The sequence below is a fragment of the Macaca fascicularis genome, chromosome 6 (genome assembly GCF_037993035.2).
Source record: "Macaca fascicularis isolate 582-1 chromosome 6, T2T-MFA8v1.1".
NCBI lineage: Eukaryota > Metazoa > Chordata > Mammalia > Primates > Cercopithecidae > Macaca > Macaca fascicularis.
The window spans coordinates 40,503,056-40,575,144 of NC_088380.1; the positions used below are offsets into that span (position 1 = coordinate 40,503,056).

The 72,089-nt window shown below is 37.7% G+C and overlaps 1 long non-coding RNA gene and 1 other non-coding gene across 2 annotated transcripts; both read left to right on the forward strand.

Annotated features, from left to right (window-relative positions):
• Window positions 1-30,272: 30,272 nt before the first annotated feature.
• Window positions 30,273-57,601, forward strand: LOC123573878 (uncharacterized). Its single transcript, XR_006698589.1, has 4 exons — window positions 30,273-30,362; window positions 36,213-36,334; window positions 56,910-56,984; window positions 57,308-57,601. It is a non-coding gene; the product is annotated as an uncharacterized lncRNA (long non-coding RNA).
• Window positions 57,602-59,512: 1,911 nt separating this feature from the next.
• On the forward strand, window positions 59,513-59,674 carry LOC123574317 (U1 spliceosomal RNA). Its single transcript, XR_006699195.2, has one exon. It is a non-coding gene; the product is annotated as a U1 spliceosomal RNA (small nuclear RNA).
• The last annotated feature ends 12,415 nt before the right edge of the window (window positions 59,675-72,089 follow it).

Below are 72,089 nucleotides of genomic sequence, written 5' to 3' on the forward strand. Positions count from 1 at the left end.
AAAAAAGGCGATTGAAATACAATAACCTGTAAATAACTTCAACAGTTTCTCAGAAATAAGTAATTTCTATCTAGAAGAAAGGATCCATAAAAACTCAAAGTAGGGCAGGCACGGTGGCTCCTGCCTGTAATCCCAGCACTTGGAGAGGCCGAGGCAGGCAGATCACTTGAGGTCAGGCCAACATGGTGAAACCCTGTCTCTACTAAAAATACAGAAATTATCCAGGCGTGGTGGCGCACGCCTGTAATCCCAGCTACTCGGGAGACTAAGGCAGGAGAACTGCTTGAGTCTGGGAGGTGGAGGTTGCAGTAAGCAGAGATCGTGCCACTGCACTCTAGCCTGGGCAACAGAGTGAGACCCTGTCTCAAAAAAAAGAAAAGAAAAGAAAAAGCATTTCTGTCTAAATCATGAGTTTCCCTGTGTGATTCGAAAGATGGCAGGTTTATCCATACATAGGATATAATGAACCAGGACAATCGCCCCAGCACAGTCTTGGGGGGACCTCATGCCTGCTACTGCTGCTAAGGTAGATGAGTAGAGACCGAGGAAACCAACCAGTGAGGAGAATAACATCTCAACCAGCTCATTCTGCCATCAAGGAAGCTTTCTGGTGTTTATTTTAATCTGATTTTACATGGATCCCATGCTGTGGCAACTTGAAGGCAGAGAAAAACAAGATAATCTGTCCTGAGCTCTGTATGTTCCGATGGCATTTTAAAAATATTTGAAATCCCATTTTAAAAGTGCTGAAAAGTAGAGTTCACTGATAAGAAATGAATATGATGTTGTATCTTTTCTAACTATAATTTTATAAATTAGCATAACCTTGAGCTGGGATTAAATTTTACACAAATCTAGAGCAGGAACTCTACTACTTTTTAATCTTCTTTACTGACTCATTGTCTTGCTCATGAGGACCCTCAGTAAAATGGAACACAACCTCAACCTAGTGCTTTTTCTGCTCAGCATGGACTGCCTCCTGGATTCACTAATGTGTGTTCTCTCCTAAGCCGTCATGCACATTGTCCTTTATGCCTTCAACATATTATTCTTTTTGTCATAAATCTGGCTTGAGTGCAGCTAATAAGCAAAACATTCAGTCTCTCAGTGGCTGTGGCTCTGTTTAAGAAAGTATATTTCTTTATTTTCAATATATAGTTTTTTTTAATAGAAGTTCCTTTACTTAGCCTATTTCTCAAAGGATAATTTTACACCTGTTGAAAGAAAACCAGGAATACAAAGGCCCTATTTTTAAATTATACTTTATATTATAGAGAATTCTAAGCATATACAAAAGGAGACAGAATTCTATAACTCATCATCATGTACCATCATTCAACCTCAGCAATTATGAATTCAAGATAAATCTTGATGCATCTATTGTATATTCCTTACTTCTTCGCCCTCCTGCCATTATTGTGAAGCAAAATATTATGATGTATTTCAAAATTGTTTGTGTATTTGTTTTCTGAGACAAGGTCTCACTCTGTCACCCAGGCTGGAGTGCGGAGATACAATCATATCTCACTGTAATCTCAAATTCCTGGGCTCAAGCGATCCTCCTACCTCTCTCCTGAGTAGTTATGACGACAGGCACACACCACCATGCCCAACTAATTTTTTATTTTTGTATAGAGACAGGGTTTTGCTATGTTGCCCAGGCTAGTCTTGAAATCCTGGCCTGAAGTGATTCTCCCAAAATGGATTCCCAAACCACTGCTATTACAGGTATGAGCTACCAAGCTCGGCCTAAAGATACTTTTAAAACATACGTAACCTTAATATTATCATTAGAGACTTACTATTAAAATAAGAGTTTCTTAATACTATCAAATATCCAGTCAATGAAAACCTCTACTTCTAGCTACAACAAAGTAGCTTGTAAGAGAACAAGACAGCTCCAAGAACTAGAAAAGATGGATGAGACACAACTCTGATGCTTGAAGATGTTTTTGAGGCAGGAAGGATTTGAAATGTCAAGATCCTAGGGGGAAGGAAGCTTGAAACTTTTTATTTGTTATTTCTTTTGCAGCACTTGCCATTTCTTCAGCTTCAAAAGTGAGAGGTTGGGAAGCTAGGGGGTGTGCCCCTATTAAGAGGCAAAAGAAGCCAGTACAGATTGGCATCTGGAGAGAGAAGAGCTAGAGTTTAGCCTGGCTAAGACAAGCAGGGCTTGAGAAGCTAAAATCCCTGACTAAAGAAAGTCACAAGAAAATGACCCCAACACTCTGCCGATTTTCCACGTGAGGTAATTACCACATCTTTAGATGTGTAGTAAAAAAAGAAAACAAAACAAAACAAGAGCTCAAACAAAACACAGCTAAAAGCAGAGCTTTCGGTGCTTGGGATACAAAAAAGCTGGGGTCCAGGGTTTTACCAGACCCTGATAAACAATCTAGGCTCTCAATCAGAACCTCAGAGGGTTACACTCTAACAGGGGATAAATCACAGGTAAACTGATTAGATTGGGGTGATCTGTCTGTATTTAGCCAGAGCATAGAGTGTCTCTTCTCTAATGAAAGAATATCTATAATTCTTCATGCACAATATCAAATAGTCAATTAGAAATTACCAGGCAAGCTAGAAACGACGAAAACCAAAAAAGAAAAAGGATCACAGGTGTTTCAAACATTGGTGTTACTAAAAACAGTCTTTTAAAATAATCATGATCAACATGTTCAGGGATATATACAACAAAAAGGAAAGTTTAATCAGAGAACTGAAATCTGTTTCCTCAGAAAAAGAATTGTATATTCCCGAATTGCTAAATGCAATAATTAAAATTAACATCCAGTTGTATTCAGATTTGTCTTAAAAATATTTTATATTTTGGAAGTTTTAAAAAATAATTTTAAATGAGATTTAAATAAAGTCATGTATTTTGCTTGGTTGATGTATCTCCCAAGTGTCTTTTAAATTACAGGTTTAAAGCTGCCTCACCACAAAACAGTAAGTATGTGAGGTGATGCTTGTGTTAATTAGCTTGATTGAGTCATTCCACAAAACATCATGTTGTACAACATCAATAGATACAATTTTTACTTGTTAATTTAAAAATTATAGTTAAAAAATAAAAGAAGGTAGGTTTCAACCTGTAGTTTTCTTTTCATTTCTTTGCTTTTTCTTTAGAGTTTCTTTATAAAGCCAGGTTATTTGTCCTGTAGTTTCTACACTTTGAATTTTACTGCCTGTTTTCCTACAGTGTACTGAGCATATTCCTCAATTCATATTGCTTATTGTGTATTTGTAGTTAGATATGGATGCTTCATGAGATTCAGGTTCAATTTCCTCAGTGAGTACTTTACAGGCTATGACATGTGCTCCCCCCAGGAGGTCAATAAGAAGAAATAATCTTTCATTTTATGACGTTAGCAGCCATTAGTGACTATTGCCTAGATCCATTATTTCATTAGGAGTCACAAAGGGGTGATATTCTAATTTTATCATTTCTTCATCATTTATTAACTGAAATGCTTCTATAATTCCTCTCACCACTATTTGGCCACCACTCCAAGAGACAGTTCATATGGAAAAGACAGAATAAAATTGTGATTCTTTTATTTACAGCTTTTCAAAATATAATAGTTGGTTCACTAGCATCCTACAACAGTAATGGCTTATACTTTTAAGTATCATTATGGATTCATGGATTAAAAAACATTGGTGTCTAACCTATTTATTTATAACCCATTTTGATGCTCAGAATTAATGAATTATTGGAAGCCTATTTATGTTGGCTCCTGAGCCCTTTTGATAGAATCTTAGCTGTCTTTGATAGTTTCCCTGGCCACATGTTTTTTTTAGCCTGAATCATTTTTAAGGAAATAGAGGCATTATTAGAACATATGGATGTAGGTATTTCTGTGTATATACATACACACATATTTGTATAAATCTAATGGAAACATCATCTAAGTATGTCACAGTTGCCACTGAAAACAAATGAAGAAAGACATAAAATTAAAGAATAGATTATATCCCTCACTTATACACAAGGCCATTGAGGAGAGACTCTCCATCAACTACCTGTCCTTTCCTCTACCTACCATATATTTTGTGGCATAGTTATATTTACAATAGAACAATGAGGAAAAGTGCCCACATTATTTCTTCCTTGAGGATAGAGAAAGAATAAAGTGTCTTAAAATGTAGTGAAAATTCTATGTTTAAGCTTTTGCGTCATGTGTTCGAGTTTTAGTTTATATAAAAAAAATTTATGTGGGTATAGGGAAGTAGGAAGACTGGAAACAAAGCAGAATTTCTGAAGTAGATTATAGTCTTGTCTTGTCTCTTAAGGAAAAAAAAAGTTGATTTCTTGGGTGCTTAAGGTTGGTGTGGAAATGAACTATCTGAAAAGAGATGAGAAATTGGATGATTTTCAGGCATATAGTTCTGTCAAAACTTCTAATTTCTTATGATCAGTTCAACAGGAATAAAATCACTGTAATTTCTTATTGTTTTTCATGCTAATCCTGGATAATTGGCATCCTATTGTTTGTACAGGACAAAATATTACAGGAAGAACACCATGTGACTTGGGTACCTCTAGATTCTCATGGGAACATGAAGTTTCTTAGCGAGAGGGGGAAAATATACAAACAGCATAACCACAAGCTCACTAATGGGCATTCTCTGCTTAAAAGTGGGAATTGAGGGAACTTTACATGCTTGATTTATTTTTTCAAAAACATTTAGTTTTCAAAAGTAAAGCAGGGAAACTGGAATATTTATTACAATTCTTTTTGTTTGTTTGTTTTTTGTTTGTTTGTTTTTTGCCTTGATATATGAGGCTATACTGTTCACAGCAAAGTGTAATTGAAGCTATGTGTTTTGTAATCTGTTCTGATGTAGTTTTGTATATTCATCTTGCTCAGGTAGACTTTCTCAATTATTTGTGGTTGTGAGGGTTAATGATAGTACATTTATTAAGTATTTATTAGTTTCCTCTTGCTGCTATAAAAGATTGCCACAAATTCACTGGCTTAAAACAACTCAAGTTTGTTATCTTACAGTTCTAAAGGTAAGAAATCCACAGTGCATCTCACTGGGCTAAAATCAAGGTGTTAGCAGAATTGCATTCCTTCTGGAGGTCCTAAGAGAGAATCCAGTTCTTGCCTTTTCCAACTTCTAGATGCTACCTGAGCTCCTTAGCTTATGGTCCTGCCTCAGTACAACTTCTGCTTCCCTAGTAATATTTCTTCCCCTGTGATATATTTCAGATTCCAGGGGTCAAGGTGTGGACATCTTTGGCAGGGGTCATTATTCTGCCTATCAAAAAAGTGCTTAATATGAACTGAGCACTCTTCTAAATTATTTTATTAATTTAGCTAATCTGTCAACCACAGATTAGGTAGTAAATTACGTAATATATTTTCCATTTAAAAGATGAGGAGACTGAAGTACAAAAGGTTGAAATTCTAGAAAGTGGTGGAGCTGATATGTATACCTCCCAGGCTCAAGTACCCAATCCTTAGCCTTAGACCATACTGCCCCCTTGAAAATAAAAATAGCATAGAAAATTAGAAGACAAAGACATCCCCAAACCTCATTTTAATCAGTAATGTCATATATTCCAAGTATAGCTTTTGCAAGACCTAAGACTGGAAGTAGCATTTGCTGTTTTGATTCTCAATTACTCAGCAATTAGTTATTGATTGCAAGAATTGCGATAAATGTTGAGAATTCACAAAGTCCCTGCCTTTAAGGATCTGCTTAGAAAAATAAAATCAAAACATTTAAAAACCATTAGAACACATTACAAAAGTATATGCACTCAAATGCTAAGTGGAATGACACCTTTTTTTTAGTGGAGTTCAAGAGACAAATTCAGGCACCATCAGTACTTAAATTCAAGTTCTTCAAAAAAAGAGAAATATGAGAATCAGCCAGGTGCATGGGCAAACTCTAGACCACATTTTCATCTGTGGGTAGCTGTTATGTTTATTCATTCTTAACCTTCATTACAATGGGAGTTATTTCATAATCAAATTACAGTAGTCCCCCCTATCCTCGTGGAGATCTTCCAAGACAGCAGATAGTACTAAACCCAATGGCTGTCAATCAGAACATGTTTCTGTTCACTTTCCACCTAACACTTTAATGCCTTTTCCATCTTAACTAAGCACTTATTATGCACTGTGGCTGTAATTTTTGTAGTTTGTTGTGTGACAGCAAAACTGGCAAAATTACTTTTTCACTCCTTGCAATTTCATGGATAGAAAATTTCTTCCTACCATAGATCTTAGCAACCTCAAAATAATTTTTTTCCCTCTCCTTATTAAGTCCAGAACTATCACCTTTTCACTTAAAGGAAGCACTTTCTCTTTGGTATACCTGAAACACCATCATCACTACTCTGCACTTTGGGGTTATTATTAAGTAAAATTATGATTACTTGAACACAAGCACTGTGATACTGTAACAGTCAATCTGATCACTCATATGGCTACCAAGTGATTCATGGGGAAGGAGTATTTACAGCCCGGAGATGCTTTACAAATGTATGGACACGCACCAGGATGATGAGATTTCATCAGACTATTCCAAATGACGTGTGTCTTAAAACTTATAAGTTGTTTACTTATGAAATGTTAAATGTAATATTTTTAGATTGTGGTTGACTGTGAGTAACTGAAACCATGGAAAGTGAAACTACAAGTAAAAGAGCACTACCATAGGGAATTTTGGTAAAAATTAAAGGGGTACAAGTGCAATTTTGTTATGTGCATATATTGCTAAGTGGTGAAATCTTGGCTTTTAATGTATTTATCACCCAACTAATGTAAATTGTACCTGTTAAGTAATTTCTCATCATCCTCCCTACTTCTGCCCACCAACCCCTCTAAGTCCCTAGTGTCTAACATTGCACACTCTTTGTCCATATATACATATTATTTAGCTCCCCTCTATGAGTGAGAACATGTAGTACTTGACTGCATTTCTGAGTTGTTTCACTTAAGATGATGGCCTCCAGTTCCATCCATGTTGCTGCAAAAGACATGATTTCATTCTTTTTATGGCTGAATAGTATTCCATGGTGGATTGATCTATCTATCTATCTATCTATCTATCTATCTATCTATCTATCTATCACATTTTCTTTATCCATTCTTCCACTGATGGGCATTTAGGTTGTTTCCATCTTTGCTATTGTGCATATTGCTGCTATAAGCATAAGAGTGCAGGTATATTTTTGACATAATGATTTATTTTCCTTTGGATGGATACCCAGTAGTGGGATTGTTAGGTGGAGTGATAGTTATATTTTTAGTTCTTTGGACATCTCCATACTGTTTTCCAAAGAGGTTGCACTAATTTACATTCTCATCAATAGTGTGTAAGTGTTCCCTTTTCTCAACATCCTTGCCAATATCTGTTTTTTGACCTCTTAATAATTGCCATTCTGACTGGTGTAAGATGATATCTCATTGTGATTTTAATTTACACTTCTCTGATGGTCAGTGATATTGTTTGAATGTCTGTGCCCTCCAAAATTCATGGTTAAATGTGACCTCCAATATCGAGGGTGGACCTGGTGGATGAACATCTTGGTGCTTTCCTCATGACAGTGAATGAGTTCTCTCTCATGTTTCGCTCAAGAGCTGTTTATTTAAAGGAACCTGGTGCCTCTTCCTCTCGCTCTTGCTCCCTCTCTTGACTTGTGACTCATCAGCTCCCGCTTCACCTTCTGCCATAAGTGGAAGCTTCCTGAGGTCTTACCAGAAGCCAAGCAGATACTAGTGCCCTGCTTGTACAGTCTACAGTACCATAAGACAAGTAAAATATTTGTTTTTATGAATTATTCAGTCTCAAGAATTTCTTTATAGTAATGTGAAATGGACTAACACAATTAGTGATATTGAGCATGTTTTTATTTTTTGACCATTTATATGTTTTATTTTGAAAAATGTCTATTCATGTACTTTGCCCACTTTTTAATGGGCTTAGTTATGTCCTTTGTGTTGAATTATTTGAGTTTTTTATAAATTCTGGATACCAGTCCCCTGTCAGATGCAAAATTTGTAGATATTTTCTCCTATTCTGAAATTCAACTGTAGTTTTATTGATAGCAAATACATGACAGAAATGCCTTAGTTTGGATAAGTTGGCCAGTCATCTTTCTTTCCCATGGGTGGAGAAGGAAAATGTTTGAAGCACTCTTCGATTATTTTGACTGCTTCCAGATCTAATTATTTTCAAATAAACTCCTTTCTATAATAGAATAATAGATTTATATTGTCATCATTCATCAGAAAGGATTCATGGGGGCAAAGAATATTGTGTCACCTCATTGAACACCCAATAGTCAAGTCCTTGACAACATGAGTTTTATGGTCTACAAGTGAATGGTGAAGGAACAAATGGTAGATTATGTTACTGGCAGCTGTTCCGGAGGAGCAGAGGCTGGAGAGATTTAGATAACACTTTTGTTAATTGAGCTTATCTTACAAGAGCTGAAATAATGAATATAAGGGATAATTTGTCCTGAAGTATTCCGAAATGAATTCTGTTAAACTAGGCTCAAAAGCAGATGGTAGAACCTGTTCATCTACATGCCTTGAAGTAATTAGATATTCTCCATTATCATTTCTAATATTCAGTGTGACTAATGAGGATATTAATCATGCAAATGCATTTTGGGTTTTCTTTATGCTTTCTTTTCGGGAGGGCCTTCTTTAATTATGCAATTAACTACCTTTCATTCAATTTTATTTCAATCTATTCTTTTTGGCCTCCAGCTAAATAGCTAAATAGCGGTGAGAGACCCTGAGCTATGCCACTTGGAGAAGATTCGCTTAACCAATGCCTGCCTGAATTCCTGACCCACGACATCATGAAATATAATAAAATGATTGTTGCTATAAATCCCTAAGATTTAGAGTAATACATGGTAGATCGAAACAATAGATAACCAGAACACCGAATCTAATACTTTTCAATGAACAGGATTCTGAAAACATCCTTCATCTCTGGTGGCTAACAAAAATGATCTGTTATGCTACAGGCTAATTGCTGAAATGAATCCACTAATTTCACTGATTTAACACAGTAAAGATTTATTTCTCCTTTACATTACAGTCAAATGAAGTTCTGAGAAAGTGTCTCTGCCACACAGTCTGTTATGCACTCTAGGCTCTTTTCATCTAGTGGTTCCTTAATGTGCTAGTGCTTGAAATTCCTCATTAGACCTTCTGCATTTGGGCAGCAGGCCAGGGAACAGAGGAAGGTAGCAGATAGTGCAGAGGACTTGACACTTAAGCCTTTGAGTAGCTTACATCACTTTTGACTCCTTTCCATTGACCAGAATATAGTCATATGCTGCACTGAACTGTGAGAGATTGGAAAAATGTGGTCTAGCTCTTTGTCCCAAATGAAAAGGAAACAGGGTTTTATGAAGATATAACAGTCTCTGCCACATATGGCTGTATTAGCATGAAATGGCATTGTCTCCTCACCTGTGAAGGTTGCCACTGTGTGAGCGAGCCAGATGCAGAGCAGAGTACTTTTTTGTGTGTATAAAGAAATACTGCTACATTCACCAAATGCCTGCTCCTTAAGCACTTCTTGATCCCTCGCTACAAATCTAAGGGTTTTAGTCATTACAATTATTTCCTCTCCGCTTTGCTACCTACTTAGATGTAAAGTCTTTAAAAAGGAGAAAAATAAAAGAACCATGTAGTTTGGTATATAATGGGAGAATAAGGTAGGACTCTGGGCCACTCAGAAGTCAGCTGCCTGAGTTTCTATCAGAGGTCAAAGACTGTGCTTAAACCAAAGCCACTTAATGTTATCTTTCAGCTCTTTTGTTTCCCTGATTCAGCTACTCTGTCAAACCCATCAAAGCTGTGATCCTCAAATCCCTATGAGTTACGTTTATGGTTTTCTCTTTAGCCTTCAATATTGCTGTTAACCTTGGTGCGTGTGTGTGTGCACACACATGTGTCTTTATAGGTCTTTAATTAGAAGTCGAGAGAATTATGATACATAGCTGGGCTGCCACTGTAAGTGAAAATTTTCCTCAAAGTTATCCTCTTTGAAGTTTAGTTTTATTTGTTGTTGTTTATTGTTTTGTTTGTTTTTTGTTACTTCCAGTATAGGCTTTGAGTTCATTGTAAACAAGAAGCAACTACATCATAGAATTCAATGTTAGTGTTTCAGGAAGAACAAAATCAAAAGACAAGTTTCAGAGCAGAGACAACATCTCAGACATCACTATTTGAGGCTGGTACTATCTACCACAGAGTTTCATTGCAGCCTCCAAGTCCTCAACCCATCCCTTTGGTTAGCCACGACCAATCAGTGTGGACATGTGATACTGTGTGACGTTACTGAGCCAAAATGACCTTATTTTGCTCAAATGGTTTGCTACATTAACAAGTATTTATTAAGCACCTACTATGTAGCAAGTGGTTTGGCCTTTGCTAGAGATAAATGGTAAAGAAGAGCATACTCCACAGCACCAAGGAGTGCATAGCCTTTTGGTGAAGACAAATAACTAAAATTACACACAGAAGGAAAGGTACTGGAGAAGACATAAGCCCAGGATGCCATGGAAGCACCTGGACCAAGCATCCAACATAGTCCTGAGGATGATCAATGGCCTCTGGGAGGAAACAGAGACTTCATGGATACTGGGAATTAATCAAGTGAAGTGGAGAAGCAGAGTCTTCCAGGTATTCCTTAAACCCGATCTCAGCATTTGTCCCATTGTTTAGCCATGTTCCTGGGAAATTCTCTCTCCCGGGGTCTCCTGGGCCTAATTCCTCAGGTATGACATGGATGTGAGAGACATTATTATGTCACGGTGAATCACTTGTCTTTGGTTGTGGTGTTGAAATTGCAAAGGGATGACATAATCTGGCTGTGGTTCTTATTTGGGAAACCTCCAAAACGAATTTTTGCTCTTCTTTTTTCTTTTTATAGAAATCTGCTCTCCATTTTCTCCCTTGGTGAGGCATTCTGGGAGAAGTTCTTTGGTCACAGTAGACTTTCCTGAGCTATTGTAGTTTTGTCTCATAGAAGCCACCTCTACCCACCAAAGCTGGCTTTTATTTTTGACTTCACAACAAAGAGTTGAGGAGACCACAAATCATAAAACCAATTTTGTTATCTTATCCTTGTTAGTATAAAGAATGATTCTGTTATCATTTGGGAAAAGATTTCTTTTACTTTTCTTTTTTTTTTTTTTTTTTTTTGAGATGGAGTCTTGCGCTGTCGCCAGACTGGAATGCAGTGGCGTGATCTTGGCTCACTGCAACCTCCGCCTCCCGGGTTCAAGTGATTCTCCCACCTCAGCCTCCCAAATAGCTGGGACTACAGGCGTGCAACACAATGCCCAGCTATTTTTTTTTTTTGTATTTTCAGTAGAGACGGAGTTTCACCATGTTGGCCAGAATGATCTCAATTTTTTGACCTCATGAACCGCCCACCTCGGCCTCCCAAAGTGCTGGGATTACAGGCGCAAGCCACCACGCCTGGCCTGGGAACAGATTCTTTGGGGGAGTATGATTATTTTTCTAATAGTTTCCTCATGGAAATGATCCTGAGTTGTCGAGATTGGAAGAGTCAACCTCATGCAAAGACTTGGGATAATAGGCATTGCAAGGATCCCCTGCCCTCAAACTTCTTCCTTGCTCCCAGCCTAACTTTTGATTTCCCTCATTCAATTTACTGCTTTGGAGTTACCCAGAAAGTTTGTGGCTAAAATAAATTATGTCTGATCCTGATAAAACCTTCATGCCTCAGCTTCTATTCATATTCTAGCTTAGATATCTTCCAGCTTTGTTTTGTGTTTTAAATTAGCTATAACTAGCAGAGAACTGGCCTTGTGAAAATAGAACTCAGAGCAGATCTTGTCTGGCAGGAACTAGTTAAAAGGATTTGCACCACCTGAGGGGACGTTTCTGGATGGGCTTTCCCAGTTGTACTCTGTTAAGTATTAAATGTGCAATGGGGAAATAAATTAAAATCATAATATATAATGATAATTAAATTAGTAGAGGCTTCAAAGATAATAAGACACATAAACATGTTTCATTTTTGAATCAAATATCTTCTCCCCCCACTTTCACTATCAGGAACTGAATGTGGATATGTTGTTTCTGTTTAAGCCTAAGAAGAAATGGGGGAAGGGTGGGGGAAATAATAGATCAAGTAATACTTTAAAAAGTTGAATTTAGTGAGTAAGACGTCTGATTGTAGCCTTTTGTTTCTCTAGATCTTATTCTCTGTTTAAGTATAGCCTCCTTCAATGTTTATACTTAGGTAGTTTATAATATTTTTAAAAAGCATAATCACATAGACAAAAATGCTGCTTATAACCGTGATTTAATTAATTTGGGGAATCTGAATTGCTGGATGTAGGAGAATATAGCCAACTTATTAACCTAATACTAATGATGGTTTTGTAGTAACTGGAAGTCACAGTGTTAGAAAAATAATAAAATAATAAACTTTTAAAAAACAAACCTACAAGCCTGAGCTATAAAATTATTGCAAGCCTCTCAAAACATGCAATATGTTCACCATGTAAGCATAATGTAGTAAAATTTCAATGAACTGAACCTAAAGTGCTGGATCCCTCAACTAATAGTATTTTTAGTATTTTATTTTTTAGGAAGAGGGCATAAGAAAGCAAAAAATTCAGACCATGTTAGAATACTCCAAAAAGTGTATTCCAGCATACATCTAGAGATAAGAATACATTCCGAGTAGTCTCCCAAGCTTCTGCGTTGATTCTGCTCTGTGTTAAAGACATAAGCTTTAAAGGCAGGAGAGTGATTTAATGCATTTCAGAAGAACTTTGAATAACATTTTTGAAACAAAAAGGGATTTTCCACGTTAGCCACAGCTGACCACAAAATACAATTTAATGACTTGCCCCACTTCCTAAATATCTTGGTTAAGGCTTAATGTTTGCAGCTGGTGGAGCATTTTGCCATATTGTAGTTTGTGCATCTCAGCCCTTTTTGGACAACATACTCACTTAGAAACAATCCCAGTCTCATTGCTTCTGTTGCACGAGGTCTTCCGATGATCAACTGCATAGTAGGGTGACTCACATCTTACCAACTCAATATAAGCAGCTGAGAGAACACAGTGCCAGTATATACCCAGTAATTCACTGCATGGTGGTTTCTCTGAAATCTTCTTAATGGAATGCACCTCACACAGGCATAGGCACACATTATGCACTCCACACACACTCCACTCACTACACAGGGAGACTATAACTCTTACACTTTCATTTATATCCAAACCATGTGATCTGGGTAATTTTGACACTTCTGGTTTGTTTTGAAATCCTGGTTGCACTTTATGTTTTCTGTTGAAAATTATATTTTATTTAATATTTGATGAGAGGTTGAATTGTCTGCTTCATTTTCTCTTCTGAGTCCTTGCATGATGCCGGCAGTCAAGTCACAGGTGCGCTTTGGAAAGCTTACCTTCACTGCTTAGTCATGTTGTTGCTAAGCAAGCCAAAACTTCCTCCCATCCCGAGAGGCTCATTCTTCTCAAGTTCTCTTTTCTTTCTAAGGATACCAGGACAGGATGAGTAAAGTGAACTTAATTTCTAAGTATGTGAATTTTTAGTGTTATCCATTTCCAGAAACATTTATTACAATACTTAGATTGTAGGATCTCTTCTGTATTAGTCCATCCTTGTGCTGCTAGTAAAAACATACCTGGCTGGGCGCAGTGGCTCACGCCTGTAAGCCCAGCACTTTGGGAGGCCGAGGCGGGTGGATCACAAGGTCAGGAGATCAAGACCATCCTGGCAAACACGGTGAAACCCCGTCTCTACTAAAAATACAAAAATTAGCCAGGTGTTGTGGTGGGTGCCTGTAGTCCCAGTTACTCAGGAGGCAGGAGAATGGTGGGAACCCGGGAGGCAGAACCTGCAGTAAGCCGAGATCAACACTGCACTCCGGCCTGGACAACAGAGCGAGACTCCAAAACAAACAAACAAACAAACAAACAAACAAAAACACACCCAAGACTGGGTAATTTATAATGAAAAAAGAGGTTTAATGAATGGACTCACAGTTCCACATGGCTGGGGAAGCCTCACAATCATGGTGAAAGTTGAAAGAGGAGCAAAGTCATGTCTTACGTGGTAGCAGGCAAGAGGACATGTGCAGGGCAACTCCCCTTTTTAAAACCATCAGATCTCATGAGACTTATTTACTATCATGAGAACAGCATGGGAAAATCCTGCTCCCGTGATTCAGTTACCTCCCACCAGGTACCTCCCATGACACGTGGGGATTATGGGAGCTATAATTCAAGATGAGATTTGGATTGGAACACAACCAAACCATATCACCCTCTAATACATATAATCTAATAGAAACCTGGAAGAATATTCAGTTGGTCATACACACTGACACATACATTTCTATTTTAGTCTGATAGAAGCCAATACTCAGGAACTCTGGGTTTTAATTTGTAAACCTGTGTGATCTTGGGTTTTGGAAGCACTTAGACTTTCTGCTACTACATCACTTGACCCTGGGACCAAAGGCAGTAGGAATAGGCTGTGGACGCAAGCCACAAAGAGCTCCATGGAGAGAGTAAAACTCTGACATCTGCATCAGATGTAGGACTGAGTAACTGTAGGACTCTGTAGGACTACAGATGTAGGACTCTGTAGGACCATGAAAAGATGCACAGAAGGATTAATCAACTCAACTTGAACAGTTAGAAAAGGTGACACTGAGAAAGTATCATCTATTCTAGAAAATGGACAGGAATTATTGAGGTAAGAATGAAGGAGATGGGAGTGAGACAATGTCCCTAATAAAGCCATGGCTTATGCAAGTGACCTCAGAAGTAGGGAGAGTATGTATAATTCAGTCTGACTGAAGATTAAATTGCAAGGAAGTAGGAGATGGTCAAGGGGTAAGACTAGAAAAGTAAACAGTAGCACTCAGCAGTGTTATTTATTTTATTCCCTGAAGTCTAACTGTGGGCCGCCATAGTTTCCTCAGTATGGAGTAGAGTCACAAGATACATGCAAGAAACTGTGAGAAGAGGATGTCAACTAATACCTAAAAATATTCTTTCTCATAAATCAGTAGACAAGTGTCCGAAACAGCTAGAAGCATAGTTTTTCAGTGAAGGTCTTAGAGTATAATAGGAGATTAAGTTGTGATATCTTGTTTTATCACGGTTTTCCCCGCCCAGTGTAACTAAGAATTCTTTCTTTGCATTTTGGACAAAGGCTGCTCTGATGCAAATCATCAGAGTGAGAGGGAGGTGATAAAAACACATGCCAAGAAAGACTGCATTTACGCCTTTTACCTGTGACAGAACAGAAGCCCACGGCATGCTTTTACCACAGAAAGGAAAAACAGAAAGTAGATTTCTGCACCAGCCTCTTATTAGTCCATGAAACAGGAAGGCAATGGGGTACAGGAGGATGACTTCTTGCATTTTAAAGCACAGTAAACTTGTTCACAAAAAAAAAAAAAAAAATTGAAAAAAAAAGTAAACGAATAAGAAAATCAATGAGTGAATGAAAAAAGTATTAAATTGAGTAAGTAAAAGGAAAGGAAAATGAGGAAAATGAAATTTGGAGCTCTTAAGACATAAGAACATATTTGGCTAGAAATTTCATTGGCTGTGATTCAGATTTATAAATTGTTAAACATACCTCATTATAAGCCTGTTTAGATCAAATAAAATCATATATTTGAAAGCATATTATAAGCTGTACATGTGATAAAAAGAAAGTTATTACTATCTACTTTTAGTAGAGTTACCATAGGCTAATTGCATAAATTTCAAAAAGATGGAAAGACCATCTCAAAATGTAAGTATATGTGGAGTGTCTGATGTGCCTCATTTGCTACCGGGCATAGAACACTTTCAAAACACAGAACTTAGGAAGGAAGGTAATAGGGGTAGTTTCTCTGTCAAGCAAGACTTTCCACCAGATCAACAAATGAATTCAGTCACCCAAAGGAGCAGAAATGTCACAGTTGAAATTTTCAAACCAGTCAATGACCCTTAATATTTACAAATGGCTGTGCACCCAGGAATTAACACACTTAACTTTTTCCTGTTACGTCTATAGCAGACATGTACCCAGATTAAGACTGTGCCCAGCCATCTGTTAGGGGAAATAAATGCCTGTATGTTTTTTCCATCCCTTTCTCTTCCATTTCTCCTTTACTCTTTCTTTCTTAGTCTCATTCTAAAAAGGAATCTGAAATCCATGGTCACATACACAGAATGCAACAGAATAGAAATAAATAGATGAGGAAATCAGTATAGGATCAAAATGAAGGTGAGAAAACCGGGTGACTCTAGGGATAGAAATGCAAGCCTCGTTGATAGGTTGATATTTTAGTTCTGAGCAACCCAGGGACCTAATGAGGCAATATGATTGTTCCAAGATACACAATAACCATGAGATGAAAGCCAACCACATTTTTAGGAGAAACATTTCAAATATAAACAGTGTTGAAATATTTTCATTCATCACTCTACACAACTGTTGGGCCATTGCAATAGAAATTTCCAAGTTTCCCACCACATATTAGAGACAAATTCCAGTCTAAATTGAATCTTATGAATTGTTTTTCCTTCTTTGCTGATGTAATGCAAAACATAAGGCGCATTAATAGAGAATGACTCTCATTTTGCTAAGGAATATGTTTGTTACATCACTAATTTGAAGCACCTGTTTCTTTAATAGAGGGTGGAGCTTTTTTCTTTTTACTTTATTAAATATTTTCTGCCTGTCTCATGCATTATATACCTCCGTGATGAATCTGTTTTCATGCTGGGACCCTGCCTTAGTGGGGGTTAATTGATGAGGTCTATTCTTGTTTGGTTTATTGGCTTCTATGCTTACCCTCTTTTATTACCTAAATGTCAGCTCTTTATTGTTTCATCCACTTCCCAGCTGCTCTCAATATCCATGTAGGGGCCTGAGGGCTGGGCTGGGCTGAAACTCTCCCAAGTCTATGAGAAAGGGGTGGTGGTGGAGTGTCGGGGGGCGGTGCAATATAAACTAGACTCAGCTGAGCAGCCTGCTTCGCATTATGTGGGAAATGAGTTAGTGCCTTCTGTGGACATCCCTCACGCTCCTTTCTGTGTGCACTAAATTCCTTAGGTTGATAGAGCCTTGTATACACCTTGGAGCTCCCCTCAAATATTGGTTCCTAAGGAGAATTTCACCTATCACCGTAACCAGCTGCCTGCCTCACTCCTGTGTATTAGAAAAAAAAGATTTGTATCTCGTAAACTTTGTCTTCATTTTTTATTGTTGCCATAACAGATTACTACAAGTTTAGTGGCTTAGAAAAACATCCGTTGCAGCACACCAACATGGCACAAGTATACATATGTAACAAACCTGCACATTATGCACATGTACCCTAGAACTCAAAGTATAATTAAAAAAAAAAAAAAAAAGAAAAACATCCATTTATTATCTCACACGTCTGTGGGTTAGAAGTCCCACACAGATTTCGCCAGGCTAAAATCCAGGTGTCAGCAGAGCTGTGTCCCTGACTAGGGCTCTAGGAAAGAATCTGCTTCCAAGCTCACTGACGTTGGCAGAGTCTAATTCCTTGCAGTTATATGACTGAGATTCCATTTCTTTGCAGGCTGTCAACTGCAGGCCATCCTCAGTTTCCACAGGCCTCTCTTCAGTCTTTGCACGTGGCTTCCTCCATCTCAGAACCAGCAACAGTGCACCAAATCCTTCTTATGCTTGGAATCTCTCTGATTTCCCTTTCTGCTGCATCTCCTTCCTGCCTCCTCAAATTAAAAAAAAAAAAAAAAAAAATTGCGATTAAAGTGGGCTAACTTGAATGATCTAAGATAATCTCCCTAGGTTAAGGTCTGTAACTTTAATTAGACTTGCAATGTCATTTTTGCTGTTGAACAACATATTCACAGGTTTCTGGGATTAGGATATGGACGTCTTTGGGGGACCATTAGTCAGCCTAACACTTGCTCAGTTTGAAGCCTCTATGTAATTTCCGTTTGGGGTTTCTCAAGCTGCCTAGACTTTCAAGAGACTTTTTTCTGGCTTTCTACCTGTCAAGCCTCAATTAGACTGTATCTTAAAACCATTACCTATTTCCTGCAGGGTCTTCATTTACCTTATTTCCCTGTGTTTGTATGAGCAGCACCACCATCTCTCAGTGGCATATCAGTATCACTGCTACACCAGTTAAATGTTAACAAGTACCTATCCCCTCCCTACTCCTTCCCCAACCACCAAGCCAACACTCTTGATGTTTATTTTTAATAGAGAGGCTAGGAAAAACAAAACATCTTGGATTCACCTAAATAGCTATTATTTTCGTACACACAAAAGTCACATTACAGCCTATGGCTTTCTGCCATAGGCTTGGTATTATTACAAATACCAAGCTATATTTTTCTAGTACTCCCTAATATAACAGGAAAAGAGGCAATAAATCAGGAGTCTAAGAGCTCTGGACTTTTTTTTACAGGCTGTGTGTATTCTGAAAAGTTACAAAACATCTCAAGAAAACTCCATTTAGTCAGGCCAAGTGATAATTTGATAGAAAGATGAGACCTGAATGGTCTAAATCTATGCAAACTGCCAAACTAATGTAAAAATCATTTATCAGGTTTTATGTGATTTATGAAGTATAAATCTTTTGGGCTCTAGGTAGTTCTTAATGTGCATCTCACCTTGTGTGCATATGAGAGAGTTTGAGTGATTATCTGTCAATGGAGAGCAGTAAGCTAATGACAGATGAGGAAGTAACCACTTAGATGACCTCTCCACAATCATTTCCACCTCCTGCTTTTTATGCCCTTGAGTGTGGGCCAAACTGAATGACTAGCTACTAATCAATTAAATACAGCACACCTGGTGGAAATTGCCATGGTTAGGTTACAAAAAGACTGCAGCTTCTGTCTCGGGCATTCTCTTGTTCTCTCTACCAGTGCTCTCTCTGTCCCTTTGGATGGTTCACTGTGGAGGAAGCCAAATGACATTTCCTGAAGCCTGCCTGTGGACAGGTCAATGTGAGAGAGTTTGGAAGAAGACGCACTCTCAATGTAACCTTGAGATGACTCTGGGTCTGGTCAACCACTTGGCTGCAACCTCATAAGAGGCTTTCAAAGATCTAGCTAAGACATGTCCATACCCCTAACCCACAGACACTGTAAAATAATAAACATTTGTTGTTTCAAGCTGCTAAGTTTGTAATTTTTTACACAGTAATTGATAATATGTATTACTAATTATAGATATGTAACAAATATATACTCACAGCGCAATTCAATCTTCAAAACCAACAATTTATGAACAGTTCCTAATAGTCTTTGTATCCAAAGCACTCTATTTAAAACAATGTGAATAAAAGAAAAATGATTATCTTAGTAAAAAAGATGACACATTCAGAATGAAGTAATTTCCAGGCTGGGTGTGGTGCCTCACACCTGTAATCCCAGCACTTTGGGAGGCTGAGGAAGGCTGATCATGAGGTCAGGAAATCGAGACCATCCTGGCTAACACAGTGAAACCCCGTCTCTACTAAAAACATAAAAAATTAGCTGGGCGTGGTGGCGGGCACCTGTAGTCCCAGCTACTCAGGAGGCTGAGGCAGGAGAATGGCATGAACCCGGGAGGCGGAGCTTGCAGTGAACCATGAACCATGATCGCACCACTACGCTACAGCCTGGGAGACAGTGCGAGACTCTGTCTCAAAAAAGAAAAAGAAGAGCAGAATGAGGTAGTTTCCATAATAAATAAAGTAGTATGCACTTGATCTAATCATATTTGACACATAATTATTTTGTTTTATGAGGTACAGGCTCTATAAGAAGTTTGAGTCTGCCACCAACACATGAACAAACATTATTTAGTAAACCGATATTAGCCATAACTCCATTCTAAAACAGCTGTGCGACTTTGCCTACGTGGTTTAATGCTACTACAGTCATTAAATCTAGTCATTTGTTCTTGTACTAGCACTGTATTTGCCGATTTCTTCTGGATGAAGCATCAAAACATCCTAGAAATTTAAAGGACTATGATATAAAGCACCATGTAGAGCAATGAGGAATACAAAAAATGAAGCCAGATGAGAAATCATGACACATGATTAAAATGTTTTTACTACAGTTTCCTTAGAGTTGGAATAGAGCCTACAAATTGGTAGGAAGTATATGGAGTCTCACAAATAGATTGAAATTATAAAAAAGCCACATAAATACAAATTTGAAATGTGAAAAATCTTAAAACCTAATTAATAGACAAAGAACTGTGAATTAACCAATAAAATATGTTTAAGGGGCACCTTATCAAGTTGGTAATGATAAAGAAGAAAACTAAATATTGGTGAAGCTGTAGTAACATGAATGCAGTAACAGATTTCTTGGGAGCAAGGAATTTGTAGAGAGCTATCTGGCAACACGCATCAACTACCATAAAAAGTTGAACACTTTGATTCCTGATGCCCACATATAGAAATGTTTTCTAATAAAATAATATGAGATGTAGTCAAACATTAATGTAGAGAGATATCACGGGAGTGTAAATTAATAATAAATAAAAGGAAGAAAGGAAGAAGCCATCTTAAAATCCATCCTGGGAATGACATAGCAAAACACGACAAAACCATACCATGAACAATACCAAAAACAAGCCACACATACACGAAAACTATGTAATCATAATAGAAATAGTAATAGCCCATCTTAAAAACTATATAATATTTTAAAAGTCTATATGACAGAAATAATAATAGCATATAAAAATTTCTGTGGTGTGGTGGTGTGTGCCCTTAATCCTGTCTACTGAAGAGGCTGAGGCAGGAAGATTACTTAATCCTAGGACTTCAAGCCTGCAGTGAGCTATGATCATACTACTGCCCTCCAGTCTGAGTGACAGAGTGAGACCGATATCTAAAAACTGTTTGTAAAGTTTATGCCTTTTATAATGTTAAGTTAAAATGATAGCATATAAAAATATTAAACAAGATTTTAATTTTGTATTCAGTGAGATCCTAGAAATCTAATTTTTATATTTATATCATGCTATGTATATATCCTGAAAAACAATGTTTCCAGTAAATGAATGTAGATACATTTTTTCTCTCTTTCCTTTGACTCCATATCAGAAGATTTTAGGAAGAGAGCTCTTGGTGAATTTGTTACCTAGTTTGATTCTTATACATCTTTTTACTTCTCTGAAGTTGGTATCAGTCAAGACTTATAACAGTTACATTGTATCTGCATGCGCACAACCTCCTTAGATAAAAGTTTTCACTACACTAATTTTTTAAAAGCTACAGTAGTTCCGAAAATTATGATACATAATTTAATAGGGAAAGAAATGAAAATAAGCCATAAAATACATTCTTTAATTGTTGTTGTTGTTGTTGTTTTTTGAGATGGAGTCTCTTACTGTGGCCTGGGCTGGCTGGAGTGCAGTGGTGTGATCTCGGCTCACTGCAACCTCCCCCTCCCGAGTTCAAGAGATTCTCCTGCCTCAGTCCAAGTAGCTGGGATTACAGGCACATGCTACCATGCCCAGCTAATTTTTTGTATTTTTAATAGAAGTGGGGTTTCATCATGTTGGCCAGGCTGGTTCCGAACTCCTGACCTTGTGATTTGCCCGCCTCAGCCTCCCAAAGTGTTGGGATTACAGGCATGAGCCACTGCGCCCCACCACATCCTTCAATTTTTACAGGAAATGTATTAGGCAAAGAACTGGCTAAAAGTCATCTATGAAGCATTTTAATGAATTATGATTTGGGAGGAGGAAATAAGGTGTGGATTATTTGTTGCTTATAATGTATATAAAATGTATTAATATGTGTTTGTGGATTGTTAGAGTAAAACTTACCCAGAAACCTTATTGCTACCTTCACCACTTTTGTCTCAGTGATAACTCTTGACTTTGCCCAAGAAAAATGTCGTTTTGAAATTCAAATTTCCAGTTCAATAGAAGTAAATAAATTCTTTAGCCACTGAATTTAAGAAGCAGATGGAAGTGGCAGATAACACGATCCTGTCTTCATTTCTAGAAGGTTAGAATCAGTTCATTAACTTTGGATAATGTCTTTTCCTGTTCTAAGTAAGTGAAATATTAATGGAGAAAGAACAAGGCAGGTCTGAGCCAGATTTTCTCAAACAAGATATACAGACTGCCATTAGTAAGCATTAGTAAGTAGACACATGGCCTTCTATCACTTTGGGGGCCACTAAGAATTATAAAAGAATGAGATTATTATAATTGTTGGAAAGCAACAACAACAATAATAACTACTAAAAGTGGGATGATATTCTCAAGAAAAATGAAGAAAAAGGGGAAAGGAAGAGAGAGAATTTCATGTCTTTCAAAATGAAAACATGCAAGTGCTTCATGAAAGAATCAAAGTGGCCACAAAGGTATTTACTGATTTCCTTTCTGGTCAGGCCTTCTCATGAATGAATGAGGTCCTGATGAATTCACATTTAAGTGATGCCTTTTTTGGTTTTCTAAAACAAGGATGTTATCCATACAGATAGGGGTCATACTCAATAAAAAAGATTTTACTCTTTTAAAAATACAGGTTACTTGTGGGGATGAACATCCTAGGACGCTGAAGAATGAAGAAATTCAGGATATATTCTGAGATGCACACATAATAATGTATTCTTACAAGTTATTCTAAGCATAAATCACACATTCACACAATTTAACTGTTGCACAGATCGTACACTACCTAACCTATTGTCTTTGTCCATTTTATGTTGCTGTAACAGAATACCACATAAACCAAAGAAGTTGATTTCTTACAGCTCTGGAGGCTGAGAAGTCCAAGGTCAACGGGCTTGCAGCTAGTGAGGATTTGGAGTGAAATCTCCTTGAAGGCACAGACTAGTTCATTCATTTTTGCATCCCTAATAGAACTTAACAGCTTGCATTATAATACCCTATGTCCAAACTGTTTATAATTACACAATAGATGATGGGACACCCTACATATGAAAGTCACTTATTTTGCCTTAGCTGCAGTTCATTCTTCCATCCAGGCACTCATCACATTATTTTGCAAATATCCCCTTATTTGTCTCTTTCTTTCTTCCTACTAGATTGGAAGCTTATTAAAAGCAAAAAGTCTCTCATCTTTGTCTTCCTAACACATAGCCCACAGCATCCTGCTAATTGCCTCCCAGTAAATATGTAATTAATGAATATTTGGAATCCATTTTTGTAGATTTCTTTTTTTTTTTTTTTTTTTTTTTTGAGACGGAGTCTCGCTCTGCCGCCCATGCTGGAGTGCAGTGGCCGGATCTCAGCTCACTGCAAGCTCCGCCTCCCGGGTTCACGCCATTCTCCTGCCTCAGCCTCCCAAGTAGCTGGGACTACAGGCGCCCGCCACCGCGCCCGGCTAGTTTTTTTTTTGTATTTTTTAGTAGAGACGGGGTTTCACCGTGTTAGCCAGGATGGTCTCGATCTCCTGACCTCGTGATCTGCCCGTCTCGGCCTCCCAAAGTGCTGGGATTACAGGCTTGAGCCACCGCGCCCGGCCGTCCGTAGATTTCTTTATTTGTCAATGCTTTGCTTCCCAAATAAATCTTTTTATATCAACGTCCAAATTATTTTACAAAGTTGTCATTTCACTAATGTTCTTACTATAAAGCACAATGTTTCTACCTATACAATATTCAGTAAGTTTGGGTCAGGGTCATATGGATGTCAAGGCGTTATGAAAAATCCACACTTTCTTTTTAGAGGCAGAGTCTCACTCTGTTCACTCAGGCAGGAGTACAGTGGTGCAATCTTGGCTCACTGTAGCCTTGATTTTTTTAGTTCAACCAGTCCTGCCTCAGCCTCCCTAGTAGCTAGGACTACAGGCATGCACCACCATACTCTGCCAATGTATTCTATTTCATTTTTTGTAAAGATGGCACCTCACTATGTTGCTCAGGCTAGTCTAGAACTCCTGACCACAAGAAATCCTCTAGCCTCAGCCTCTCAAAGTGCTAGAGTTACATATATAAGCCACCAAGTCTGGCCCTGCACTATCCAATATGGTAGCCACTAGCCAAATACCACTGTGTACATTTAGAATTAAATAAATTCAATTTAAAATTCTGTTCCTCAGTCACACATTTCAAGTGCTCAATAGCCACGTGTAACTAGTGGCTTCTCTATTTGGATGGCATAGGTTATAGAACATTTCCCCCATAGAATAGGCAGAAGGTTCTATTGGAAAGTACTATCATGGCATAGAACTTTAGAGAAACTCCCAGCTTTGTTTCTTTGTGTGTTTGTTTGTTTGTTTGTTTTTGAGACAGAGTCTTGCTTTGTCTCCAGGCTGGAGTGCAATGGCGCGATCTCAGCTCACTGAAACCTCCGTGTCCTGGGTTTAAGAGATTCTCCTGCCTCAGCCTCCCAAGTAGCTGAGACTACAGGTGCATGCCACCATGCCCGGCTAGTTTTTTTTTTTTGGTTGGTTTTTTTTTTTGTTTTTTTTTGTTTTTTTTTTTTGTATTTTAGTAAAGATGGGGTTTCACCATGCTAGCTCCCAGCTTTTACAGAATGGACCGTTCAATTTTGAGGTGAGTCTGGGCATTGGTACTGCCAACTGACAACAATCCCCAAACAATAAACCTCTTTTGTCAACAAGGTGGCCAGTGAGCTTGCACAACTCAGTCCACTGCCCCCACCCTCCCTCAGAGATCTGATTCAAGAAGCCCCAGATGGGGGCAGAGGTGAGGTTTACAGCATTGAGAGCCTGCAGCAAATGGTTTTTACCTTCCTCTCTTTCTGGAGGGTGGTATCACTTTTAGGAAGTTCCCTTCAGTGCATTCAGAAAACTAAGAGCTAAATCCCAAGAACAAGCCCTCCTACTTATATTCAGTGACAGAGGGAGCATGGTCAATAAATATTGGCCACAAAGAACTCACAAGTAATGTTATTTGTCCTGAATGCAGTCTATTTGATGCATATGTTTTGCGACTCAGGTTCTTCTGTAAATGCTGTGCTGTTGTATAAACTATGAGACATTTGGAATTTGGTTTACATCTTAAAGCAAATAGTGCAATATGTTTCCTAGATTTCGCTAGGCCAATGTTATTTTGTAGGGTGAGTTTTGTGTTAAGTTATTAGGTTGGTGCAAAAGTAATTGCAGTTTTGCCATTTCTTTCATTGCAAAAAGCTGTAATTTACTTTTGCACCAACGTAATATTTAAACACCAGGTGACCTCTAGTTCAACCTTTAGAGTCTTGCATTGAGTGTTCAAGATAGGAACCACCAGGCAAAGGGCACCACTTCCCCTCAGTGTTCAAACTCTGCAAAACTACATGGAGCTTATACACCAGAGGTCAGACATGTTCCCTTTAGTGGAGTAATTTAGCAATGAAGATCCAGTTCATACTGTTTCCAAGAGGCATGTAGATAGGGCCTATCCCTTGATGAAAATAATTTTTTTTTAATTAGAGTAGTCAAAAACTATAAAATTCCAGAAGATTTCTGGTAAATTGTGGAGTCCTGCTGTGGTAAGTGAAGCCCCATATGTAAATATAAATGAATCATCCTGTGGTCTGTATTCACGTGTTCCCAAACAACTTGGCGTTTATTTCACTTTAACCAACACTACATTTAGATGCTATTATTAACATAAAGACAGCATGTAATTGGAGAATGGAAATTTTACCATTGTTGTTAGTCAAATAATACTTCGTTGAAAATTATAATCACTCTATTTCCTTCCTTTTCATGTTTTCTATTGCTCGTGTGTGTGTGTGTTTTAATTTTGGCTCTCACCCTCATCTTGACTCTCTCCATTCTTGCAGTTCCATGTTCCTCTGGTTTTCTTGGAAATAGTTTAAAATCCATATCCTTTTGGAAGTCTTCTTTGATTTACTAAGTCACACTGTCATCAAATCCCAATTAATTTTACTAAACTAATCTTAGTGAACAAGTGAAAGGACATTTATTGAGTTTGGTACATACATCTGTTTCTGTTTTCCACACAAATACATCTACCACAAGACTTATAGGGCATAATGGAATAAAAGTCACAAAATATTTAAAAGATATAAAAAGACCTAACAATTCCAATCAAAAGCAAGTCCCTCATATAGGACATAAACCACTAAAGCAACGAAACACGTATGGGGAAAAGTGCTTCTTAAGATCATTTTAATATAATGTACAATCTCTTTCCGATTTCAATATAAGTTTAAGAATGCTTATCTCGGATGAAGGGAAGAACTAAATTTGTAAGTTATAACTTATAAATATTATCAGGGAAAATGCTAAGAAAAAGAGAAAAGAATGAATTTGCATACATATTCATGAATTCCTACACAGTTGTCTTTTTTTAACAATGGAGCAATGAGGCCGGGCGCGGTGGCTCAAGCCTGTAATCCCAGCACTTTGGGAGGCCGAGGCCAGTGGATCACGAGGTCAGGAGATCGAGACTATCCTGGCTAACACGGTGAAACCCCGTCTCTACTAAAAATACAAAAAAAACTAGCCGGGCGTGGTAGCGGGCGCCTGTAGTCCCAGCTACTTGGGAGGCTGAGTCGGGAGAATGGCGTGAACCCAGGGGGCGGAGCTTGCAGTGAGCCGAGATCGCGCCACTGCACTCCAGCCTGGGAGACACAGCGAGACTCCGTCTCAAAAAAAAAACAAACAAACAAACAAACAAAAAAAAACAATGGAGCAATGAAAATACAATGTGAATAAACTGGTGCTTTTTAAAAAGCTGATTGTAAATGGTCAACTGCACATTTCAATCAATTACTATGAAACATGGCAAATAATAGAGAGCCCCCCAAAGTGTGTAAGGTATATTTATTTCTCTTGATTTTTTTCATTTATGAACATGATTATTTATTTTGTTTATAATCTTCTGATTGGATTGATCAAGAAAGACATTCAACTTGGTTGAACAAGGTAGTCAAGAGTCTGCCCAACTGGTCTTTCTTAGAACAAAGTTACTAAGAAACAGTTCCTGAGTTCCTTACCCTGAGCTCATAATTAGTGGCAGCAGAGAGGGAAGAACAATCTAGAAGCTGGCAATTCAGAATGAGAGTAAGAGCACCCCAGCTTGCTCACAAACACTCCAAAAACTGAGAATGCCCTCATGACCATGAGAACATATCTGTTTCCTGTAATAAAATACCACAAATACCAGTTTCTCTCCTCCATTCTTACTTGTGATAAGCTGTATCCCACGGACCCAGTTTAGCCCCTTGATCAAAAGCACGGCTACAGACTAATAATATCCTCATTCAGCGAATGGGCCTATGAGTTCTTCTAACGTACCTGAACATTCAGACATATTGTTTCCATTTTTGCAATGTCTGAAATCTTCTGTCAGTACGGCAAGTGTGCCTTAACTGCTAAATAGTTTACCCCACTTAGACAAATAACTAAGGGCATGAAAATTCCCCGCCTTCAATAAATTCGGATACCTGTGAGTGCTGTTTTCACCCTCTAATCACCAGTACAAAAGAATTCCACCTTCTAGACTTAAATCTTACATCAACTGCTTCTGTCCTTCAGAAAATTATTTAATCTTTCTGGGTTTGTAATTTCTGATCTTTGAAATTAGAGTAGTGGTTTAAATTCCTTCCAGCTATACATTCTATTATTCTCTACTTGTATTTGATTTGTGTGACTAAATACCATCTTAGTCTGTTCTGAGTGTAAACTCCCCAAAAGAAGTAATAATTCCCAATCTAAATTATATAACATCACAGCACCTAAACTGGCATCAGGCAGCCTATGAAAGTCCGGTACATATGTAATGATGGTTCTCAAAGACACTGGTTTCAGGATTGAACTCTTAGTTTCACTGCCCCGTTGTGTCTGCTTCAAGTCAATGTGTTGAAGTGAGGTAGCCAATGAGTCAAACAAAAACTTGGAATAATTGTGTAATGTTTCAGTCTTGAGTCAGGAACTTGCCTCATGACCTATCAAATAAATATTAGGTCTGGGAAAATACAAAATTCTGATTTATCTTGTGTCAATTCAATTAGATACACTGCTGAGCACAGACAGTAGTTAGGATTATTGTTCAATAAAAGTTCATTCTACCTCTCCTTCACACTTTGCTTAGAGCATTTCTGCCTGCACCACTGATATTAGACTTGGCCACGAGACCTGTATTAGCCAGCGGAATGTTAGGAGACACAATGTAAGCACAGTCCTCACATGTTTACATGACTTGGCTTGACTTTTGGGCTCTAATGATCCGACATGAGTAGAATATGTCCCAGACAGCCACTTATTTCAGACTAGAAAGGAAAACCGAAGAAAACATAAAGGGACAGAACTATATCCAACCCACAGCCTGGAAAAAAACATCCAATCCTCAGCCTGAAGCAGGGCCACCTAGCTGAATTGACTTTAGATCAGCCAAACCCCAGCTAATCCACAGATCCTGGAGCATAAGAAAGAACGCAATTTCTGTAAGCCACTTGTTTTTAGAGTGGTTTTTTTATGTAACATTATTGTGGCAACACCTGACCAACAAAATGTGGATCTGACACAAAAACATATATTGGATCATTTACAGGACAATAGTTATTCATATCTCCCTTTAGTACAACTATTAAGAACATAGGTTACCCAAAGTCCTGAACAGAACCAAGGTGTTTTAACCCACAAACAGACCAAGACCAAAATTGGGGGAAAAAGCCAAATCAAAAACTACTTTAGTGACAATGAAGTGCAAAAGAGATCAGAAGGCCAGAACTTATTTTATTTGACATAAAATAAAAGCAAACAGATACTAACTATTGATCTATTCAACAAATGGAAGAATCTCAATTTTTTTGTAAAGTAGAAGAAGCCAGCCACAATACACTACATATTCTATTATTTCATTTACAGCATGTTCTGGAAAAGGTAAAACTCCAGGGATAGATAGAAGATTAATGGTTGCTAGGGTTTGGGGGATGGAAAGGGCTAACAACAAAGAGACCACACACAAAAAAGTTTGGGAGTGATGGAACTGTTACATATCACAAGTATCGTGGTAGATACATGGCTCTATGCATTTGTCAAAAGCCATAGAACTGTATTCCAGAAAGAAAATTTCATAGTATACAAATTAACAATTTAAAATAACTCAGCAAAGTCAACAAATTGAAAAGTATCAGGCTAGCTGACCTTTAAATCTTACTTCCAGATCTAAATATTGATGTGATACATACCCCATTTTCTTTTATATCTTTTGTTACCTGGTACTTTTGCTATGAGTGAAAAGCATTACCTAAACCTACTTTGTATACTTTTTATGGCCATAATGAAATTATCTTCCAAAACACATTTGCAATGCACTGCAAGTTTTGTTATACTTTTATCTTCATAAAGAGCAAGCCATTGGATATTTACCAGTCCTTTGTTCTCTTAGGATAGTATTTGCAGTGGGCACTTGTAGATTGCAGTTAACCATAACCATGAAGCTGGCATAGAACAAAGAATTTGTGTCTGCACAGTCTGTCTTAAGAGCCCCTGTGCCTTTCTTTTCCAAGAGGGATTGCATCTTTTAATTTAAGGTAAAAATGTAGAAAAAAAATCATTATTTTTTGCAAAAGATGTAAGTTTTCAGATGTGACATAAGAGTGAAGGCAAAGGGGCCGGGCGCGGTGGCTCAAGCCTGTAATCCCAGCACTTTGGGAGGCCGAGGCGGGTGGATCACGAGGTCAGGAGATCGAGACCATCCTGGCTAACATGGTGAAACCCCGTCTCTACTAAAAATACAAAAAAAAAAAACTAGCCGGGCGTGGTGGCGGGCGCCTGTAGTCCCAGCTACTCGGAGGCTGAGGCGGGAGAATGGCGTGAACCCGGGAGGTGGAGCTTGCAGTGAGCCGAGATCGCGCCACTGCACTCCAGCCTGGGCGACAGAGCGAGACTCCGTCTCAAAAAAAAAAAAAAAAAAAAAAAAAGAGTGAAGGCAAAGGTTTCCCTTACTCTTTGGATACTCCTCCACATGCCTTCCAGAGGTCCCAATAATTCATGCCTCCTGGTTTACCCCCTTCTTATTTTGGATGAGGGTCACTCTCTGTAACCAATAGCATTCAGGAGAAGTGATGATATGTCATTTCCAAAATTAGATTGTAGAAATATTGCATCATCTTATTTAGATGAGCACCTTCTTGCCCTTGGATCACCCACTCTGGGGGGAAGCTGTGTCATGAGCAGTTCTATGATCAGGCCTATGTAGCCAGAAACAGAAACCTCCTGCCAAGAACTGCATGAGTCATCTTGGAAGCGACCCTCCCCAGTCATGCCTTCAGATGACACTGCAACCCTGCTGGCAGTCTTTACTGAAACTTCTTGAGAAATCTTGAGCCAGTACCACATAGCTAAACTGCTGCCAGATTCTTGACTCACAAAAACTGCAAGATGGTAAGACTTGTGTGTGTGTGTGTGTGTGTGTGGTTGGGTGGTGGCAGTTCTTTTATTGGGTAACAATAGATAACTAATACAATAATGCGCCCTCATATAAAAAACAAACAAAAGGTCCTGGGTTTTTGGCCTTGCCATGTTGTTTCTCCTCAGTTAGTTCTACTGAGGATCCATGCCACTTGACTAGTTTAAGTTATAGTTTTGTTTGTTTGATGAATTGGAGCTCCTTATTGTTATTGACAATATAGATATTCTATTTTTAAACTGCTCTTGGTTCTGCTTTGATGGAAGATTTTCATTTCATTTGCTCATCTGCTTTTGTTTTTTTCTACATTCTTGCCATACTTTACACATTGACTTTACCATCTGTGGCAGATTATAGATGGCCACAAATTCTTTGAAACTTCTCCCATCTAGGCGTGATATCTATTCACCCTCCTCTGGAATCTGGGTCTGATTACAACTGCTTTGACCAACAGAATGTGGAACTGACCCTATGCCAGTTCCGGGCCTGCCCCCATATTCTCTTGAGCCCTAAGCAGTCATACAAGAGGTCCAATTACTCTTCCAGAAAGACTATATAGAGAGGTATTGAAACTATATGGAAAAGGGGGGATCCAGTTGAACCCAGCCTTCCAGTAATCCCTATCAAAATACTGGGTATCATTGAGTCTGACATTGACCTTCCTGAACAGCTCGGAATCAGATGAATACCAAGTAACTCCTATTAATGCCATGTGGAACAAAGGAATTGCCAACTAAACCTTGCCCAAATTCATAACCCTAGAATTTGTGAGATGTAGTACATTGGTTTTGCTTAAGTCACCAGGTTTTATAGTATAGAGATATATGTATTATTATTATATATAATTATGTATTTCACAAAAATATATAATCAGAATATTATCTATCAATTTATATATCTTCTAGTGTATTTTTTTTGAATAAATTCTAATGACTTCTAAGTTTTAATATTTTCTTTTATTAGTTACTTGTTAATGTTTATCCCTTATCTTCATGCTTTAAATATTCTTTCATTGATTTCAACATATTTTTTATTTAAAATCACTTTTCTTCCTATTAGAAAATGTATTCTTGCCTTTACTCTAAGTATTATTTATTTTTAGCCTTTGAAAATGTTAATATCACCCACTGGTTAAAATTAGAGAACTGAGTGATATTTGAAAGAAAAAGAAAACGTTGCTATTTTTATCTATATACTTTTATAAGGTTTAAATGTTTACTATAGCAATGCACTTGTGAAGTGTTTTATACTTCAAAGGAAGAAAACAGAAGACCAAAAAAAACTTCTATTTATTCTTAACTTTTTAATGTTTTGATTTCTAAATGTGTATTTAGCTTTATTATCAAGTTGTGATTCTACCCTTTTTTGGCAACTTACAACATTTAAATTCTGCTTTTTATCAGAATATATTTCAAACTCAATCCAATAAAAACTGTAATTTTGTATATTCTCAACCAATAGAGGAGATTTTGTATTAAAAAGTTAAAATAAAAGTCAGTAGATAAGAAAAAAAAGCCAATAAAATATATCTAACATATATTTTATCACAATTAAAGTTGGGTCATCCAGAATATCTAAATGTCTTAATTTCTACAGCACCAAGCACTACAGAGCCTAGACATTTTGACCCAAAATTTCTGCTACTGGAAAAAAAAAAAAAAAGAAAAAGAAACTGAAGACTTCCTGAAATTCTAGTACCTCAAACCAACTGGAAAAAAACTTGTCTAATCCAATCAAGCAGGTCATCAGTGAGTAGTAACATAAACATGCACATAAATTTAAGTCAATATTTTTTTTAAATGCATACTGTTAAAGCCAAGATAAAAGGTATTACAGGAAACATCTTATTTCCATAAAATCTGAGTTTGGGTATCTTTTTGGACTACTCCTTGGAGGGCATTCAAGAAAGATGCCAAGACTTTAGCTCAGAGCCTGGAAAGGAAAAGAGAGGCAGGTGTGATTTTGTCCTTGAGAAAGGATTGGTTATAGCTACAACCAAGGGTCATCTGGTATGCTGAGTTAAGGAAAAACAGTGAATTTAGTCTGGCTACAGGCTTAAAAACAGCAAAGTACAGTCCAAACTTCTATAACCCTGCAGACAAGGATTAGGAATATTTACCTTAATGCATATCATACAGAGCTTCTTGAAATATGAATGCTTCCAGAGAACTGATCTTTATCATATTTCTATGGAGAAACAAGGTGGACAGAGTTTGAGTGGCTCCTCTAAAGGAAGTGGAAATGAGTCAGCACCCCCGAGATGTTGAGACTAATTACTTTACCTGACTTTCTGCTGCAGGATGAAACCAACTAGACTAGTGTCTGATTACTGACCTCCTCTGAAGAACACATGTCAATTCCCTGGGGTCATTAGACTCTTTATTCCCCCAAAACCTTTTGGCTGAGGTAGAGACCCAGAAATGGTAAATGACAGATTTGAGGGGTTGTAATCAATTTCCTGCTTCTCTGTCCACTGCTTTCTATTGACTCTACATGATACTTTTTTCCTTGTTGACTTTAACAACATCCACCAGCACAGTCGTCTGTAGTTAAGAGTGAACAAAGTTACCTTTAGTTGTCTGTCTTCTCATTTAGAAAAAACAGGAGAAGATTATTATGGTCAAGAATAAGTCACCCACATAGAAAACCCTCTATCATGAAAATTGTAAAATGTTAGCACCAGTCTTACCTTTTCCACTAGCCTGAGACATGTTACTTGACTTCTGCGAACATCAACTTTCCACTGTCATTCTCAGGAGACTGAAGTAAATAAGAAGTTTTTAACAAAGATTTCGTGGACTTTGAGAGGTGGCGGTGATGGAGAAGAGAGCTTCAAATACTCAGAAATGTAGTGTAACTTTTAAATTGCATTTTTTTTCTGAGAATAAGCTTTAATCATTTTTAAAGAGGTTTGTGACCTAAAATTGTTGAGAACTAAATATTTTTATTCTGTAAACATATATTGAATAAGTTCAAGGTCTTGGGTTAGGCAAAGTGGAAAATACAAAATGAGTGAGACAAGTACCCAAATCATCAAAATCAAATGTACAATATGCTACTGCCACAGAGATGAAGAGACCATAGTATTTAAAGAAGTGAGAGATTATAGCTGTCCGGAGGTAGGGAAGTGAGAATGGGGGAATACGTCAAGGAAAATAGTTCAGGTCTGTGCATGTAAAGAGAGCCAAGTAGTTGATGTAAAAAGAATAATAGGAGCTAAGCATAAAGGTGAAAAACCCTGTGGGTGGTGGCTGCAGTAGCTCACACCTGTAGTCCTAGCAATTTGGAAGGCTGAGGTGTGAGGATCACTTGAGGTCAGGAGTTCGAGACCAGACTGGCCAACATGGTGATACCTTGTCTCTATTAAAAATACAAAAATTAGCTGGGCGTGGTGGCACATGCCTGTAATCCTAGCTACTTGGGAGGCTGAGGCACGAGAAGCGCTTGAACTCAGGAGGCAGAGGTTGCAGTGAGCTGAGATGGTGCCACTGCACTCCAGTCTGGGTGACAGAGTGAGACTCTGTCTCAAAACAAAACACCCTATGGGTGTGAGGCAACGATATGCAGTCAGACATATTCGGCTAAGATATCAGATATGGGGAGAAAAGAAGGAGGGCAGTAAAGCATACAGCCAAGTAATGCATTTTAAAAATAAAAATAGCACACACATGGAAACACAAAACTGGCTAAGGCTTATGCTAAGTCTATGCTATTTCTTAGGGCTCAGTGGTTTTTAATTTTGCAGAAATATGTGCTTGACTTCTATTAATATGAAATATCCCACACCTGATGTCAGATAAATGTATGAATAAATAGGTAGACAGATAGATAGAAACTTCCTTTCAACTTATAGAATTACTATACATCTATGGATGTAATCTATGCTGTTAATTCTCAATATTCATGGAATTATGTTTAAAAAAATGCTGTGAGCATGGAATTAGCAAATACTGACACATTCTTCCTAGAGAAAAGACAGGAAGAGGTTCCTATAAGTCTCTGATCACACTTTTATCAACAGATCAATATATAACTTTGTTTTATGAATGTTTCTGTTTAAAGATATCTTTGCTTAAAGGTTGACTGAAGAACTGCTGAGTAAATAAATGTTGGTTCATGAACATTGAACTTATGACCTACAGCACAATAGGCCATATGTGAATTAAGCTTATCAAGCACAGATATATTTTCCATGAGGTTCATTGCAGCCTTCCTGTGCTTAGGAATACTAGTCAGCACTTTGGGACTACACTTCGGGGGCATTTTAAATGGTGAAATCACTAACAAGAAGCACACAAGAGCAAAAACCATGGCAATAAGTAGACTATAGAAGGACCCTTGTTTACACTATTAGACATGAAACAAAAAGGCAGAGTGCTTCCTTGTTTAACCTCAGCTGGGCACATGTGTATTGAACAAGTCAAATTTTTTTCACTCTGCTCATGTCTGTGAATAACCTCAAAAGTGCCCCAAGCATTTATTTTGGGTTACAAATAAATAAATTTCAGCAAGTAGGTGAATTTGTAAATATAGAAACTGTGAATAATAAATTTTGACTATAAATGTACATCTGTGTGTGTGTGTGTATATATATATATATGTGTGTGTGTGCACATGTGTGTGTGTATCCCCAAAATTCTTATTTTAAAATTCTAACCTGTGACATGGTGGTATTTAGAAGGAAGGCCTTTGGGAAGTAATTGGGTCATGACATTGGAGCGCTTGCGAATGGGATTAGTACTCTTAAAAGAAAAGTCCAGGAGTGGAGCAAGATGGCAGAATAGGAGACTGCACTGATTGTCCCCACCATGTAGGAACACCAAATTTTAACAACTATGTACACAAGAAAAGCACCTTCATAAGAACAAAAAATCAGGTGAGCACTTACAGTACCTGGTTTTAACTTCGTGTTGATGAAAGAGGCACTGAGAAGGGGAGAAAAAGTAGTCTTGCATTACTAAAGTCACCCCTCCCCCTAACCCCTGTGGCTGTGTGATATGGAGAACCTGTGCACTTGTGGAAGAAGAACACAATGACTGTGAGACTTTGCATTGAACTCGGTTCTGCCCTGTCACAGCAGAAAGCAGAACTGAGCTGTAGTTAGCTAATGCCCATCCACAGGAGGAGCATTTGGACTGGGCCTAGCCAGAAGGAAATTACCCATCCCAGTGGTTGAACCTTGAGCTCTGGCAAGCCATGCCACCACAACCTAAAGTGCTATGGGGCTCTGAATAAATTTGAAAGGCAGTCTAGGCCACAAGAATTTCAACTCCTAGGAGAATTCTATTGCTGAGCTACACTCAAAGCCAGTTTGAGGGGGCACGCAACCTACTGAGATACCAGAAATGGTGGCTAAGGGAGTGCTTATGCCTCCCCTGCCCCAATCCTAGTCTGCATAGCTTATGGCTCCAAAAAAGAGTCCTTCCTTCTGCTTGAGGAGAGGAGAGGAAAGAGCAAAGAGATTTTCTCTTGCATCTTGGATACTTGTTCAGCCACAGTAGGATAGGGTACCAGGCAGAGTTTTGAGGTCCCCGTTCCAGGCTCTAGTTCCCAGACAACATATCTAGACACACCCTGGGCCAGAAGAGAACTTGCTGCCTCACAGGCCAGGAGAGAGTAGCATAACATATTTAAAGTGCTCAAAAACATTTACCCTAGAATAGTATATCTGGTGAAAATATCCATCAAACATGAATGAGAAATAAAGACTTTCCAAGACAAACTAAAACTAAGAAATTTCATTCATATCAGACCTTTCCTACAAGAAATTCTAAAGAGAGTATTTCAATCAGAAAGAAAGGACTTTTTTTTTTCTTTTTTTTGAGACGGAGTCTCGCTCTGTCACCCAGGCTGGAGTGCAGTGGCCGGATCTCAGCTCACTGCAAGCTCCACTTCCCGGGTTCAGGCCATTCTCCTGCCTCAGCCTCCCGAGTAGCTGGGAATACAGGTGCCCGCCACCTCGCCCGGCTAGTTTTTTGTATTTTTTTTAGTAGAGACGGGGTTTCACTGTGTTAGCCAGGATGGTCTCGATCTCCTGACCTCGTGATCCGCCCGTCTCGGCCTCCCAAAGTGCTGGGATTGAGCCACCGCGCCCGGCCAGAAAGAAAGGACTTTAATGAGTAATAAGGAATCGTGTGAAGATAAAATAACTCAGTGGTACGCAGAAAAAAATACAGAATATTATAACACTGTAACTATAGTGTATAAACTACTTTTAAGTAGAAAGGCTAAAAGATGAACCAATCAAAAATAATAACTATAACAACTTTTCAAGGCATAGTACAATAAAATTTTGTTGTTTCTACAACAAAAAGTTAAAAAGCAGGAAAATGAAGTTAAGGTGTAGAGTTTGTATTAGTTTTCTTTTTGCATATTTGTTTTTTATGCAAAGACTGTTAAACTGTTATCAGCTTAAAATAATGTTTTATAAGATAGTATTTGAAAGTCTCATGATAACCTGAAATAAAAATAAACACAACAAATACACCAAAAATAAAAATCAAGAAATTAAATCATACTACCAGAGAAAATTATCTTCACTAAAAGGAATATAGAAAGGAAGGAAAGAAGGAAGAGAAGACCGGCCGGGCGCGGTGGCTCAAGCCTGTAATCCCAGCACTTTGGGAGGCCGAGGCGGGCGGATCACAAGGTCAGGAGATCGAGACCACAGTGAAACCCTGTCTCTACTAAAAATAAAAAAATTAGCCGGGCGCGGTGGCGGGCGCCTGTAGTCCCAGCTACTCAGGAGGCTGAGGCAGGAGAATGGCGGGAACCCGGGAGGCGGAGCTTGCAGTGAGCCAAGATCGCGCCACTGCACTCCAGCCTGGGCAACAGCGTGAGACTCCGTCTCAAAAAAAAAAAAAAAAAAAAAAAAAAAAAAGAAGGAAGAGAAGACCACAACAAACCAGAAAACAAATAGCAAAATGCCAGGAGTAAGTCTTTACTTCTCAATTATAACATTGAATGTAAACAGACTAAACTCTCCAATCAAGAGACATAGAATGGCTGAATGGATGAAAAACGAGACCCAGTGATCTGTTGCCTACAAAAACACACTTCACCTATAAAGACACACGTACACTAAAAATAAAGTGATGAAAAAGACATTCCAAGCCAATGGAAACAAACAAGCCAAAAACAAAAAGCAGGAGTAGCTATACTTATATCAGACAAAACAGACTCCAGGACAAAAACTGTAAGAAGAGAGAGAAGGTCACTGTACAATAATCAAGCAATCAATTCAGCAAGAGGACATAACAATTATAAATGAATTTGCACACAACACTGGAGCAACCAGTTATATAAAGCAAATATTGTTAGATGTGAAAGAGTGAGATAAATCCCAATACAATAATAGCTGCACACTTCAACAACCTACTTTCATCACTGGGCAGATATTCCAGACAGAAAATCAACAAGGAAACATCAGACTTAATCTGCACTATAGACCAAATGAACCTAATAGATATTTACAGAATATTTAATCCAATGGCTGCAGAATACATGTTTTTTTCTCAGCACATGGATCATTCTCAAGGAAAGACCATTTGTTAGGCCACAAAACAAGTCTGAAAACATTAAAAAATTTAAAATAATGTCAAGCATCTTCTCTGACCACAGTGGAATAAAAAAACAAAAATAACAAGAGGATTTTTGCAAACTATACAAATAGATAAAAATTAAACAATGTGCTCCTGAATGAACAGTAGGTCAATGAAGAAATTTAGAAAAAATCAAAAAAAGTATTGAAACAAATGATAATGAAAACACAATGTACCAAAACCTGTGGGATACAGCAAAAGCAGTACAAAGAGGAATGTTTATAGCTATAAATACATACATCAAAGCAGAAGAAAAGTTTCAAATAAACAACCTAGCAATGCATCTTTAAAAACCAGAAAAGTAAGATCAAACCTAACTCAAAATTAGTAGAAGAAAAAATAATAAAGATCACAGCAGAAATAAATGAATTTGAACTGAAGAAAACAATACAAAAAAATTAATGAAACAAAAAGTTGGTTTCTTGAAAAGTTTAACAAAATTGTCAAACCTTTAGCCAGACTAATTAAGAAAAAAAGAGAAGATTCAAATAAATAAAATCAGAGATGAAAAAGGAGATTTACAACTGATACAACAGAAATGTAAAGGATCATTAGTGACTACTATGAGCAACCATATGCCAATAAATTAGAAAATTTAGAAGATATGGATAAATTTCTAAACACTTGCAATTTACTGAGCTTGAATCATGAAGAAATTCAAAACCTGAACTGACCAATAGCAAGCAATGTGATTCAAGTTGTAATAAAAAGTATTCCAGCAAATAGAAGCCTGGGACCCAGGCTTCACTGATAAATTCTACCTATCAAACATTTAAAGAAGAACTAATACTGATCCTACCCAAACTACTCTAAAAAATAGATGAGAAGGGAATACCTCCAAACTCATTCTATGAGGCCAGTATTTCCCTGATAACAAAACCAGACAAAGACACATTAAAAAAGAAAACCATAGGCCAATATCTCTGATGAATATTGATGCAAAAATACTGAACAAGATACTAGCAAAATGAATTCAACAATACATTAGAAAGATCATCCTTCATGACCAGGTAGGATTTATCCCTGGGATGCAAGAATGATTCAACACACATGAATCAATCAACATAATACATCACACCAACAGAATAAAGGACAAAAACCATATGACCATTTTAATTGGTACTGAAAAGGCATTTGATAAAATTCAACATCCTTTCATAATAAAACCCCTCAAAAACCTAGGTATAGAAAGAACATACCCTAACACAATAAAAGCCATATGCAAGAGATCCACAACTAGTATCATACTGAATGGGGAAAAACTGAAAGTCTTTCCTCAAAGATCTGGAATAAGACAAGGATGCCTACTTTCACCACTGTTATTCAACAAAGTACTAGAAGTCTTAGCTAGAGCAATCAGACAAGAGAAAGAAAAAATGAAGAAGTCAAATTATCCTTGTTTGCATATTATATAATCTTATATTTGGGAAAACCTAAAGACTCCACCAAAAAAAACTATTAGAACTGATAAACAAATTCAGTAAAGTCACAAGATACAAAATCAACATACAAAAATCAGTTGCATTTTTATATGTCAACAGCAAACAATCTGAAAAAGAAATCAAGAAAGTAATCCCATTTACAACAGCTACAAATAAAATTAAATACTTAGGAACTAAATTAAAGAAGTAAAAGATTTTTACAATTAAAACTGTAAAACACTGATGAAAGAAACGGAAGTGGATTCGAAACAAAAGAAAAAAAGCATATTCCATGTTCATGGATTGGCAGAATCAATACTGTTAAAATGTTCACGCTACCCAAAACAATACACAGATTCAATGCAATTCTCATCAAAATGACAGTGACATTCTTCACAGAAATAGAAAATAAAAAACAATTCTAAAATTTCTATGGAACAATAAAAGACCCAGAATAGCCATAGGTATCGTAAGCAAAAAGAACAAAACTGAAGGACTCACATTATTTGACTTCAAATTATACTACAAAGCTATAGCAAGCAAAACAGCATGGTTCTGGCATAAAAACAGACCAGTAGAACAGAATAGAGGACCCAGAATTATATTCATACATCCACAGTGAACTCATTTTTGACAAAGGTTCCAAGAACATACATTGGAGAAAGGAGAGTCTCTTTGATAAATGGTGCTGGGAAAACTGGATATCCATTATGCAGAAGAATGAAACTAACCCCTATCTCTCACCATATATAAAATCAAATAAAAATGGATTAAAAACTTAAATCTAAGACCTAAAACAATGAAACTACTAAAAGAAAACTTTGGGGAAGCTCCTTAAGACATTGGAATGGGCAAAGACTTCTTGAGTAACACCCCACAGGCACAGGCAACCAAAGCAAAAATGGACAAATGGGATTATATCAAGTTAAAAACCTTCTGCACAGCAAAGGAAACAGTCAACAAAGTGAAGAGACAACCCACAGAACGGGGTAAAATATTTTCAAGTGATCCATCTGACAAGGGATTAATAACCAGAATATATAGGCAACTCAAACAACTCTAGAGAAAAAAAAAATAGTAATCCAATTTAAAAATGGACAAAATATTTGAATATAAATTTCTCAAAAGAAGACATAAAAATGGCAAACAGGTACATGAAAAGGTGCTCAACATTATTGCTCATCAGAGAAATGCAAATCAAAACTACCAGAGATCATTTCACCCCAGTTAAAATGGCTTTTATCAAAAAGACAGGCAGTAACAAATGTTGGTTAGAATGTGGAGAAAAGGAAAACCTCATACGCTGTTGGTGAGAATGTAAATTACTATCATCACTATGGAGAAAAATTTAGAGATTTCTCAAAAAACTGAAAATAGAGCTACCATATGATCCAGCAATCCCATTTCTTTATATATACTTGAAAGAAAATCAGTATATCAAAGAGATATCTGCACTCCCATATTTTTAGCAACACTATTCTCAATAGCCAAGATTTGGAAGCCACGTAGAGGCCTATAAACACATGAATGGATAAAGAAGATGTAGTATATATACATGATGGAGTACTATTCAGCCATAAAAAAGAATGAGATCCTCTCATTTGCAACACCCTAGATGGAACTGGAGGTCATTATGGTAAGTGAAATAAGCCAGGCAGAGAGACAAACACTGCATGTTCTCACTTATCTGTAGGAGCTAAAAATTAGAACAACTGGACTCCTGGAGGTAGAGAGTAGAAGGATGGTTCCCACAGGCTGGGAAGAGAGGTGGGGGGTAGGGGTATGGAGGAAGTGGGGATGTGAAATGGATACAAAAATATAGAAATAACGAATAAGACCTAGTATTTGCTAGTACAACAGGGTGACACTAGTATGAAATAATTTAATTGTATATTTTAAAATAACTAAAAGTATAATTGGATTGTTTGAAACACAAAGGATAAATGCTTAAGTTGATGGATACGCCATTTACTGTGGTGTGATTACCACCTATTTCATGCCTGTATCAAACTATCTCATGTATCTCATGAGATAGTCCACCCTCCATTTCTATCCAGGTTATTGGAAATGATGGGATTTAAATATGTACACTTACTATGTACCCACAAAAAATTAAAATAAATTAAAAAAAGAAAAAGTCAGATAGCTAACGTTCTTTTTCTACAAGTGAGGATACAAAGAAAGAGAAGCCACAGCCTGCAACCTGTAAGAGAATGCTCACAAGGCCCAGATCGCACTGGTACCCTGATCTCAGACTCCAGCCTCCAGAACTGTAAGAAATAAATTTCTGTTGTTTATAAGCTGCCCAGTCTAACATTGTCATAGCACCCAGACCTAAAACATGTATATATATACCTACACATCATCCATGCAAATTATGGAATTACTAAGTAAGAAAATTCACACATAGTAAATGATGATGTTAAGGGTTATTTGGTTGTCTTCTAAATACTCAGTACTCATTCTAAATGGGAAGCCAAATAATACTCTGAAAGTGACTTGGTTAGGATGAAATTGGAGAATACTACTTACATTGTTTGATGGTTTAATAGTATTAAGCCAAAGGAGGCAAGTCCTTAGTGCAATGGAATATTAAGTAATGGGTAAATTAATATAAATGAAGATGCTTTGGGAAAGTTAGCCAAGTCCCTTTTTGGCTATAACAGCCTGGATTTTCAACTGGTACAGGGAGGACAAGTATTTTTGTAGCAACGTCTCAGGGAAAGTAGGCTTGTTTCCAAATGGCACCCACATATACAGTTTTGAAAGATAAATTGTTTCCTTTGATTCCTCTTGCCAACTTTTATTTTTGATTCGGGGGTACATGTGCAGGTTTGTTACATGGGTAAATTGTGTGTCATTGGGCTTTGGTGTACAGATTATTTCATCACCCAGATAATGAGCATAAATGCCATAGGTAGTTTTTCAATCCCCATCCTCCTCCCACCCTCCTCCCTCAAGTAAGCTCCAGTGTCAACTGTTCGCTTCTTTGTTCCCATATGTACTTAGTATTTAGCTCCCATTTATAAGTGAGAATATGTGGTATTTGGGTTTTTGGTCCTGCATTAATTTGCTTATGATAATGGCCCCCAGTTCCATCCACATTACTACGAACGATGTGATTTCATTTTTTGTTGGCTGCATAGTATTCCATGGTGTATATGTACCACATTTTCACATCCAGTACATCATTGATGATCATTTATGTAGATTCCATGTCTTAGCTATTGTGAATAGTGATGAATATTGCGATGAACATACACATGCATGTGTCTTTATGGTAGAACAATTTATATTCCTTTGGGTACATACCCATGAATGGGATTACTGGGTTGAATGGCAGTTCTGAGTTTTTTTGAGAAATCTTCAAAATGCTTTCTGCAATGGCTGAACTAATTTACATTTCCACCAGCAGTGTGTAAGTATTCCCCCTTCTCTGCAACCGCGCCAGTATCTGTTATGTTTTGGCTTTTTAATAATATTCATTCTGACTGGCATGAGATAGTATCTTATCATAATTTTGATTTACATTTCTCTAATGATTAGTGATGTTGACCATTTTTTCATATGCTTGTTGGTCACGCATATGTCTTCTTTTGTGAGGTGTCTGTTCATGTCCTTTGCCCATTTATTTATTGGAGTCTATTATTTTGTGCTTGTTGATTTAAGCTTCTTATAGATTCTGGATATTAGACCTTTGTTGGATGCAGTTTGCAATATTTTCTCCTATTCTGTAGATTGTCTGTTGACTCTGCTGATAGTTTCTTTTGGTGTGCACAAGCTCTTTAGTTTAATTAGGTTCCACTTGTCCCATTATTCTCTCTACTTGAAAAGATTTTTCTCTGGCCCTTCAACGGATGGCTGATCTCCCTCCCTCAGATCTCAGCTTAAATGTCTCCTACTCAACAATGTCTTTCTTGTTCAGTCTGTCTGATCCTATGTGTCCTTGCTAGGTCCTCAACTGTTTATTTCCTTCCTATAGTAGTACAGCGTGTAGTGATCTTGTTTATTCACTTGTTCATATGACCATTATCTATCTCCTTCCCCTGACATGTAAACACCATAAACACTAAGAACATACCACCTTGTTTACCACTATATCCCCAAAGCCTGGAAAAATGCTTGCCTCAAATTAGTTACACACTATATGTTGAATGAATAAACATAAAGTCTACCTAAGTCCTTAAGTAGACTTTCTTAGTAATCCTACAAAATAAAGACAAATTAGTGAAATTATAACTTATAATTGCAATGCAAGATTACAATTCTCTGGTTGAATTTTACGGCTTTTCAAATTGAGGCCAGGAATGTTCAGCATGTAATCCTAACCATGCTAGTGAATTTGTAAAGTAGGCTGTTGAATGCCAGCTCTCAAATATCACTAACACCACCTGTTAAGACACTTAGTTTATTGCTTAATATAACATACAACACCATCTATCTCCACAAAGTTTCAGCAGTGTCATGAAGGGAATAGGGCAAGAACAGAATTTACTAACAATTGGAAATTTTGTGTAAGATGGAGGAAAAGTGAAAGGGAGGACTTCATTAGGATTGCATAAGAATTGACCAACTTTTCTGGACTGCTGGAAATAAAAAGGTAAAGATGTTGGCACAAAGGTTTCAAAGATCTTTCCAGCAATATAGACAGTAAGGTTTAGTTGTTTTGCTTTATTTTGTTTTGTTTTGTTTTGGAGGGGATGAGGGTTTAGGTAGTTTTGGTTCTCAGTGTCCAAGCAATGTAGGGCAGATGATTTTGGTTTCAGGGTGAAGGCTGGATCACAGTAACACCTTCCCAATTCCATGCTCCCACAACTAAACCAAACCAAGAGTTTAGGAACTAAATGGACTATCTTCCCCACTCCTTCAAAATGTACATTGTAAAAACAAGTTTCTAGGAAAAAGCTACATATTTAATCTGATGAAGTAGGACAATTTTAAATGGGAAAAAATATGAACTCCATTCAAATCACTTTGCTGCTCATGAGAAACCCCTGAGGACAGCTATACTTACAAGGGATTGATAAGAATTCCATTAATACGTATTAATATTTCAGTTGATTTAGAAAAATACATATTAACTTAAAAATGGTTCTTTGCTTTTGTTAGGTATAGCAGTAAAATATAAAATTTCCAATGAGATTTAATATGTGGATAAATAATCTATTTAATATGATATGTGTATTTTAGCACCTAATAAGGGGGGACCACATATTTTGAATTGCATAATCTATGCAGTAGAGAGTGGCTTTTGATTCAATTGCTCAATTGAATCAATTAAATAACATGTTTAATTGATTGTTTTTCTCTCCAATAAAAATAACCTTATTGGACTGAATATGCCAAAATTCCAATCAGATATTTTGAAGTTACTTGTAGACAGAAATCAGGATGTTCAATAATCTTTGTCAAAAAAAATCTCATAGGTTTTTACAAGCATCCTTATATAAAGTCTCTCAGATTCATATTTTTTAGGTTTAACCACACGACCTAGCCATTTCTGAAGACAAAATTGATCAAATATTGCAATTTTATATGGTACACCTTAATAGAATTTGAGAGCTGGATAAGGTCTTCAAAGACATATGGTTCTACCAAACTCCTATTGGAAACTAGAGCTTATTAGAAATAAATAGGTTGCAAGAGTCAGTCAGCTTGTGGTCAGACTTGGGACTGAGAATCCAACCTTCTGACGTTTGCCCACTGCATTCTGTTCAGGGTTCATGCCTTGACTTCCTGACAAATTGTAAAAGTAACATCTTTTAAAAATAATTGTTGCATTTTGGATAATCTAGGCTACTGATTCATTCAATATGTTTAGCTTGGAAATGGTTGGCTTTTTGCTTCAGTCCTTAGTTAATGGAATATTATTTCACAATAAAGTGAGATTGTCCTGTCTTTCTATCTTGGCTCAAAAGCCTCTTGAAAAACTTATTTTGGAGCAGCTAATCTTTTTAGTAGACTCATTGTCCTTTAACTATGATCCAGTGTGCTTAGGCACATACGAAGGAGTTTCTGTTAATTGGCTAATGACAGACGCACAAGACTGGAAACTCATTCACAACTCTAATTTCAGCATCAGTGTCTGTACAGCATTCAGTTCCTTAGGGCATTAAAACAATCACAGATCAAACTATAACAACTTGATACTTTTGTAATAATTTATTTTATAAAGCTTTTTCAGCAGGTTGGAAATCATTGCATAATTCACTACAGAGCCCCTTTTATGAGAGTCAACGGGAGTGTAGTTGTGCCTATTTAAATTTATACTAGGCTCTGGGATTGAGTCATAGGATAGAGCATCAGATGCCACAGAAGCATTCTTCACACTATCTTTGTGTCTCTGTGTCTTCCCAAGAGGTGGAAGATTGCACTTCCTTCAAAAGGGAAGGAACAAACTTGGTAGCCTTGCATGCTATTTGACTGCATGTTTATAATGGTGCCTTAGGAGGAAAAAATTTTTGCAAAAATAGATTTAGAAAAAAATTCTAAATAATAAAATAATAAATAATAAAACAGATTTTTTCTATTGGCAAAAATTTTAAACACTTGTGTAAAATGTGGAAGAATGAAGACGTCAGGGTGAGAATGTAATCTGGAACAACTTTAGAAAAAAAATAAGAAGCTCTTGAAAGTTATACAAGTCCATTCCATATGACCCAGTAATTTCATTTCTAGACATACACTGTAGAAACATTTTATATTCCTGCAGGAGGAGAGTGTTGTATAAATTATTGGTGTTGTATAAATTTATAATTTATTGATGTTATATAAATTTATCTCGGTGTTATATAAATCTACAGTTTACTAAATTTTCCAGAGTTTGAGCACCTTCTTATTTCTGGTGGGGGAGGAAGGGTCACAAAAGTTCTTTCTTCTGTAAATTGCCTTTAAATTTTCTTTGCCTATTTTTAGCTGGGCTGTTTATCTTTGTCTTATGATTCAGGAAGCATTTGTTTTTTAAGTCTAACTTATTGAGTTATGTTTATATACACTAAAATATATCTGTTTTAAGTGTAGAGTTGAATTATGAATATATACCTGTTTAACAAATGCCACACCCAGATAAGAAATATTTTCCTTATGGCAAAAGTTCCTTATGTCTATTGGTAACTAATCATACCTCTCCCCTCCTACCCTCGAGCCCCTGGAAACCACTGATCATTGTATTTCTCTGGAAATGTTTATTATTTTCCCCTGGGCCCTGACAATCTTCCAACAGAAGTTTTGCCACTATTTTCTCGTGATGGACAACTACTCTCAAGGCAAGAGCTAGACCTACCTCTCTGGGTTCTCTTTTCTTAGATTTTGCATCAATCCTAGATCCCCTTATCAGCTGGCTTCCTGCTAGGTTTGGCTAATGGGAGGCTAAAGCTCTCCGCAGGTGGCACCTTCTTTATGGCTCTAATTTTCACTGGGCTCCCATAACATTTTTCAATACTTAGTCAGATAGTTGATAACTCCTTCTTAGTCTTCATTTTCTGTTTGCACAGAGTCACAAAAATCAATGAGAAGTAAGAGCTTAAGGACTTTTCACTTTTTTTCTGAGTATGCTTACAGTCACATGCATGCCTGTAGTGTTTTAGAATCCCAGAAATACCTTAGGGCTTTTCCAAAGCTCCTACAGAATTTTTGTTTAACTGATTTTTCTTTTTAGCTTCATAGTTTGTCTACTGTTTGCCTCAACAGTTATTCATGGCTTCAGTCAGACATGAAGTTAAGCAACTGCCTCAGAGAAGAGGATTTTTGCACTGATAGCTCTGACTGAGGTCAAATAAAAACAGTCTTGCAAGTGGACTATTAAGTAAACCATCAAACAAGACAAACAATTGCAATGCTCTGGCAAGGGTCTTTGAAGAGTCTCCAAACCCTTTCTACTTCCAGTTGCAGCCAGGCTGCCGGTTTTCACTCTGATGCAGACTGTCAGTTTTCAAGGCTACCACAGAGCTGGATGCTAGAAAGTGGAATTATGATAAATTAAAACATCGCAAAACTTTCTGTTCTTTTTTTTTTTTTAATTTATTTATTATTACTATACTTTAAGTTGTAGGGTACATGTGCATAACGTGCAGGTTTGTTACATATGTATACTTGTGCCATGTTGGTGTGCTGCACCCATCAACTCATCATTTACATCAGGTATAACTCCCAATGCAATCCCTCCCCCCTCCCCCCTCCCCCCCCCCATGATAGGCCCCTGTGTGTGATGTTCCCCTTCCTGAGTCCAAGTGATCTCATTGTTCAGTTCCCACCTATGAGTGAGAACATGCGGTGTTTGGTTTTCTGTTCTTGTGATAGTTTGCTAAGAATGATGGTTTCCAGCTGCATCCATGTCCCTACAAAGGACACAAACTCATCCTTTTTGATGGCTGCATAGTATTCCATGGTGTATATGTGCCACATTTTCTTAATCCAATCTGTCACTGATGGACATTTGGGTTGATTCCAAGTCTTTGCTATTGTGAATAGTGCCGCAATAAACATACGTGTGCATGTGTCTTTATAGCAGCATAATTTATAATCCTTTGGGTATATACCCAGTAATGGGATGGCTGGGTCATTGAGATTCTGCCACTTTCCCTGGGGTGGGCAGGGGGCGAGGCGGGGAATGGGCTTCATATTACTGCAAGCCTTTTGTTAGTTTTTAGAGTTTGGAAAATTTTGATTTTAACAAGTTTTTGCCAATTTTCTCATTGCTTTTACGGAAGAGAGAATTTTCAAACTTTAATCTGTAATTTTCACTAAAGTCCTACAATCAGTTTTAAATTCCCCAACTGTCTTGATTCAGATTAAAAAAAAATTTAAATTTCCTCGATGATTGATAAGAAGAGTGTTTTTCCCTCCTCTTCTAGATACAAATTATTATTCTGATTATGGTGACTAAAATCTCTAGTAAATAGTTTACTGTGCACCTGACATGAACTAAAGACTTAATAGAGATTGAGTATGAAGTATGATTCCTTTGCAGTTACAAAAACAAGAATATAAAGGCTATTTTAAAATATTAATAGAAATTATTTACATAGTTATTTATTCATTAGGAGCAAAACCTAGATGATGAAATTGTCTTTGTCCTAAAAAAATCCAGTATTCTAATTTCAATTGGCAGTATTTTAATTAATGAGAGACTTCATAATAAATCATTTGTCAAAATTATAAATATACTAAATTTCACACTGATGTATCTCTGAATTGCTTTAAATTAGATAATTTGTAATGTGATTCATCTTCTTCAGGCAGCACCTTTTGTGGCAGTGTAATGGATCCATACATTCTTCTGTTTGCCTTTTTGCCCTGTTCTGACACTTAAAGCCATCACATAAGTTTCTTGGAAAACAAAAATAATTTCTTAAGAGTTTTTGGTTTTGTATACTTCCAACAACACCTCTGGGTAACCTAAATAATACTTGAAATGCGTTCTCCATTGTCTCAATGTACTTGACGTGGTCTAATTTATAAAACAGACCCTTATAAATGTGATGTATTTCAGCAAAATACACTCCATGAGGTATTTTATTACAATTTATGAACAATTCTACGGATGGAAAAAGTTACACTTACAGTCATGTTACAGCCTCCCACTCTGTAGATGTCTTTGATACTAGTGCTTTCTGAAAAATTCTGACACCAAATGTCACTTGGCTTAGTAGAGATGATAAAAAAAAAAAAAAAAAAAAAAAAAAAAAGAGCAGGCTATCTGAAAGAATCAGCATTAATTTTCTATCTTTTAATTCTTGCTTGACATATCTCATTTAACCCTTTTTATCTGGGAGAGTTTTGTGAAATTAAGAATCTAGCTTCACATTGGAGGCCATGCTGGAAATATGGATGACATAAAAATTTGCTAATATTGTCAAACAATCAGTAACCACAAGAATGCAACTAGGTACAGAAGAGATATATTGCCATCTGACTTTTAAACCATGAAACTGTGTGATAATTCTGCAAAGTATATTTTGTCAGCAAACAAACTGAGTTAGCAGTTCCCATAGTCAAAGTGCCAGACAGCTCATGTACAAGGGAATTGAAACATTGAAAGGGATTTCTTCCCTTGGTTCCTTTCATAACCTTACATACCTGTTATAGTTAGAGGGAGAATACTTGAAATTATTTTTGGAAGATACAGGAACTTTTGGGGGAAAAAGGGCTACAGAATTTTGCCTGTAAAATCATGCTAATCTCTGTACAGAAATGTCTGACAATTCAGAAGCTGAAAGGCAGCAAAATCTCTAAGTGTCAGATGAAGCTTAACGTCAAAGGAAAGGGCAAGAGTCTCAGGAGAGAGGTAAGCAATTAAAAATAGCTCTACAATAACCACAATGTCGTTTAAAAATCTGTAGTATCCCTGCCAGGTTAAATATACTGAGAATTTATCAACCCTAAAAACTATAGGAAATGTTTTCTTATTGAAGGCACCAGGGCCCTGGGAACATTCTCTCCTTCTCTAAATTTTCTCAATAAACTCCAGAATTCTCTTACATAAGTTGTATGGAATCATAAATTTGTTTATCTAATACATTACAAAGATGTCTAGCAGCACATCAGCATTAAGGGGTATCTTTTACTTGTTGTTCTCAGCTTTGGAGCTTTGGCAAAAACTCAGAAACAATTAAAAGTCTCAATGTACATACTGTTAAACATATATCTTAAAACAGGCAGGGAATAATTATAGTGGTCCAGACAAGGAAAAATGGCAACTTGAACTAAGTTTCTGTTGATATAAATAGACTTAGACATAAAGATATTATAGAATGAACATCTATTTTAAAATTAACTAGGTAATAAGTATGATTTATGTGGGAGGGTGGGGGAAGATAAAAGTTGACCCCTAGATTTTGAACATGACGAAATGGATGAATAATGATCCCATTCATCATATAAAAAATAATTGAAAAGGATTATATTTGATGTAACAAAATCATGAGACCTTTGAAGTTTGAGAATATTTTCAGATATCTGACGGATAATATTAAGTGTATAGTCCAGTATGTGTCTGGAGTTCAGAAAATAATTCTGGACTACAGAAAAAAAGCCAAGAGCTATAAACAAATAGGTACATGGTAACTGAAGCCATTGTTAAAAATAAAACTTCCTGGCTGGGTGCAGGGGCTCACACCTGTAATCCCACCACAGTGGGAGGCCGAGTTAGGCGAATCACTTGAAGTCAGAAGTTCAAGACAAGCCCAGTCAACATGGTGAAAACCCATCTCTACTAAAACTACAAAAATTAGCCAGGTGTGGTGGTGCCTACCTTTAATCCCAGCTACTCTGGTGACAGAGACACGATCTTGAACCCTGGAGGCAGATGTTGCAGTGAGCCAAGATGGCGCCACTGCACTCCAACCTGTGCAACAAAGCGAGACTCTGTCTCAAAAAACAAACAAACAAAAGATGAGATTTTCTAATATAAAAGTAAAGATTATGAAAAGAAAAAAGATCTATATATGAAATTCAAATAATTCCAGTAATTAATGGCCAATATTGAGAGGTGACAATGTGCTAGCAGCCCTCACTCTCAGCACCTCCTCCGCCTCCACGTCCACTCTGGCAGAGCTTGAGGAGCCCTTCAGCCCGCCACCGCACCGTGGGAGCCTCTCTCTGGGGTGGCTGAGGCAGGAGCCACCTCCCTCTGCTTGCCGGAGGGTGTGGAGGGACAGGCGCCTGCGGGAACCCGGGCTGCGCACAGTGCTGGCTAGCCAGTGCGAGTTCTCGCGGGCAGGGGCGCAGGCTCAGCGGGCCCACACACAGAGTGGCCGGCAGGGCGCCACCGGCCCGGGGCAGAGAGGGGCTTAGCACCTGGGCCAGCAGCTGCGGAAGTTGTGCTGGGTCCCCCAGCAGTGCCTGCCAGTCGGCGCTGCACTCAAATTCTCTCAGGGTTTAGCTGCCTCCCGGCGGGGCAGGGCTGGGGACCTGCAGCCCGCCATGTCTGGGCTTCCCCAGCGCTGCTGGAGCGATGGGGCTGCGCCCTGCTCCATGGAGCCTGGTCTCATCAACAGCCCAACGGCTGAGGAGTGCAGGCCTGTCTCCGGACTGGTGGGCAGGTCTGCCTGCAGCCCCTGTGCGGGATCCACTAGGTGAAGCCAGCTGGGCTCCTAAGCCAGATGGAGACTTGGAGAACTTTTATGTCTAGGTAGAGGATGGTAAATACACCAATCAGCAGTCTGTGTCTAGTTCAGGGTTTGTAAATACACCAGTCAGTACTCTGTGTCTAGCTCAAGGTTTGTAAATACACTAATGGGTACTCTGTATCTAGCTAACTCTGTATCTAGCTAACCTAGTGGGGACTTGGAGAACTTTTCCATCTAGCATTCTGTGTCTAGCTCAAGGATTGTATGTGCACCAATCAGCACTCTGTGTCTAGCTCAGGGTTTGTAAATACACCAATCAGTACTCTGTGTCTAGCTCAGGGTTTGTAAATACACCAATTGGTACTCTGTATCTAGCTAATCTAGTGGGGACTTGGATAACTTTTCAGTCTAGCACGCTGTCCAGCTCAAGGATTGTAAAGTCACCAACCAGCCCTCTGTCAAAACGGACAAATCAGCTCTCTGTAAAATAGACCAGTTAGCTCTCTGTAAAATGGACCAATCAGCAGGATGTGGGTGGGGTCAGATAAGGGAATAAAAGCAGGCTGCCCCAGCCAGCCAGCGCCAACCTGCTCTGTCTAGTTCTGAACTGTGGAAGCTTTGTTCTTTTGCTCTTTGCAGTAAATCTTGCTGCTGTTCACTCTTAGGGTCCACACTGCCTTTATGAGTTGTAACACTCACGGCAAAGGTCTGCAGCTTCACTCCTGAAGCCAAAGAGACCGCAAACCCACTGGGAAGAATGAACAACTCCAGACGCGCTGCCTTTAAGAGCTGTAACGCTCTCCAGGAAGGTCTGCAGCTTTACTCCTGACAACGAGACCACGAACCCACCAGAAGGAAGAAGCTCCAGACACATCTGAACGTCTGAAGGAACAAACTCCAGTCACACCATCTTTAAGAAGTGTAACACACACCGCGAGGGTCCGTGGCTTCACTCATGAAGTCAGTGAGACCAAGAACCCACCAGTTCCGGACACAATATGAAAAGAATGTGCCCCCAGTGAAGACAAGAGAGTAATTGCCAAAGAGGTAGGAAAGGAAACCAGAAAGATATATTATTTCAGTAACCAATAAAGGGATCATTTAAATAAATGGGGCGTATTCAATTATGTCAGATTGTGCTGAGACACTTACAAAGAATTTTAAATCTCCAGTGCATTTGGTAGCATGGAGGTGGTTGGTTACTTTAGCCAGTCAGGTTGGAACAGATTAAGGAGTGAGTGGAGAGTTGAGGAAATAGCAACTGCAAGTAGATACAACTCTCTTGAAAGACATGCTAGGAAATGAGAGAAAACTAAGATAACAGAGGGAAAAGGTGGTGGGGTAAAATGTGTTTTTTAAAGAGTTGAATAGATCTGAGGATATTTAATTGCTGCCAGTAAGAATATCATTAAGAAATACAACAGCGTTACTATAACTATGCAGTGCATATTTCAAATAGCTAGAAGATATTTTGAATATGGTCACAACAAAGAAATAATAAATTTTAAAAGTGATGGATATGATAATTACCCCAATTTGGTCATTATACTATGTGTATATGCATTGAAACATCACATTGTATCCAATAAATATATATAATTATGTGTTAATTAATTATAAATAAAATAAAGTGTCAATTCTCAAAGAGAAGCAGTATAACCAACAGGGTAAATTCTTTTGAAAGACAGAAGATTAAAAGAGAAAGAAAAAGAGAAGGAGGGAGGGAAGGAAGGAGAAAGAAAGAAAAAAGAAAGAAGAGAGAGAGAAAGAAAGAGAGGAGGGAAGGAAGGCGGTTTTAGATAGGATATGGGAAAGAGGAAGCCCTCAAATATAACCAAAGAGAAGAAAAAGAGAATGGGTATGTGTTATGGCTAATTTCATGTGTCTACTTCACTGGATCACAAGATGCCCAGATATTTGGTTAAACAGTATTTCAGGTGTGTCTGTGAGGGTATTTCTAGAAGAGATTCATGTTTGAATCAGTATGGTGAGTAAAGCAGATATCCCTCTCCATGTGGATAGGCATCATCCAATCCACTGAGGGCCTGGATAGGACACAAAGGTAGAGGAAGAGAGAATTTTCTTTCTACACCTGACTGCTTGAACTGCTACATCAGCCTTCTCTTGCCCTTAGACTGGGACTTACACCATCAGCACTACCAATTGTCAAATTTTCGGACTCCTACCAGAGCTACACCGTTGGCTTTTCCGTGTGTGTGTGTAACATATATATTAAGAGAGAGAAAGAGAGACAGAGAATGAACCAAAGGGGAAAAATACAAATAAGAATGAATGCTGACATCATATGAGAAATAATGCATCCTACAAGACAATGAAACAGTATTTTTAAAGAGCTAAAAAATCTTTTAAGTCACTGCTAACCTAAAATTCTATATTCAGTAGAATAGCCTTCAAATATAAAGGTGAAGTAAAAACATTTTCAGAGTAACAAAGCTAATAAGACTTCATTGGCAGCAGATTGGCACTACAAAAATTGGTGAAGGGAGTACTTCAGCTTTAAGTTATGGTACCAGATACAAACACAGGTCTACAGAAAGAACAGAAGAGCATTGGAAATGGCAAGTATGAAATGCTTTAGTTATTAATTTCTTTAAAAAATAATTACCTACTTAAAGCAAAAATAATAATCCATTATGTAGTTTGTAGCATGCATAGAAATAAAATATATGAAAAAGTAGCACAAAAACCAAACATTAGATATATTCCAGATGAGTTATTAACAAATATTTAAACTAAAATTCTAAAGACTTCAGAAACATATATAGGAGAACATAATTTATGAACTGGAGTAGTAATATATTTTTTTGAATGCGAAAAAGGAACAAAACAAAGGAGAATGATTGGTAAGCTCAAATATACTGAATTGAGTAGGATAGGGCACTATAAACAAAAATGAAAGAAAAATGATAAACTGGGAAAAGATATTTATCCACAAATTGCAAATAATTAGTATTTAGATTACTATATAAAGAATAATGATCAAGTCGATAAGTAATAAAAGAGTGATCCAAAGCAAATAAAATGACCAAAAGGTCAATATTATTCATGGGGAAGAAACTAAAAGTATTAATAAATATATTAAACACAACTCAAACTTAAAGAATTCTGGACAATTATCACTAAAACAATCATATGACACCAGTTCATGTTCATTCAACTGACAAAAAATTTGGAAGTCTGGCAATAAGGCTATTTTACTTCTCTTATGCTGCTGATGAGCGTGAATTGGTACATACTCTTTGGTAAATGATTTGGCATTAGCTGATAAAGTTGAAAATGCATTTTTCCTATGACCACGTAAGTTTCTTCCTGGAAACTTTAACACACATAGGCATAAGGGACATGGATGAGAATATTCACATCTTTGTTGATAACAGCAAAAACCGGAACAACCAAAATTCTGACTAATCAAAAAAGAAATAAATATATTTTATATATTTGTATAAGGGGATAATTCACAATAATTAAACAACAAAGAATAACAGCAATTTAAAATAAGCACAAAAACGAAGTTTCAAGATGATAAATTCAGCATACTACTTATATAAGCTTAAAACAAAACAAAACTGTGTTTATGAACCCATACCTATGTATATTTATGTGTTATATGAGGTGGGCAGATGTCTCACAATGATAGATAATTATAATCTGCAAGGTTTTACTACTTTTGATGACAGAAACTAGTCTACTCCATCCTTGTTTCTCAATACAGAACATGTAGTAGGGGCTTCATAAATAATTGATAAATAACGATAAAATTCAGGTTTCATGACTCTCAACTCCAATTCTCATCATATTTATGCAATACTAGGTAAGGCTTTTGTAAACATGCAATATATGTTGAAAGAGAAAGTTAGCTTGTCTTCAGAGTAGCTGAAAACAAATACCAAAAAACTTTGCTAATTTTAGCTTTTAAAAAAATCTCAAAAATTATGGGTAACACAGTAGCATTCCTACTCAAAGGACCATATATTTGAAATATTGTTCTTCAAATAACTATGCTTCCATGTACCAACAGGAAAAAGAATGTCACTCTCATGCTACATTTATATATAATTCCAACATCTTCTCTTTTCTCATGAATGTCTGAAATTACATTGTTCTCCAGATGCCAGTCGCAAGACCAACTCTGACCCATCAATAGTTTACTAAAGACAAGCCCAAATTGTCACAAATCCAGAAAGACAAAACTCACTGTAACATCACTACATTCTTCATTGAGATTATGATCATTGTAAAGCAAATTTATTTAATAGGAATTTTCCACCTTTTTTATTATGCTACACCTCATATGTAAATATGTACAGTAACAATTCCATGGGTACACCTAGCAAGAGGCATCATTCAATATACCCTCCAACTCACATTTCAGTTTCTCAAAAACTTTTATCCCAAGCAAAAAAACACATACTGACTAGTGTGTCCTCCCCACTCTATCTCCTCCACTTACGTCATTGGACATCTGTCCTTGGTCTTTTAATTTGTGTCAGTGTAAGACAGAAACACTATGTGGGCACAGAAAAAGTCCATTACTGTTTTACATTTATCTCTTCTCATCTGGGAAGTTGAGATACACAGGTGTGTGACAAAGGAGTTTTGGAAGAAAAACATTAGAAGCTAGGAGATGTCATTTATGCATTATCCAAAAATCTATTTTATTCTAACAGTAATTTAACTGTCTAAATCCACATTCACCTATGAAATTGTTTCATATGTGAGTGTATGTATTACAGTGGAAAAAAGGCAAAGAACCACAGTTGTTAGGTAAATCTCAACTGCTTTGAGATCTCTTAGTGGAGTCCTGCCAGAAAAAGCAAGCCCAACTGGAAAATGTTTTTCCCTCCATCACAAAGTCAAATGGTAAGCTTATTACGTAGGCTACCAATAACTGTCTGCTGTCCCCCGAAATTATACAATTACCCTTTTAATTCCTACAAAATAATGTTCATAGCTAATAGGATAACAGTGATCTTTCTCTCAAACCATAGTCCAGAACTTAGTGTGCCCTTCTAATCTACAAGATGAGTGTGATGGTTAATATTGAGTGTCAACTTGATTGGATGGAAGGATGCAAAGTATTGATCCTGGGTGTGTCAGCGAGGGTGTTGCCAAAGGAGATTAACATTTGAGTCAGTGGACTGGGAAAGGCAGACCCACCCTCAATCTGGGTGGTTACAAGCTAATGAACTGCCAGCTCAGCTTGAATAAAAGCAGAAGAACATAGAAGGACTAGACTGGCTAAGACTTCTGGCCTCCATTTTTCTGCCATGCTGGATGCTTCCTGCCATTGAACATTGGATTCCAAGTTCTTCAGCTTTTGGACTCTTGGATCTATGCTAATGGTTTGCCAGAGGCTCTCAGGCCTTTGGCCACAGACTGAAGGGTGCACTGTCAGTGTCCTTACTTTTGAGGTTTTGAGACTCGGACTGGTTTTCTTGCTCCTCAGCTTGCAGATGGCCTATTGTGGGACTTCACCTTGTGATCATGTGAGTCAATACACCTTAATAAACTCCCTTTCATATATACCTCTATACCATTAGCCCTGTCCCTCTAGAGAACCCTAACACAATGGGTATGGATGTGCCCACAAGAGCTCCCTGGCCAGTATCAGTAGGGTAGAAGTATGCAGTCATCATTAGACTCTGAAGCTTAACCAAGCTAAACATGGTAATCTAGTAGCCACAGTCCAGCTTCTTTGCTATGGTGGCCTCGTTAGGGATAAGAAGTGACTTGAGGAATGGAAAGAGAGCTAAGTTGTTGTCAGTGGATTTAACAATATCATTCTCACTTGCAGTATGCTGATTTCCAGGGCCAGTTCTTCAGAAACTGCTTTTTCTCCTGAAATCAGGCCATACGAAAAGAAGATGTTGTCTCCCGGAACAGATCATTCACCCTGCCTGGCCCTCAGTCAAGTTTCCAGCAGCCTGGGATGTCTGAAGAATGACAAGCCTAAGAGTCAATGCCCAGAGATGCCCAACATACATTCTACAGTAATACTTGGGGAAAGAGGATGAAAATGATTTCTGTGTGAAAAGGACAAATAACAGTTAATTTCTACTGGAAAAGTAAACAAAAACCATAATTAAAATTGCTCAAAAGTAAATTCTGATTCATGGCTTTGCGCTCCTGATGCGTGTTCCAAAGCCTTCAAACCCATAGCATATAGCACCTTTTCTGTAATCCTTTACCCACCTTTACCCAGTACCTATCAGGGGACACAGTTACCCGCTGCTCTGCACCAAATCATCACCCATCTTTCGAACACTGTGATGTACTTGCATGATAGTCAGCTTACCAATGTGTTTGAGTATGCAATGGGATTGCAAACTGACCAAAGATTTTGTAAAGAATATGAGGTTGGTAAGGACCATATCAGTTTTAAAGGTGAACCATGGACCCCCATCACCAGAGCCAAATGAGAGCCCTTTAGTTCAAGCTGTATCTAAATGGAATGTACAAAAAACTGCTTCTCTTTGATATTTGGTCTGCTTTTTTCCAATGGCAGCATTGTTCTCATCAGACTGGTGTCAACTGCCAACTCGTAAATAAAATATAAGCTTAATTTTGAGCTGATTATGGGCAACATCATAACCTCATTTATTCAGACAATCTACCCAAATCACAGACAGTTCTTTAACTGGCCACTTTTAAGAGAACACTTGCCAAATAATGGGCTTGTTAAATAGCAAATGTCAATAACAGATTTCTAATGTGACTAACAGGCACTCACTGAAGCTGAAACAAATGTCTGAACCCAATGGAATGTTAATCTAATATGAATATGCTTATGCTAGCAAACACTAAAGCTAGATGAAAAGCATGACATAGTTTTAAAAATAGTAACCTCATATAAATATTCTAGAAAATTTTAAAACGTAGATGGATATTTTTTAAATGGTAAGCTATGCATATTTTTACATATATATGCAAAACATCGTACAATTCAAATGTATTTTAAATCTCAATCTATTTCAGGGTCACCGTGTTTTGATTAGTAACTACCAAACCCAGCCCAGAGAAATTTAAAAGAATTGGTTTAGCTGGGGGTGGTGTCTCACATCTCTAATCCCAGTACTTTGGAAAGCCAAGGCTGGAGGATCAGTTGGACCCAAAATTTCAAGGCCAGCCTAAGCAACATAGTGAGACCCTGTTTCTCCAAAAACAAAAATGTTTTAAAAAAATAGCCAGGCATAGTGGGGTGTACCTGTAGTCTCAGCTACTCAGGAAACAGAGATAGGAGAATCACTTGAGCTCAGGAGGTGAAGGCTGCAGTGTTGCCCATCACTGCACTCCAGCATGGGCAACACAGTGAGACTCTATCTCAAAAATAAAATAATAAAATAAAATAAAGAATTGGTTTAACTTTCCAGATTTACAGATATTTCTGATAGGTGTTTGGATTGAACTTGGTTAAAGAAGAAATTGTTAAAGAAGACCAGGGATACAGACACAGCAACCCAGCAGCAGCTAAAGTAAAAAAGTTTGGAGCTAGACAGATAAGAACTGGAATTCTAGCTCCTATACTTACCAGCTGTAATATTTTAGACATGTTACTTAACCATTCTAAACCTCTATTTTCTTTACCTGTAAAATAGAAGTGAAAACATCTGAGTCACTGGGTTGTTTTAAGGATTAAATTAGATATCATTTGTAAACCTGTAACCCAGAGTCTGAGCCATAGCAAGTGGCAGGAAATGGGCACTTCCATCACTTTGCATACATACTTCCCATGAACTCTCTTACTGGAAGATATTCCTAGATGCCTGCTATATTCTGTGAACTCTAACCCTAGAAAAATAAAATATCTTCTTTTATGGTAGTTTCATTTTCTTTATCAAGGTTAAGTTTCATTCATATTTTGCCACCATACTAAAATATTCCCAGTTTAAGAATGTTTCTTCTACACAGTTCTTGGCCTCCTACCACTCAATAGTATTATAGTTCTTTACGAGATAAGGTACTTGATTCCATTCATTTCTTAAATTTCCTTTTTTTTCAAGAAACCTCATGCATAATATGTACCTGGCAGGAGGGATCCCATGATCACAAAGGTGGTTTTCTCAGAGTGAGACTTAACCATTGTCTCCGAGGTGCTGATTCCTGATATTTCCCCAAATGTGAGATGCTCGACTGCATACTTTATGGTAGTGGGGGCCTGAGTTTGCACTCTCTCCTAATGTTTTTGATATAAAAAAAAAAGAAACTTCATGTCCTCAAATCTTTGGGGATTTCTAAAATATCTATTTACTAATTGCATGCTATTATTTTTATTCAAAACCTTTCAGACAAAGATTGATTGAGGAAGTTAACTTTTTCTGGGATAATGTTAGGTTATCTTGACCTTGAATTCAACTTCAGCTAATTTGTTTCTTTTTTTTGTTTTTTCTTTACTACAGAGTCTTATCATTAATCCCATATCCCATTAAAAACTGCTTTGATCCCCAGTCAGCCTGCCTAATCTAATGTTTCGGAAAAGATATTCTGCTCTCTGTTCTGGAAGACTTATTTTCCTACATTTGGTCAGGAAAAAAAAAAAATGTCAAAGGTTTGAAAGATTAAGAAAAATGCTGAATGAAACCCTAGGTCCACATTGTGGTTCTGACAGTCTGGTTATTCTTTGGGTGTCAGCATTTTTTGCTGACTCCTCCCTCCATTTCACCCTTGGTTCACTGTCTTTGAAAAAGTAATCGGTGCCATGAGCAAGGCTCATTGTGTTGGATTTTGACCTTTGGGAAAGAGTTGTGTTATCTAGTCTTGGACGTGGAGTTGTCGACTTTTGAAAAATCATCTTAAATGGGAGTGAGCATTTCTGACCCTTAGGAAGGAAAAACAACTTTAGATATCTTGGTAAATGGGAACAAGCATAAGGTTGAGATGAAGGAGGAATGCTTCCCTGAACACAGTGCAGATTGTTTCTACCGGCAATCACTGGTGGTGGCTCCAGCTGAGCGGGATGGGGCAGGGGTGGAGGATCACCCTCGTGCCACTCCCACAGGCGTGCCTTCTGATACATGCAGCTCTTTCTGCAACAACTAATCCTCTTCATCTGGACTCTTCAGCCTCATTCATGGCCCTCTTTTCTGTCTCATTTCTGAAAAGTGTTGGCAATGATATAGCAGAGAATGAAAGTCGCTGAAATCTCATTGGGGTTCTAAATAGAAAGTGGCAGAAAAAACTGTGAGGCCTTGAACAAATCATTTCCTTTTCTTGACATCAGTTTTTTTTTTTTTTTAAATATAATGACTGGCCGGAAAAAAAAAAAAAAAAAAAAAAAGCATGAACTTTAAGAGCCTTCCAGCTCTGGCATTCTTTCCTTTTTAAACATTTCTTTTTCTGAAGACCTCAAGCACATTGTATTTGTAATTGTTATTTTTAAGCTATATACACGCGGCACACAAACATATACAGTTTAAATCTCTCTGTTAGTGAACTGTGCAACCAGTGCCAAATGTAAGATAGCCTTCACATTTGACGGGATATGCCTTTACTACTCCAGACCCTCAGTTAACAGAGCAGGGTGATGAACATTGCAGTTGCAATCCAAGAGCATAAAGATCACTCCAACAACAGTCTAAAATGGCAGACTGCTGGGCATTTAGCAGCATCTGCTTTATAAATTACCACGTTTATGTGGTGTTCTCAGAACGGTTCCCATTGTTATTTACTCCTCGGTGTTCAGTGCTAAACATCAAAAGAACCCGAGCACCAAAATGTCAAGTACAGGGAGGAAATGTTTCAAGAGAATTTATTTTTGTACCAATTTAACTTTTCTCTGAATTTCAAGAACAAGGGTGTGGACTGACATCGGACCATTCTGTCAAATGGGATTCATCCCAGTTCTAATTACTACTCCCTTTTACAGGCCCAAGGACGCCATTTGATGCTTGGCACATGGAAGTTACTGGCTGGACACATTGTACTAAACAAATAAATCTCCCTAATTACAAATGATTAAAAAGAAAAATAAAACCTGCAGTACAACTCTGAAATTTGTATTACTTTATCTTGAGGTGTGAAGGATTTGAGAGAAGGAAGAGGAGCTGAGGTTTTGTTTATGACACTTTTAGGGTGTATTTCTTTCAAAGAACTTAGAATGCCAGCAGCTTTGTCTGGAGTAGTTACTTGTGCACAGTTTTTTGTTTTTGTTTTTGTTTTTCTTTTGCAATCTCCTCTTCTCATTTTTTTCAATGGAAAACAGCTGAAGAATAGTTTTATTAGTTCTGGACATATGAGTGGTAGTTTCTGGAGCAGCTGTTTTCACAACCTATTCCAAACAAGATGTCTTTTTTAAAGTCGCTTGCTGCTTTTCCGCTTACTAATTACAATATTAGTCTTTCTCTTTGTTAGGTCTCTGTTTTCTTTTAGTCTCATTATTTATCATTTTAATCTTATAATAGGGAAAAGAAAAACTAAACATTTGCAACTTTATACCTGTGGAAACTACTATGTGCAGAGAGGTAGGCCAGTCAGTCTCCACGTGCAAAGAATGAAGAGCCAAACATTGCATAATGGGTGACAAAGGCGTTAGTTTCAATAGAAATTCAGGAAAAAGAAGAAACTTTATAATGTCTGATCTATTAAGCAGATAACATTGAAGTTGAGGGGACAGGTTCATCCAGTGATCAAACTTGCCCTGAGAAACCTAATAAGGAACAAGGGCTTTGAAATAGTAGAAACTTTGAGGGTTGTACTTATCTCCCACAATATTATGGATTAACCAAAACTTTTGATCTCATCCGATTCTGCTTCATTCATCAAAATGAATGTATATTTTCTCACAATACGTTTTCTCTTTCAAAGAGCAAGGGCTTTTGAATGTCAAATTTTCTGCAATCTAGCTCACAAACACTTACAAGGATAGGAATAAGAAGGTAATGTTAACTTGAAGAGTCTTGCCATGGCATTAAAAGTGCACAATACACATTAAGACACTCATGATACTATATGAGTATATATACATTATACTTTAAAGCACATGAAACTCATGTGTTTTAAAGTAGATACTGGGAGGAAGAGAGACTATTTTTAAATTTTCTCAAATCCATAAGAGTCCTTAGGTATGGAATGCTGAAGATAGCTCCCTGAGGACTGGAGTAAAATAAAACGGAATGTGGTCAGAACATGTAACATGGGATTGAGGGGCTGCCCATAGGAAAATAGTTGCAGACCAAAAAGCAGGAGATGGAAAACTGAGCATGACACCTGAGGCAGCCTACCGAGCTGCAAAGGAACCATCATTTGCAACTGAGCACTCCGTCATGGTTGGCTGTTTTTAAAGCATCATTATACTTAGAGAAGTACTTATCACATTTGCTTGGCTTATCACCCATTTTGCACTCTGGGTAACTGAGTTACAAACAAATGGTGCTGGGAAAATTGGCTATCCATAAGTAGAAAGCTGAAACTGGATCCTTTCCTTACTCCTTATACGAAAATTAATTCAAGATGGATTAGACACTTAAATGTTAGACCTAATACCATAAAAATCCTAGAGGAAAACCTAGGTAGTACCATTCAGGACATAGGCATGGGCAAAGACTTCATGTCTAAAACACCAAAAGCAATGGGAACAAAAGCCAAAATTGACAAATGGGATCTAATTCAACTAAAGAGCTTCTGCACAGCAAAAGAAACTACCATCAGAGTGAACAGGCAACCTACAGAATGGGAGAAAATTTTTGCAATCTACTCATCTGACAAAGGGCTAATATCCAGAACCTACAAAGAACTCAAACAAATTTACAAGAAAAAAACAAACAACCCCATCAAAAAGTGGGCAAAGGATATGAACAGACATTTCTCAAAAGAAGACATTCATACAGCCAACAGACACATGAAAAAATGCTCATCATCACTGGCTATCAGAGAAATGCAAATCAAAACCACAATGAGATACCATCTCACACCAGTTAGAATGGCGATCATTAAAAAGTCAGGAAACAACAGGTGCTGGAGAGGATGTGGAGAAATAGGAACATTTTTACACTGTTGGTGGGATTGTAAACTAGTTCAACCATTATGGAAAACAGTATGGCGATTCCTCAAGGATCTAGAACTAGATGTACCATATGACCCAGCCATCCCATTACTGGGTATATACCCAAAGGATTATAAATTATGCTGCTATAAAGACACATGCACACGTATGTTTATTGCGGCACTATTCACAATAGCAAAGACTTGGAATCAACCCAAATGTCCATCAGTGACAGATTGGATTAAGAAAATGTGGCACATATACACCATGGAATACTCTGCAGCCATCAAAAAGGATGAGTTTGTGTCCTTTGTAGGGACATGGATGCAGCTGGAAACCATCATTCTCAGCGAACTATCACAAGAACCGAAAACCAAACACCGCATGTTCTCACTCATAGGTGGGAACTGAACAATGAGATCACTTGGACTCAGGAAGGGGAACATCACACACTGGGGCCTATCATGGGGAGGAGGGAGGGGGGAGGGATTGCATTGGGATTTATACCTGATGTAAATGACGAGGTGATGGGTGCAGCACACCAACATGGCACAAGTATACATATGTAACAAACCTGCACGTTATGCACATGTACCCTACAACTCAAAGTATAATAATAATAAATAAATTTAAAAAAAATAAAAAATAATAAAAAAGCATCATTATACTTAGAGAAGTACTTATCACATTTGCTTGACTTATCACCCATTTTGCACTCTGGGTAACTGAGTTGCAAACAAAGACATCTTTATTTCTCAAGGGATATAAAATACAAGCGTTTATATCACATAGTACAAAGCAAAGTAAAAAGGATACATTCCTTAAAGCAGTGATTTTCCAAGGGTGGTTCCAGGGTTGGCAGCAGCTGCTGGGAACTTGTTAGAAATGCAAATTCTAGCAGAATCATAATCAGAAACTCAGGGAGTGTGACTCAGTGATATTTACAACAAATCTTTCAGATAAAGTTTGAGAAACACTGTTTAATGAATAGGTAGGAAACACCATACTTTAAAGTTCAGCTTCTTAAGAGACCAAGACTTTATTTATTTTTAAATTTTTTATTTTCATAGGTTTCTGGGAAACAGGTGGTATTTGGTTCCATGAGTAAGTGGTGATTTGTGAGATCTTGGTGCACCTATCACCCAAGAAGTATACACTGAACCCAATTTGGGTTCTTCGCACTCTTTCCCACTGAGTCCCCAAAGTCCATTGTGCCATTCTTATGCCTTTGCATCCTCATAGCTTAGCTCCCACTTACGAGTGAGAACATACTATGTTTTGTTTTTCATTCCTGAGTTATTTCACTTAAGATAATCGTCTCCAGTCCCATGCAGGTTGCTGTGAATACAATTCATTCCTTTTTATGGCTGAGTAATATTCCATCATATATTTTATATGTGGTATACATATATATACCATAGCTTCTTTATCCACTCATTCATTGATGGGCATTCAGGTTGGTTCCACATTTTTGCAATTGTGAATTACAACCACTATGGAAAACATTGTGGAGACGTCTTAAGGAACTAAAAGTAGAAAAAACATTTGATCCAGCAATCCCACTACTGGGTATCTACCCAGAGAAAAATACATCATTATACAAAAAAGGTACTTGTTTATAGAGAGCAAGACTTTAAATCAATTTCTAAAGAATGTGCTGTGTATTTACGCTGTTTGCCTGAAGGAGAAGTTTGAGCACTGCACAGCAATTAAACAATGAGTCAAGACAGGCTGTCATCAGGAAACCGTGTCAAATGTCTAAGGAGGGCTATCAGGAGATAGGAAAGAGATAAGGGCAGTATAAGCTGAAGGCATCCAGAAAGAGTAAAGACAAGATGCAATTGGGTTTTTATAGGAAACTTGTCTAACATACCAGCATTTCTCATTCAAAAGGGTATGTTTACTCTGCTTCTGGGAAGTAGGAGAAAAAGACTCTGCTTCCCATTGCTTTCATAAGGGGTAAACAATGGCCTCCTTCAGGCACAAATTGATGACCCTCTTCAGCCTCCACTTTCTGTGCTGAATGTACCAAGGTTTACAGCCAGCCAAGAAGTAAGAGGTGGACATGCTCCTTGATGGGTGGTTTCAGGCAACAGCCTGCAGCAGCAAGTCTTCTGAAAAACCTCCCAGGTCTGAAAAGGACTATGAGAAGAGTGAAAAAAAAAAAAAAAAAGTGTGTTGAGGCTGCTTCTAGCCAGATCCTATTCAGAGTTCCACAGCTGAGCTTCCCTTTGGACGTGTTTAGAGTTCCTAAACAAAATAGATGGGAGATATGTCCCACTGAGGAGCAAAACAGACAAAGCTATTACCCCTCTAAGTAAGCACAGCACTGAGCCAGGAACAAAAATTGGCCCAGTGTGTGGGAACATGGGCCTGCCAGGCCTGTCTAGAATTCGCTCCCAGGCAGTGGCAGTAAGGAACATGCTGGGAAATGTTATGCTACCCACCCCCCCAACCAGGCTTTCCACTCAAAGGTTAAAGAACCACCCTCATTTCCTTGAATTAGCCACTGTGAATTGTTAAATGTGAGTCTAACCAAATCCTTTTGAGGTTACTTATATTTTTACAGAGGCCTGGGATTTGGCATTCTATAGACACTACTTCCTGGATTGTAATGAGATTTTAGACTGACAATCCTATACCCCAGATATGTATCAGTTATTGATAGCAGACAAAGGGAACCATGCCTTACTTTAGTCTTTCCTAAGTATGGATTGTTGGCCATCTATAAAAGAATCTCTCAGATTCTTGTTAAAAAATACTGGTTCACAGGTCACATATCAGACCAATAAAATCAGAAATGTGTTAGGGTGGACATTGGGATTCTGCATTTTTAACAAAACTGCCAAGTAATTTGTATTTTCATTAATATTTAAAACATGGGCAGTTGGCTTAACAGTCAGTCAACTTTGCAAAAAATCATACCCACATGCATCAATTACTGTTATGTACTTTGTCTTGGCAGTGATACAATGAGAGACAGAGAGAGAGAGAGAGAGAAATGGAAAAGTGCAGAAAAGATAGAAAAACTGAAATGGAGCAGAAAAGAAAGTGAAAAGGAGCTATACTACTATCCTTTGTAACCCATTACACAAACTGGGAAGCACAAAACAACAGAAATGTATTCTCACAGTTCTGGAGGCGGAAGCCCACCATCAAGTTTTCAGCAAAGCCATGCTTCTTCCGAAAGCTCTAGGGCAGAATCTTCCCTGTCTCTTCAAGTTTCTGGTTGATCTTGACAATCCTTGATTTGTGGCCTCATCACTCTCATCTCTACCTCTGCAGTCCCACTGCCTCCTCCTGCGTGTCTCCTATGCACCTGTACCCTATAAAGATACATGTGTTTGAATAGCCCAGGATAAGCTCGCTCTCCCGTGATCCTTAATTTAATTACATCTGCAGAGACCCTTTTACCAAATAAGATCACATTCACAGGTTCCAGGAATTAAGACATAAAACACAGACACAGCTTTCTGTGGCTACCATTAAGCCCACTACAGAATCAAAGAGGGGAAAGAAGTGAGAAATATGTAAGAGAAGAAAACAGCAGCTTCTTTGCCTTGGGCACATTTAGCCCTCTTAGCCAGGAAGGCTGAAGTGTTTTGGATTGAAGGCGAGACCTCGTGTCAAAAGAGATTGAAATTTAAATGAATAGAAAAGGTATCTCTATGCCCTGTGTTCTTTTAGGCATGCTCCTGTGTTCTACATGACCCTGAGGAAGTCCACCTCTTGTTGATGTCAATAATAATTTAGCCAAAGGAAAATTACAAGCTGAAAAGGGTAAGTACAGCTAACCAGATGCAATGCTATTAGCCTGAGTAAGAAGAGTTCTGGAAATGTGATGTTAACAAAACATCTGTTAGTGTATCAATCATCTCCGTCATCTTTGGAGACACTTGGGGGAGGGGGTACCTAAAATGAAAACTTCAATCTCTTATACTTGCCAAATCCTCTAGACTTGGAAAACTTACTTCACACTAAAGCACGCTAAAGTCATGTGCGCCAAGCAATAAAATCTCATTGTGCAAATCATATGTTCTGTTTGCAATAAGAGACAGTAACACTTGGCTTCAATTATTTTTTGGGTAGAGTAAATGGCTTCAGAAGTATAGGAAAGCACAATCAGTTCATGTGTAAGACATAAAGAACTTTAGAAAGTGCAACTTAAATAATCTAATTCCAAAAACCTTGCTAATTCACGGGAAGTCACTTTAGCACACAATGGAAGGTCATCACTCTCAGCACATTGCCACATGCAACTCACTCATACTGAAGTGTGCATAGTCTAAGATATAATTCTCCATAATTCTGCCCCTTCACATTTTAAAAACTCACATGACAGGATTTCCTATGTATGGGATATTAGATCACAATTTGGACTTCACTAATGCATGTAAAGGGAGAGAGAATCCTGTGCCCAATGGATCATCTTGAGATTGTGAAATATCTCCCAGAACTTTCTGGAAACTTAGAGATCCTGGGCCCTTACGTGGAATTCTCCATGCCTGAACATTAGACACCGGCAAATCCTGCTCATGGCTCACTTCTTTCTGTGTCAAGAAGGCAAGGAGAGGGAACTGAAGCTAGCAAAGTCAATCTTGAGGAATTAGTCTCACACTAACCAGTATTATTGGGAAGAACTTTTTCATTTTTTAAATGTGATGTGTCCACCTAAGGACAGGGTCTTCCTGCTAATTATATGAGTAACAACTCTTTGAAAACAAGTGATATCTCATTCTTTACAAGTTATTTCATTTCACTTCCCAACTTTAGGGAGTAAACGGCAACCCCTATTTTACAGAGAATGAAACTGAAACTCACAGAAGTGAATCCCCTTGCCTAAATACACAGTTAGGAGGGGAGAGTAAGGTTTCACTTCCAATCTATCTGACACCAGGCCCAGGTACCTTGCCTGTACAGGCTCTCCTCTTTGACCCCCACTGAAGTGATTCCTTCCTGGGCCCAAGTGTCACGTTGAATGTTCCTTGTTTTCTGGTGCTGCTGGCAGAGGTGTGGTATGATCTGCTCATCTGCCTTGACTAATGTTTTTCTTTTCAGCTCCTTTGATGTAGATTCAAATTTCAAATCTGTGAAACCTACAGAAGGTAGTATGAAATCCCAAGTATCTTTGCTTCCTTCCTCTCTTAGGTTTATAGAACAGATCTTTAAATCTTCATCAACATTTTTTCTACAAACTCTCTCTCTTCCGAGAAGTAGCATAAATCCTGGGGAAACTGATCGTTGTACCTTTGAAGTGAGTCATCTAAACCATAGCAACTTTCTCTGGAAGTTCCATTTTCTTGCAACATAACACTGCTTTTTGAAAAAACATAAATATAGGTTTGGTCTTGGGGACTTCCATCTCTCAGCCTTCTACTCGTTTCTCAGCACCCAGTATCTTGAGGCTCAGGTTTTTATAGAGAAATTATCCCCTGCCAATGTACTTTATAAGCTGAATATTTTTCCAAGCTTCACCTACATGTTGCTGCATTCTATAGCTAGCTTCCTGATAAAAAAGTATTCCAATGCTAACACTGCCATAATTTATTGTCTCTCCCCAACATGAGTTTTACAAAATCACCTCTAAATGTGGAATTTTAAATACAGGGGCGAGCTAACAAAACAAAATTTTGATAAAATTGTCCTAAAATCATTAAATTTTGGAGCTCAGAACTTTAGAAACCATCCAGGGGAGATTTGCCTAAAATTTTTGAAAATTTAAAATTAAATTAAATTTTTAAAAAAGAATTTTAGAAACCAGTGCTTTTACCTCTCCCTATAGCCTTTGTTTTATGGTTAGGAAATTAAAGCGCACAATGGGAAAATTTATCTGAAACCAGCCAGAATGCAATCCGGATCTCCTATTCAATGACTTTCAATGAGCAGGTGATCTTGCAAATTCATCCTACATTATGCCAAATCAACAGCTGTTGACTCTCACCTTCAATCTGCCACCTTTGGTAAGTATTCAGGAATATAGATCAAGTCATTTAAATTGACTTAGCTGAGGCTCTGCTCATGGACCAGGCTCAGCCAGACAGCACTTTGTTTTATTTGGTTAATGCCCCACAGCTAGTGGGATGGTTTTCATCTGTCATCACATAGCTGAGACAATGTTGAGAGACACACTCTCCCCTTGTTAGGCTTCTTGCTACCTGAACCTCAGGAGCTCCCCCAAAGTCTTTTACAAGACTTCCCCAGAAAATGATGAATGCTGCAAAAAGGGAAAACCCAGGTCAGTGAGGAGGGGAAATTGGCAAGAATTTAGAGTTAGAATGAATGGCTGGAAAAGAGAACTCTGGAAGTAGACAGGGGTGAAGCGTAGGCAGGTAAAAGAGAAAACCAACGAGATGGTGCAAATATACCTAGGATTCTGCTATGTAAGTGAGCAATGGAGAGACCTAATAGGGAAGGAGCTGTGGCTGTCCAGGCTGAGGGAGGAGGGCAGCATGCTGGACGCCTGCAGCACTGCTGGTTTGGGTTACAAGAACCTAGCAGAGCACTTTCTCCACAGTCGTTACCCCTGCCTCTCTCTCTATCCACTTGCCATCCATAATAGACAGTTAAATAAAGAAATGCTCCATTTAGATAACGCTTTCTCCCTTTCTACAGGACTGAACAGGGAACAGTTGGTCATTTAAACATACTTTCCATGGTTGGTCATTTGAACACACTGTGTGGAAAGGAAATGAGTGTCATGCCAAGGGAAGGAGAAGGGATCATCACTTTTAATAATTCCCCCGACTTTCTTCCCCTGAGAGATTGCTCAATCCCTGAACTAATGGATACTCGTAAATTGGGAAAGAAGAAGTTATTAAGAAAACCCACTGAACATCCAACCACGCTAAATTCTCCACTCTAGTTGCCTGACACAACCCAACTTTTTCCTCCTTTATATAAGAACAGGAGAGCAAAAGTCGTATTTAATGAAGAAAACTAAATTTGAAAGATGACTCAGGTTGAAATTGTATTCCAATCTCCTTTATATTTCTCACATAATTTATTACCCACATTAATGTAATTATGTACTCTTGAAATCAAACCAAAAAAACAAAAGTTAGTATAATATGTCAAAAGGTTACTTTAGGTCCATAAAAGATGCTAGTAGTTTTAATACAAAACTTGGTTAAATAATCTAGTGTTTAATTTGAAGCTGCCTTTAACAGTTTGAAGATTTCTTTTTTTTATGAAAGCTACACAAAGTCCTAACAACCATCTGAAATTTTTTCAATGTCTTGTTGCAACTAAATTGCTACTTCTGGCAGGGTATAATGACTCACACCTGTAATTCCAGGGTTTTGGGAGGCCAAGGCACTAAAATCACTTGAACCCAGGAGGCAGAGGTTGCAGTGAGCCAAGATGGTGCCACTGTACTCCAGCCTGGACAACAGAGCAAGACTCTGTCTCAAATAAATACATAAATTGCTACTTTTAATTTTATTTAAATATTCTGTATGTGCTCTGAATCATTATGAGAAAATGAAATAATTGGCAGGAATCTGCAGTCAGTGTTTTGTTTGGTTAAAAAACAATTTGAAGTATATAGTGGATAATACATATGAGAAGACAAAAAATGAAAAATATGTGTCTGCTTTATAAATCTCTATAAAATCTAATTGGAGTCAGTTGTTGTAAAAGCAGAGCACGAAAAGAAAAGCTAAATATAAAATTGAAAATTTAAAAATACCTTAAAAACTCTTATGAAAAAAATTGGTCAGCCTCCCCTGGAATGACTCAGACAAGCTCTTCTTTTTGGTAATGGGCCTGGAATCATATCAAACAACGCTGTTAAGAAAACACTATCTTTTTTTATATTATGAAACTGAAATTCATCAAGGGATAATTTGGAGATCTATGGGAACTATTTTAAAATAACAAATGCCAAAAAATTATAGTCCTTAATTTGTTATGTTAATGATTTGAAACATATGTGGTAATACCAAAATATTTAACTCAAATGTGGCAACTCCACATGTGTTTTACCAAGAATAACTGTAAAAACAGACTCTCTACCCCATGCTCCTAGAAAAAGGACAGAAACAGGTACAAAATTTTCTGCTTAAGTCAATTCTATGTAGGTATCAAAAATTAACAACTCTTACTATTGTGGTAGTCTCTGAACCCCTTTAAGAATCACAATCTTCTTCCAGAGAAGAAGATTTTTCCAGAGAATCTTTTTCCAGAGAAAAAAAAATAGACCTACACATGCATAGAATTCTGGAGGCTTCAGAACTTGTGAAGTCAATTTATAAAATCCATGCTAAGAACCCTGGATCCTAAGGTAAACGCCTGATGGAAACAAATGTCAAACAAGCCTTTGGATAATATTTTGTATTAGCCGTAGCAAAGTGTCATCTCCATCCACCCAGAACCACTCAAGTGATCTATGGTTTTTTTCCTGTGTTAGGAGCCTGAGAGCTGTAGGACATGATTTAGTGGCTCCTACGACACTGGAAGTGTGGCCTGGGTTACTGGTAAGTGTCAAAGAAATGGGATTTTTTTCAGGTTCCCAGCAAACTGGGTGACTTGAAGGTTATAGGCTGGTACTGAAAATTGCTCACTAAGCAGTGATCACCCACCCTCCACCTACCACTCCCTACCCTCAAATTTACCC